Source organism: Canis lupus, chromosome 6 (assembly GCF_011100685.1).
Source record: "Canis lupus familiaris isolate Mischka breed German Shepherd chromosome 6, alternate assembly UU_Cfam_GSD_1.0, whole genome shotgun sequence".
Taxonomy (NCBI): domain Eukaryota; kingdom Metazoa; phylum Chordata; class Mammalia; order Carnivora; family Canidae; genus Canis; species Canis lupus.
In genome coordinates this window covers 55,120,295-55,191,974 of record NC_049227.1, presented here as the reverse complement: position 1 = coordinate 55,191,974, position 71,680 = coordinate 55,120,295, and the positions used below count along the sequence as shown (strand labels likewise).

Sequence of the window (71,680 nt, the reverse complement as noted above, 5' to 3'; positions counted from 1 at the left end):
TTTATCTTCTTCTAAGGATTATAATTTATAGTTTCTGTGAATATACCTCTGAAACTGACTTGGTTCAAAGCATCCAATGGTTCCAGACCCAAACTGGTTGTAAGAATTTGAGACCAAATTCAGACCCACCATTTCTTTGTCATTGGCAAGCACTTAGATATTAAGGACCATTTCCCTGTGGGTCTGCATGTTTTATTTTAGCACTGGCACATGTGATATTATGGCCATCACGGTCTTAGTGTTGTTCATTATTTACTGAGACCCAGATGTGCAATTGGTGCACAATGGATGCACAGCTCTTGGAGGAAAAACACTTAACCAGGTACACCGGTAGGGCACATCACTCCCTAGGGGAGGGCTTGGCGGCAGCTGACTGCATGACAAGCTCTGCACCTGCTCCTCAGTGTCCATCTCCTTCCAAGATCAGCGGGGAGGTGCTGAGAACTTGAGAGTGAGACAACAGAGCAATTTTCTGAGATTCTCCTACTTGCCTGCGAGACTGTTCTGGGCAAACTCCCTAGGTTCTCCCTTCAACTAAGAGCTCCTGAAACCCCAATCCTTCAAAGCCTTCTTGATGACACTGGACAAGTCAGTGGTTTCTGCCCAATACCCACTAAACACTCCCATCTTCACCAAGTGCCATCTGAATGAGTGGGTTTTCTTTTGCCTGAACACTTCATAGATAAGCAATTGCTTTACCAGCATTGATGAACTTTCTGCCTAGATCATCATGATTTAGCCACAAAACCTATGTACTAGGGTGATCTAATTTACTTCTGATGAAAATCCTGGAAAGCAGGTACTGTAGTTTCCCCCTTGAGAAAACAGAGGCTCAGCAAGGCTAAAGTAACTGGGTAGGATCACACACTGGGATGTGGCGGGACTGGGGCTCAAACTAGGTTGTTTAGTTCCAGAACCGATACATGACCCCTCCTGTGAGCACCCCATCCTGAGTACTCACTAGGCTCCAGCTCAGAGTCAAGACCTTCCCCCTGCCTTCAAGGGGGCCTAGGGAGGTGTAGGCAGCAATATGTGCTATAAGGTAGGAGACGCTGTGCTAAGTCTGTGACCCAGGAAGAAGAGAAAGTGCTGAGAAAGAGTCCTTGGTTCTCCGTGGGGAACTATTTTATCTTTTCAATCTCACCTGGCTAACTTGACTTCTTGTGTACCAAAAAGGATGACTCAGACTTTGAAAATTAGGAAAAGTACCTTTACTTGAAAACAGAGAAGAAAAAAGAAAGATTTTATGGCTTTAAATAAAATTCCTTCTTATTTGCAGCCCTTGGCGAGAGGCAGGCAGTTATGGATGCCCTTCTGTTTTTTTGTTTGTTTGTTTGATTTTTTGCTTGTATTATCTATTCTGCCCAAGGATGAGTTCAGCTTCCTCCAACAGCTAACATCATTGCTTCCCAAGGCATTAACCTTGATATAAAATGTTCTAATTAACGCTGAGGAGGAAGGACAAGCTCTAAAGCCATCCGTGCCCTCCCAGACCTGTTCAACTACTCCCACAGCTCTCATCAGCAAGCCAGAGAAGCAAAACAGACTGAAAATCCGCCCCAGCCTTCAGGTTTATCCCCAAACAGTTGTGGGATTAATGTATAATGTGGACAGGGTGGCTCTAGCCAATGACAGCAGTGACACGGGTTTGAGCTTACAGACCAAGCCTAAAACTTCAGCCATGTGTCCAGGTGTTGAAAGTAACAAAACCCCTCACTTGAGTGTCATGATTAAGATGCTACTTAGGACCGGGTCTGAGCGAACGAGGCAGCAGGGAGCCGTGGGTGGGGTGGTTGCAGGTCTGCCCTGGGTCAGAACGGAGAAGGGTGCTTCAGGGGCAACCCAGCTGAGGGCCAGACTGCAAGTTCGGGTGAGGGTGGGGGGTAGGCAAGCAGCCCCCCACCCCCACGCCTGTGGCTGGGTCTCCGGCAGCCCTTAACCTTTCTGGAAAACACAAACAGATTGAGGGCGCAGTTCACATTGCTACATAATACCCGACATCCTGTGGTTGACTAAACTCCGCATGGCCAGCTAAGGCCTTGATTATGTTTAAAAAATTAACTTGTCAAGGCAAACACATATTGAGGGAAGCTGAGAACTAAATTAGATCACCCTAGTACATAGGTTTTGTGGCTAAATCATCTTTCCGATGAAACAGAAGCTTTTAAGATAACAACAGTACTGTTCCAGGAGAGCATAAACCCAGGAGAAACGAGAATCTTAAATAACAAATGGAGTCTTTGTTTTTGCTTATCAGTTCAGAGGAACACATTAAAGCAAAACAAAAGATTTTGCAAAGTAAGAAATCTTGTTCATTTATATTTTCCCCCTAATTATTAATAAATCAAAAAAATAAATTATAGTACTGGACTAGTTCAATTACTTAGGTGCATTATTGCCAGGCATTTATATAAAAGGAGGAAATTAGACTCAGATATACTGGCCTCCTTGCTCTGCTCCAGATGGCAAGAGGAGGACTGAGGCTTTCCCAGCCCCTGTCTCCTGTGTGTCTGGCTTGTTCCAGGGAATTTACTCAGCTGCTTTCCTGCCTGAAACTCTTCCTTCTTTTTAGTCATTTTTATTTTTTTAAGAATATATTTATTTATTCATGAGAGACACAGAGAGAGAAAGAGGCAGAGACACAGCAGAGGGAGAAGCAGGCTCCACGCGGGGAGTCCGATGTGGGACTTGATCCTGGGTCTCCAGGATCACGCCCTGGGTTGAAGGCGGCGGTGCTAAACCACTGAGCCACCCGGGCTGCCCCTTTTTAGTCATTTTTTAAAAATGAAGACTATTTTTCTTTAAGAGCAGTTTTAGGTTCACAGCAAAATTGAGCAGAGGGTACAGAAATTTCCCCGGTACCCCGGGCCCCCCACAAAGGCATAGTACTCCCTACCCCCGTCATCAGTCCCCCACGAGGGTGCTACCTTTCTGACAACAGGTGGAGCTCCACTGACACACCATTAGCAGCCAAAGTCCGGAGTTGATGGTACGGTCCACTCCCGGTGCTGTACATCCTCCGGGTTTGGACGATGGTGTGAGGACACCCATCCAGTATCCCGGTTTCGTGAAGGGTATTTCATTCCCTTAATATCCTCTGTGTTCAATCTGGTCACAAAAATAGGAACTGCTTCATGAGTTTGCATGTCATCCTTTGCCCCGGGGCCATGCCAATCTCCTCTGGCTGGTGATAGCTTCACTATATGTGCTGCCGAGGAGAGCACTGAACGTCTCACCAAGCAAAATCCAGAAGGTTCTCCCTGGTGGAGATTCAGCCTCAGTGGCGAGAGGGCTGCACGATGGCTCGGGTCAGCTTTGCGTCGCCCTGACCGTGATCACCACCACTTTGCCACCACTTTGCCCTGGTGGGGAAACCAATCTCCACCCTCTACGTGAATCTGTAGAGGACTACGGTCTCTGGCAGCATTTGATATTGCATGGATTTGCCACTCTTATCATACGGAGGGCAGGGGCAGTGCTTTCTAACAAATGTTGTGTTGAACTGAATAAATTCGAATCCAGGGGGAGATATCACTGTTCTTTAGAGGAGGATCTCTGTTGGTGGGGCTGGTGTGTCCCTACTGCTTATGTCAGTGCCATGAATCTGTCTAGCAGGGCCGGGAGCAGGAGTTTCGGGCTCTCTGTGACCATATCCTGCCAGGACACCCTCCCGTCCCTCTCCTCCGGACGGAGTGGACGGTCCCACTCTGGCCGTGTGGAGGCCCGGGGTGTTCCCTCCGTCTGTGTCCCGTCTAGATCCGGGTGCACTGCAGGTGTCCAGTGAATTTCTACAGACGAATGAATAAATCACGGGGTGCTGGCCCCGGGGTTGGGAGGGCCTTGGCCCTGCAGCCCTGGACGTAGGTAGACCTTGGGGGTCCAGACGTGCTGCTGTCCACCTGTGCTGGAGGGTGTCCGTCCTGTCCCGTTGTTGGCTCCGCAGTCGGCTGCTGCTTTCCATCTCAAGCCTTCTAGACCAGCTTTATTATAATGAGTTTCGTCTACAAGGAGTTGGTTCTGTGCTGTTTCTAAATCTTCTATTTTGCAACACAAGCATGCATTATTCTTCAATAGTCCCTTGGAATTCATGCTTTTAGCCTGTTCATATGGCCCCCTTCCTCACTTGCCTGAAAATGCTTTAATATATTGGATAATCATTCTTGCTGGGAATTGGGGGGGGGAGGGTCCTCATGTGCTCCTAATCCTCTTTATCAGTGACCGGCGGTAATACTCTCAATGTCTCCTTTCCCCACCCATCGCACCCATTGCCCATCTGCAGCCTAGTCACCACCACATTGTTGACTTCCGCATGGATCCCGAAGCCGTCCTTCTCCTTCCAACCCTGTCTGTATGGAGGTATGTTTCCCAGGCTCCCATCTAGCATCTTAGCTCAGTCATCGGGTGCAGCTGGTAGAGGACCGAGGGTGAGAGGAGGGGACGAGCCAGGGTGTTTCTTTCCTTCCCCAGCCCCCACTTTGGTCCGCAGCGTGTGCTCTGCTGGCTGCGCCTCCTCCATGGACTCAGCCAGGCAGTCCTCCCCCTGGGATCTAGTACCACCACCCATTGTCCCTCCATCCCTAGGGATGGTAGCAGATGCCTGCTATTGTTCCTCTTGAGATTGCTTTCCTATGTCCTCTTTGGTTTCTCAGCTCTTCTGTGACCTTTGTAACCAGCTCCCTGTATCAAATCCACTCTGTTCAAGAAACCTAGAGTGGTTTCTGGTCTTGGACTAGACTGGAATAGATAGCAGCATGCCAATACTACTGCTGATTTGTGTGGGCTCCTCACTGTCCGTTCTGTGGAGTGAAGCACACAGCTCACAAGTTATTGTCATAGTAAGTTGTTTGTGGAAGATCTCAGAGATCTCAGAGTGGCTGGTAAATTATAAGTAAGTGCAGCATGTCATTAATTAGCATTCATTCAAATATTTTCTGCTTGCTCAAGAAGGTTAATTTTTATTCTTACTGGAGTAACTTGAAAGGTCCCTGGTTGAAGAGGCTTGAGCATTCCGTTGATAATGGTTTTGCTTGGCTTCTAAGCCTGGAGACAGCTGTGGTACCTGACTTATCACTCACTCAATGCAGGGTCACCTTATACCTGTCCCAAAGGCATTTATCCTCTCAGCTTTGGATGCCAGTGGGCACCCAAACCTGTATTTAGGGTAGCTGTCCCAAGATATCTGGCAAATGACTTGGGGCTACAGGTTTGGGGTTGAACATGGCTTTTAGGACCAGATACACCTGGATTTGAATTCCAGCTTTGCATCCCCTGAGATGTGTAGGTTTAGAAAAATTACATACTTCTTTAACCTAATTTTTTTTCTAATGTCAAATGAAGAGAAGAAAGTTTTACATCAGGCTCTACATTAGATGGTTGTCTCAAAGAAAAAGATCTACCTTAAGGCCCCAACCAAAGTTTATAAATCTTTAGACTTGGCTACTGAGAGCTGACTCTTCTCCTTTCCCATCAAGGCAGTATGTAAAGTACTACATGTTCTGTAGGGTCTACCAAAAACCCAAAGCCTATCCATAACCAGATAGGCTCAGAAGTAACCTAGAACCTAAGCCTTTGTAAAAAATATAATAATTCTGTTTCTTTTAAAACCAGCCTCCTTAATTTATTTCTTTTCTATGTTTATTCGCCTTGCCTATTTATTAAACACATTCCATTGCTTATTCTTTGCAAGTAGTATATGAAAGGAAGAGATAAGGAGTATTTATATAGCTCTGATTTCAGACCCGGTAAATATTGGATGGTGTTGACAGGAATACAGGTCCTGAATGTCTGACCTTGAAAGACTAGACAGGAGTCTTGGGTGATGAGATGTAGTCTAAGCTCTGGCTTGACCAAACTGTAAGCTGGAGGGCATCATCTAAGAGTCATGCTCTTGGGCAGCCCGGGTGGCTCGGCGGTTTAGTGCTGCCTTTGGCCGGGGGTGTGATCCTGGAGACCCCGGATCGAGTGGAGTCCCACCTGGGGTTGAGCTCCCTGCATGGGGAAAAAAAAAAGAGTCATGCTTTTGTCTTGAGCTCTCTTGAAAGGAGTCGATTTCTGTTGCTTGAGAGAATGGGCAAAATACCTCACTAACTTAATTTTCCTTAATAACTCTGTCAAATGTTTTCAGCCAGTGCTTTCACTATTTAAAAGGGAAAATGTAAGCCAGTCAACTCATGTTATGATCTAAAGAGCAAACTTGGGTAGATGAAGGGGAACGTGGAGGAGGAGGTATGCAGCGTTGCACACCACCCTACCCAGCGCTGATTTGCATAGATTTGTTTTTTTTTTTTTAATTTTTTTTTTTAATTTTTATTTATTTATGATAGTCACACACAGATAGAGAGAGAGAGAGGCAGAGACACAGGCAGAGGGAGAAGCAGGCTCCATGCACCGGGAGCCCGATGTGGGATTCGATCCTGGGTCTCCAGGATCGCGCCCTGGGCCAAAGGCAGGCGCCAAACCGCTGCGCCACCCAGGGGTCCCTGATTTGCATAGATTTGAAAGGCTCGGCTGGGAAGGAATCTGGGGCACAGCTTTGTCAATGAGGTATCACGATCTAAGGACTGAGATGTTCTCAGATTAAGAGGCACATAACTTCAGCCTCATCAAAGAGGGGTTTTTGCCATGGGAGGTGATCAAGGGACTTTCGGGGCAGCTAAAGAAGCCTTTCTGTTTTCCTTCCCTTTGAGAAGGGAAGGGAGGGGAGGGTGGGCGAGGGGGTGTGAGGAACTGCTGGTTTGTGAGAAAGCACATTGATAAACAGCAGCAGAGCCAAAGTACTTCTGAGACAATAATTCAATAAGCAGCACATACGTGAGGATGGATCCTAAAGAAGTTCCTAATGAGAATACAGTGAAAGCCCAAGTGAAAGTGCCCTTATGTAGGATAGATGTGCTGAATATACTTTGCTTCTCTTTTCAGCTTTCTTCCCTAATCTGTAGGTTTTGCAAGTGAACTTTTGAAGAACGTATGTGGTCACGTGCTCACTCTCATAAGCCTGAACCAGACAGCATCCACTGTTCTGCCTTTTTAGTTCTGCAATCTCCTTTCCCGTTTCGACTGTTATTTTAAAAATGTAAACAATGCTTAATGCTTCCTAAAATACTATATATTTTTAAATTTGTTAATTGATCGTCTTTTTCCTGCCCACCCTCCTGGACTCTAATTTCCTTGGGAATAGATATCTTTGTGTGTGTTATTTGCTGACATACATCCCAGCACTTAGAATGGTTCTTGAAACATAGCAGATCTTCAAATAAATATTTGTTGATTGCCTGAAATGAATAAATCACAATCATGGTTTTATATTTTTAACATATCAAAATACTAATAATAGAGACTTAGACTTGAAAAACATTCAAGAGTTGTCTTGGGGTAAGTAAAAATTCAGCTCAGTGTCTGTTCCGTCTCTAAACCTGTAGTCTACACAGCTGTCCATAATGTGGAGCTATGGTCACCTGCTTGGACCTGCAAATTCCAAGTTGGGCATCTTAGCCAGATTGGAACATGATTCTTTGTGCTTACTGCTGAGGATTGTACTGGAAGGCAGTGGAATTCAGGAACACAGAGAGCTCTCAATAGGAAGGATACACTAGCTGGACTTAGTGAATTTGCCCCTTGAGAAGTCTTATAGATTCAGAAACACAATTCATTTATGTGCTTCATTACATAAATGAACTCCATGCTTAAAAATTCATAAGAGACTACTCTCTCCAATCATAAATTCAATTAACTTACCAGGCTGGAAAAACATAACTCAGGCAGACAAGATAATCCAGCCAAGCTCACTAGCATGGTCTCTCCCATTGGAAAGCTGCCTGGGAAGGCAATGATCAGCTTAGTGATGCTGGATTCAGAATCAGGGAACTTAGTCCTAGGACTCAGATGTTGGGTAGCCCACACTCTGACAGCCAATGTGTCTTTTTCTCCAGAGCTGGACACCCTATGACCCATTGACCTCCTTTCCACCTCCAGTTAGGGTACCTTCTGGTCTCTTCGCTTCGTGTGAATGGGCCAACCAAATTTGTTTCTGAAACTCCCCCTTTTCTGTGCTTCTGTGGGTGATTAACACATTCCTCCATGAAATATGTTAATGTTTCAGTCAAGTCTAGATCTGGCCTAGGAATCATTCTGTCTCATGATCTCTAAGATTAAACATGCATGCAGATCATAAATTCATTCCAAGCTAACCAGTCCAAATGGCTTTTCCCTGAACCATTGGGTGATTTGACTTTACAGGTTAACTCTTCAGAGGTTGTCCATCCTGTCATTTCCAAATGTTTGGGATACCCATTTATCTCTCCTATTCACTGTCTTTGCCTATTAAGTAAGCTCCAAATACTGATGGATTTGTCCTCCTGAGCAGCCTCTTCCACAGAGCAAAGCAAAGTGACTCTCTGACCCAAGTGTGTTGATCCTTGATGATTAGTTTCTTCCTATAAATCAGTAATTTATCTATTTTAGAGAGAGAAAGACAGGCGGGGTGGGAGGGGGGCGCAGAGGGAGATGGAGAGAGAGTCTTAAGCAGACTCTGCACTGAGCACAGAGCCCAATATGGGGCTCAATCTCATGAACCTGAAATCACGACCTGAGCTGAAACCAAGAGTCAGACACTTAACTGACTGAGCCACTCAAGTGCCCCCAGTAAGTTGTCTTTTGAGTGTGTATCACCACCAGTGAGGTAGACTCCCTTCTAGCGAGTTCAACTTGCTCCTCTAAAGCTTGATCATTCCGAGGACATTGGTAAGTCACCATAGGATTAAGAGAGATGTGGCCTGAGGATAGTTCACATTAGTGGCTGTCTCCGTGTGGGTTCTCCACCCCATTCCCACACCACAGCCTCTCTTGCATAAATCCACCTACCTTTAGAACCTCTAAGCCCCTTTGCAGTGAATCCACCCTGTAGTTTTCATTGCCCTGCCTGAGTTTGGGGCCCAACCCATGACATATATACCTTTGGGAGCTGAAAAGCTGAATTAGCAAGATGACAGATAGAATGATCCAGAAAAGCCTGTCCTGGGAAGTCACAGTTCTCATACCAACTCTTGAGAAATGTGTCACTATGATCTCGGCCCAGAAACCTATCAAATTCATGTTCTGAACCTGTGAAGTTAAGGACCCCAAGCCAAGGGCCCCTCCAAGGGCAGAGCCAGTGTGGGAGAACCGTTTTTACCATCTTCATGACCATGGAGCCACTGAGTCATGTTTAGAATAAAGCTTTGATGATGCAGAGTAACTGACACACTCACCACATTAATGAAAGTAAATTTAATAACATTAGTTGTACTTTGCATAATTTTGTTTATTAAAGCTGGAAAACAGACAATACATTTGGAGAAATCAAGTCTCGAAATAACAAAGGATTTCTTTGTATAATTTAGTTTATCATACCATTGCTGTCTAATAGAAATATAATGCGAGCCGCAAATGTGATTTAAAATTTTTTAGTAGGCACATTAAAAAAAAAGTTAACAAATTTCCCTACCTTATTTTGTTATATGTTGTAGTAAAAAATAAGATATGAAAAAAGTAAAAAGAAATAGGGGAAATTAATTTCAAGAGTATATGTTTCCAGTCCTGAGCAGAACTTTCCTCCTCCCTTTGTGGAGATAAACCTTCGTCTTAATATCTGGATTCCATGGGCCCGACGGCAAGTCTCGTCTACGTTCATAAGTGACAGAAGGGGATATTCAGGCCCCTATCCCAGCAGAAGGAATGGTAAGCAAGCCGTGGAGACCAGAGGTAGCAGAAGGAAAAGAGCCTGCAATCAAAACTTCTGACTTCATTTGGAAAATGTGGTCCTAACTCAAAAGCAAGATTACTTTCCTTTATCATTGCTTTGCCAAATTAACTCCTCTGAGAATAGAGCCACATTATTCTTTTTATTGCAACTTGTCTAGAGGTTGCTGTGGGAATGACCATACATAGTAAGACAAACTGGATCATGATAATTCTAAGAGCAGCTTGCCAACAGCTTGGCATTCATGGCCTTCTTTTGGATATAAGATCAAGCATTTGCAAAGCACATGTTGTGTGACTAACAGCGTGTACTGGGCCCTGTAATGTATAAGGAAAAAAACAGGCCCTTGTCATTTTGAAGCTAGACTTCTGTTAGAAGACAATATAATATCTAACAGAATGCTAGTTGTGTGACATAACGCTATACTGTAATCAGGGTTTCGAGGAGAGAGAAAAAAAGTATGCTTACTTAACCCAATATAAGCAAAACATTATCATTTTAGTGTGTAATGATATAAAAATTATTAATGAGATATCTTACATTCTGGTTTTGAGTTTTTTTTTTTTTTTAATACCAAGTCTTTGAAACTCAGTATAATCTATGCTTATAGAACATCTCCATTCAGACGAGCTGTATTGCAAGTTCGATAGCTGCATGTGGCTGGTGGCTGCTACGTCAGGCAGTGTAGTAATAAGACTATTCCATCCCACAAACTCTCCGATGAGTTGAGATTCCATGGTTTGAATTCCATCTCAAGGAAGGCATTATTAACTCACCTTGGCCTGGGCTTCCTGGTGTGGGTGATGAAGCTCATGTTAACAATGTGCTAATGATCTACTACCCTGGTGTGGTCCCCGGAGCATTCCTGCTTCCACTCTATTTTGCACACACAGCCAGAGTGATCCCTATAAAGGGATCTAAGTTAGATACGATCACTTCTCTGCTCAAAACCTTTCTACCATTTCCCATCTCAGTCTTTCATGGCCTTCAAGGCCCCACACAATCTGGCCCCTGCCTGCATCTCTGTCTCATTTCCTACCAATCTGTTCCTTATTTGCTCAGCCACACAACTTTGTTGCTGGTTCCTTGACCATGCCAATAACACTCCCGCCCCAGAGACTTTGCACTTGCTTCTCTCCTTCTGCTTGGAGTGCTTTCCCCCACATCTTCCCAGGGCTTACCAGGCACTTTCTGTGCAAATGTCACTAATCAGAGGAGCCTTCCTTGACCATTCTATATAATAGCCCTTAAGGAAGGGTTCTCTTGAGGCCCCCTTCTTATCACTCTGCATCCTCACCCACTTATTATTTGCCCTATTGCTTTTCACTGCATTTGATAGTTTCTTAGTTGATTTTCTGTCTTACCTAGCCCCCCCCCTACTAGATAGACTTCTTCCTGTGTTTCCTTTGGAGGCACTGAAGTCCCAGGAGCGATAATATCCAGCATGGAGTAGGCATTTAACAAATACTGGTGAATGAATAAAAGGAGTCCAACTTGATAAGAAATGCTTATAGGAATTACAGGCTCTCACAACAATGATAGATTTATATTTAAGATCCTTATTTGAGTTTAGTCTTGCAACCAAGCGATTGTTTCCTGCAGTGGTAAATAAGTCCTCTGAACGGAAATGCAACAGCCTCTCATCCAGGTCATCTCACCCCAGTTGGGATCTCTCTCCCTGACTCCCTTATTGCTCTTCTTATGGCTTCTCAGCTGTTACAGGTCCAGGCTAGATATACGTTGTTTTTCTTTGCTGGATCATAAATCAGTAGCCACCTAACAGTCCTAGATGTGCTGCTTTGCCAGTGTTGCCGGCTCCTAGCATCTCAGATTGCTTAGCAACAATCTCGGACAAAGGCATCCTGTTCCTTGACTACTGGATTGTCCTTCTCTTAGTATTTACATACATTCCCTCCAGGAATGCAAAGGGCGGGTGTGTGTGTGTGTGTGTGTGTGGTGGGGGATGCTGCACATTTGTTTTTTAGGTCTCTGGAATTCACAGTTATTTTCCTGTCTGGCTTGGATGTGCACAGACACACCACCAGCAGCTCCCTCGTGCTTCTCCAGCTTATGAGTTTCCTTTGTCCTGCTTCTGAGCAGACTGGGGGAGCTGCTTCACAATGAACCATTTAGCTGGCTTTCTAAAAGCCCTCCGGTATTAACACTGTGAGGTTGTGTAATATCTACCCTAATTAGTCTACACTCTCGGGGGGGCCCCTCCCAGAGCCTACAGTGTAGAGCCAGGAAGTTGCTGGTCAGAGGTGGAGTAAACCAGTGACCATGGGACTGACAAGGTCACCGGGATCCAACCTGAGCATCCCCCACATGTGCCACAGACACCATGTTCTAACAACTGTGGAACCTAGTGGGCCTCTGATGTGTGGGCTGTGGGACTGGACCAGTGTGAGCCCACAACGGTCTGCATGCCTGGAACTACCCAGAGGGATCACTATCATTAGGAAACACAGCCACAAGTACTGCCACTTACCCCAGTTGCAATGAAGGACAAAGCATGTGGTCCAGGGAGGTGAAGAAGAGAGCGTCCTCTCCTTGGTAAGCGTTCTTACTTTACATTGACAGCATACAGTAAACACAGTGAATTCTCACTAGTGTAGGGCAACTTAAAAAATCCTTTTTTTTTTTTTTATAAGGACAAAGAAAAGTATAATGGCCACAGGACATTGGAAACAGCCTGTCAGAATTAAGCAAATTATTTAGAATTTATTAGAAGCTGTAAGATCCATTTCTGCTTTGCACAGCTGAGTCACGGTTTAAACGTCAGGCATTCTGTGACCACACTGTGCAAAATTCTCCCTGTTGTTCTCTATCCTGTAGAGATGTTTGTTTGTTTGTTTGTTTCTTGAATAGTAGTAGTTATACATTTATTTGTTTTTTTGTTTCTTACCAGTATCTCTGACAAGACTATAAAGCCCATTAGGGCACGTATGTATTTTATTCACCCCTGTATACCGAGGAACAAGTACTCTACCTACCTAGCACACAGGAGTACGTAAAAATAATATTGACTACTACTAATATTGATTGAATGAAAATCAGTGACAGTCTTTCAACAAAACTCCTAAGTCAAGATAAAACATTTTCTACAGGTCATTGTTACTGGTGTCAACTTCAAAAGCTTAAACTATTTTTGAACGAGATAATCAACTCATTCAATCCAGGAGTTAAACCATGTTAATTCTTGAGAAGTTATTCTAACCAGGCAAACAGTAATTTGTGTTCCAGAATTTTATATTCATGTAATGCAGGTGTCCTCTGCCATTAGAGAGTGGGACGTTCCTATGAAAATTTCATCAGCCCGATGGCATAAAGCCAAGTGTATCTGCCACTAGTAGGGGTCTTTCCTAAAACCGAGTGGTACAATGCAAACTTTCAGAAGGCAGAGGATACCTGTATTGATTTATTAAAGTTCATAAACGTTGTCATATTTTACCCAGAGAACCAGGGCATGAGGACACTGGCTTTACAAGATCCAGGAATGGGAGTTAAGGTTGGACTAGAGCTCAGTAATGAATGGCTTTACGTGCCACATTAGGACTTAAACTCCATTTGCTTCTTGTCCACAGATATTTATCGGTGACGTAGAGTGCTCCAGGTAGCATAATATGAATTATATGTGGTTCTTGTATTCAACGGACCCATAGCCTATCAGAGGGAGACAAACTTGACTATGTTGATAAGCACACAAATAGAAATATGGTCCCTGTGCTTTAATCACTCAGAAGAGAGGCTGCCTGTTTCCCTGGTGTGCTGGGGACTCTTCACATACGAGGTGCCCTAACCCTTCCCCTGAAGGTCCCATGTTAGAGCCCTGGTACCTGCTATTCCCACTCCCAGAAGAGACCCTGGCCCCAGATTCTCCAGACCACCTCAGATAACCCCCTTGGGCACCATTTCTCTGTTTTCTTCTTGGCACTTAACATACTTGAAATTATCTTGGTTTATTGATTTACTTGTTTGGTGTCTGTCTTATCCTTCAAGTACAGAAGCCCTGTGGGAGCAAGAACCTGGCTTTCACTGTACGTTAATGTATGCACGGTGGCTAAAAAAGCCGTCTGAGACATAGTAGAAAGCCAGTAAATGCTTGTGGATGATCCTGAAGAGCTTAGCAGCACCAAGAAGCCATTGGAACATCTTGATTGTGAAGTGACAGTATGACATTATTCTGGAAAAACCATTTTGGCAGTGGGTTTAGAACAAATTGTATGGGACACAGACTTGGGGCAGGAACGACGAGAAGATTCCCGCAGTAAGTTAGATGTGAGCACCACGGGTCAGGACAGGGGTGGTGGCAGGAGGCATGGAAGGGCACAGTGAATCCAAGACATATGTTAAAAGACTCCACTCACACTGGCCTCCCTACTCATCTTGCAGGCCCAGCTCATTCCCACCTCAGCTCTGTAGTCGTCCTCTCTTGTACAACGCTCCTTCCCCAGATCTTTGCATTTTATTTAGGTTTCCATTCATCCGTTAGATGTTCTTTAATTAGAGAGTTCTTTCCTGAACTTACCTAAAAGCATCCCGACCCTATCCCCTGGCACACTCATTCCCTGCCATTACCTTATATATACTACCTGACATTACACATTACATGGAAATTCCTTGAGGCCAGGAGAGCAAAAATTCCTTCTGCCTTATTTACCACTGTATCTCCAATGGATGATGCATAACAGGAGCTCAACACATATTTGCTGAGTGAATAAATAGATTAGATTAAGTATGATGGAGGTTAAAGAGCCGATTAAGAGAGACCTGAGTCATTAGGAAATTAAAGTAACAGAAATAGCTTTTCATTAAGATGGACTCTGCTAAGCCTATCTTTTGCAGCATCAAATAGTACCTGACACGTAATAGTTCCACACAATAGATCGATTTAAAGTGGATGAAAGAACACTTTATTTGTTCTTTTAGTCACAGTGTGTTGAGAAATCAATAAAAATGATGTCCTCAGTGAAGAACTTCCTTTCTTCAGAGATTTTACTAATTCACACTGGTTCGAGCACTGTTTTATAAATACCAGAAAAGCTTTGCTGGATTTTTTTTTTTTTTTCAGCTTTGCTGGATTTAACGAAACCATCTGTACCACTGATTCTTTCAAGTTGTTTTCTTAATGGTTTTCCTGGGAATTACAATGAATATCTTATAACATTCTAGTGTGAATGAATAAACTTACTTTTAAAAGTAAGTAAAAATTTTGCTCCTTTATAGCTTCATTCTCTCCCCACTCTTTCACTATTATTGTCATAAAAATTACATCTTTATACATTGTGTGCCTATCAACACAGACTTATAGTTATTATTTTATGTAGTTGTCTTTTAAATCATGTAGGAGAAGGAGCGCCTGGGAAGCTCAGTTGGTTAAGCATCTGACTCTTGGTTTCAGCTCAGGTCATGATCTTGGGGTCCTGAAATCGATCCCTGCATCAGGCTTGGTGCTGGGTGCTCAGCAGAGAGTCTTCTTGGGATTCTCTCTCTCCCTCTCCCTCTGCCTCTGCCTCTGCCCCCCCCACTCACTCACACACACTCTTTCTCTCAAGTAAATAAAGAAATATTTTAAAAAGATCAAATAGGAGAAAACAAGTTATAAACAAGAAATATATTTATACTGTCTTTCATATTTACGATGTAGTTATCTTTACCAGTGCTTTTTATTTCTCCATATGGATTCAAATTATTGTCTAGAGTACTTTCACTAAAGCCTGAAGGAAGGACTCCCTTTAATATGTTTTGTAGGTCTGGTTTACTAGTGACAAATTCAGTTTTTATCTGGGAATGTCCTATTTCTTAAAGGATAATTTTGTTGGACATAGAATTCTTATGACGGCCTTTCTTTCAGTACCCTGAATATGTCATCCCTGAGTATGGCATCCCTCACTGCCTGCTGGCCTCCATGGTCATCGATGAGTAATCAACTGTTAATCTTATCAAGATTCCCTTGCACACGATGAGTCCCTTTTCTTTTGCTGCCTTCAAGGTTCTCTTTGCTTTAGAGTTTAACAATTTGAGTATGATCTAAGTGTTAATCTCTTTCAGCTTATCCTACTTGGAGGATTTTTGTTCTTTCTTGCTTGTTTGCTTACTTACTTGCTTCTTGGATGTATAGATGATGCTTATCATGAAATTTAGAAACTTTTCAGTAATGATTTCTTCAAATATTTTCCCCATCCCTCTCTGTTCTCTTCTTCTGGGTCTATCATTATGCATATCTTGGTATGCTAGATGGTGTCCCACAGGTGGCTGAGGGCTCTGTTAATCTTTCTTTATTCTTTTTGTTTTCTCCTTTCCTCTGACTATATAACCTCAGTTGACATATCTTAAACTTCATTGCTTCTTTCTTCTGCCAGCTTAAATATGCTGTTGAATTCCTCTAGTGAATTTTTACATTTCAATTGTTGTGCTTTTTAACTTCAGAGTTCCTATCTGGTTCTTTTCTATGATTTCTATCTATTTGGTGAGACATCCCTTTCATACTTGCCTTTAGTTCCTTGAATATATTTACAATAGCTGGCTTAAAGTCTTTGTCTAGTAAGTCCAGCATAAGTTCTGTGTATTTGGGAGCACATCTTCAACATTCAGGCAGTTTCCAACCTTTTTTTTTTGCAGCGGGAGTGGGTAGAGGGAGAAGGAAAGAATCGTAAGCAGGCTCTGCACCCAGCACAGAACCTGACATGGGGTTTGATCTTATGACCCTGAAATCATGACCTGAGCTGAAATCAAGAGCCAGACACTTAACTGACAGAGCCACTCATGCACCCTAGCAGTTTCTAACTCTCAGCCTTCACTTCCTGCTTGTGCAGAGTCTCAAGGTCAGCTAGAGGTGAGAATTTAGGCCCTTCTCAGGTCTTTTGCGAGCATGTTCATGACCCCGGGCATGCATGAAGCCTTCTAGATTCCCAGGAATATATGAAAGCTTTTCAAAGCTCCCTATAGATGTCTCATTCCTCACCTTTTTCTTTTAAGCTTTTTGGTTAGCCTGTTGTTTGACCCAGCTGTTATCTGCCACCCAAGGCAGCTGTAATGTTTCAAGTTATGGTTCTAGGAAAAGGCTCTTCATAGGAGGTAAGTTTCAAGTCAATCCAAGTAAAGACAGCTTTGTGAGCAGGGTCTTTTAAGAACCACCAGATAGATCAAATAATGACAATTCTCTGAGAACAGAGCTTTGAAGGAACCCCAGATCCATTCTGCTCCCTCCAGTGGTTACTATGCTGCTGATTTTGCTGTGCTTGAAGGGGCATTGGTTATCAAGTCTGCTTTTGGGTTGGGGAGGAGAAATGGAGATAGAGCAAGTGAAAATGTCACAAAGCTTGCTGGTCTTCCTGAGATTGAGCTTTTCTTCTTGAATAAACTCTTCTCAGATTGCCATAAACCTTTGCTTAATTTCCAGAGTTCTGAAAAAGTTGATTCTGACAATTTTTGCAAGTGTTCTCACTGCTTTTATGGAGATTTTCTGAGGTCCATTCTCTGCTACTTTTGCTAATGTCCCTCCACAGATTCTTTCCATGGAATTTTGTTCTTTCCTTGACATAAACTATTATTTTTCTAAACATTGATCACCTAAAGTCTCAAATAGTTTAGATTTATTCTGAATTTTCAGGAAATGAGTTTTCTGAGACAAATGTTTGTTATTATAAAACTACCAAGGGAACAAGGCAATTAAAAGATATACAAATAGATAAGCCACAGAGAAAAGATAAACTGTTCATGGCTGTCTACAGCTTTCACCATTATTTATGTCTTCTTACTTTTTGTTTTAGCATGGACTTGCTTAACTTGAAAATACCCAGTTAAGGTTCAACTGTTTTAGTTCCCATCTTCTGCCTGGGCCCGGGTAAGCTTGGAACAGAATGAGACTGAGATAGTCTTCAGCAGCTCCCTCACTTTGGCCATGTTGGTTGTGTTAGGTTGCCCTGCCATAGCAAAATACTAGGTGGCTTAAATAATAGAAATTTATTTTCTCACAGTTCTGGAAGTTTGAAGTTCAAGATCAACATGCCAACATGTTTGGTTTCTCCTGAAGTCTCTCTTCGGCTTGCAGATGGCTACCTTCTTGTCTTATCCTATGGCTTTTCCTCTGTTCACACATGTTCCTGTTGCATCTTCTCCTACTTATAAGGACACTAGCCCTATTGGATTAGGGGCTCATACTTGTGACTCCATTTAATATTAATTACCCCCGCAAGGCCCCATGTCCAAATACAATTACACTAGGGATTAGTGTTTCAACATATGAATGATTACGGGGCGGGGGGTGGGGGGGTGCACCATTCAGTCTATAACAAATGCCTAACACACAATAAGTAGGTTCTCTATAAACATTTCTATTGATGATATGCATCCTCTTTTGTCCCTTGTCCTTTATGCTTGTGCACCATCTTTACTCCTCTGTATTGCCTCTCAAACTAGCACAGTGGGTTCTGGTCTATTGGGAGAGCAGCATTGAGTGGAGCTTCCAGAGTAATCTCAATGTCAGAGTCCAAATCCCCACTCTGACACCAACTAGTTGTGTGACCTTGAGCAAGTCAGTTAACTCACTGATTTTCTCTAGCCTTTGTTTTCTTTCATTTCTCTCTACCTTCTAAGCTCTGGCTTTGTCACCAACCCCTATGACTAAAACATCCTTACTTCAGCCTCTAGACAGCACATCTAGGAGTCCATTAGTAAAATATATCCCAGTTAACATACTGACTAAACAGTTGTGAGTAGTCCCTCTCTGCCTGGGTAATATATGTGTTTCCAGAGATGCTGTCCTGCTCTTGCTGCTCAGGCGAGAGTGGCATTAGTATTGTTGGCCAATGTAGTTCAGGAAGGAAGGGAAGGTGCAGTGCCAGACAGGGCTAGCAGGGAGGTAATGAGGGGTAGACCAGAAGCTGAGAGTCCTCTTACACGTATTTACTTAACCAGCTTTTTACCAAGAATCTGCTCTGTCCTGAGCACTGTGCAAAGTGATGGGCCGGAGCTCCTATCAGAGACTTCTGTGGCCAAAGGACTGGACTTGGCATGCACTACAAGGCTGTAGGGGGGAAATGGCCTGAATTTAAGTCTTGGGTTTGTTGTTTATTTCTCTCTGACCATCAACAGGCAACTTAGCTTCTCAGAGTCTTAGTTATTCCATTTTTTTTTTTATTTTTTATTTTTTATTTTTTATTTTTTTTTATTATTTTTTTTTTTATTGGTGTTCAATTTACTAACATACAGAATAACACCCAGTGCCCGTCACCCATTCACTCCCACCCCCCGCCCTCCTCCCCTTCTACCACCCCTAGTTCGTTTCCCAGAGTTAGCAGTCTTTACGTTCTGTCTCCCTTTCTGATATTTCCCACACATTTCTTCTCCCTTCCCTTATTTTCCCTTTCACTATTATTTATATTCCCCAAATGAATGAGAACATATAATGTTTGTCCTTCTCCGACTGACTTACTTCACTCAGCATAATACCCTCCAGTTCCATCCACGTTGAAGCAAATGGTGGGTATTTGTCATTTCTAATAGCTGAGTAATATTCCATTGTATACATAAACCACATCTTCTTTATCCATTCATCTTTCGTTGGACACCGAGGCTCCTTCCACAGTTTGGCTATAGTGGCCATTGCTGCTAGAAACATCGGGGTGCAGGTGTCCCGGCGTTTCATTGCATTTGTATCTTTGGGGTAAATCCCCAACAGTGCAATTGCTGGGTCGTAGGGCAGGTATATTTTTAACTGTTTGAGGAACCTCCACACAGTTTTCCAGAGTGGCTGCACCAGTTCACATTCCCACCAACAGTGTAAGAGGGTTCCCTTTTCTCCGCATCCTCTCCAACATTTGTTGTTTCCTGCCTTGTTAATTTGCCCCATTCTCACTGGTGTGAGGTGGTATCTCATTGTAGTTTTGATTTGTATTTCCCTGATGGCAAGTGATGCAGAGCATTTTCTCATATGCATGTTGGCCATGTCTATGTCTTCCTCTGTGAGATTTCTGTTCATGTCTTTTGCCCATTTCATGATTGGATTGTTTGTTTCTTTGGTGTTGAGTTTAATAAGTTCTTTATAGATCTTGGAAACTAGCCCTTTATCTGATATGTCATTTGCAAATATCTTCTCCCATTCTGTAGGTTGTCTTTGAGTTTTGTTGACTGTATCCTTTGCTGTGCAAAAGCTTCTTATCTTGATGAAGTCCCAATAGTTCATTTTTGCTTTTGTTTCTTTTGCCTTTGTGGATGTATCTTGCAAGAAGTTACTATGGCCGAGTTCAAAAAGGGTGTTGCCTGTGTTCTTCTCTAGGATTTTGATGGAATCTTGTCTCACATTTAGATCTTTCATCCATTTTGAGTTTATCTTTGTGTCTGGTGCAAGAGAGTGGTCTAGTTTCATTCTTCTGCATGTGGATGTCCAATTTTCCCAGCACCATTTATTGAAGAGACTGTCTTTCTTCCAATGGATAGTCTTTCCTCCTTTATCGAATATTAGTTGCCCATAAAGTTCAGGGTCCACTTCTGGATTCTCTATTCTGTTCCACTGATCTATGTGTCTGTTTTTGTGCCAGTACCACACTGTCTTGATGACCACAGCTTTGTAGTACAACCTGAAATCTGGCATTGTGATGCCCCCAGATATGGTTTTCTTTTTTAAAATTCCGCTGGCTATTCGGGGTCTTTTCTGATTCCACACAAATCTTAAAATAATTTGTTCTAACTCTCTGAAGAAAGTCCATGGTATTTTGATAGGGATTGCATTAAACGTGTATATTGCCCTGGGTAACATTGACATTTTCACAATATTAATTCTGCCAATCCATGAGCATGGAATATTTTTCCATCTCTTTGTGTCTTCCTCAATTTCTTTCAGAAGTGTTCTATAGTTTTGAGGGTATAGATCCTTTACATCTTTGGTGAGGTTTATTCCTAGGTATCTTATGCTTTTGGGTGCAATTGTAAATGGGATTGACTCCTTAATTTCTCTTTCTTCAGTCTCATTGTTAGTGTATAGAAATGCCACTGACTTCTGGGCATTGATTTTGTATCCTGCCACGCTACCGAATTGCTGTATGAGTTCTAGCAATCTTGGGGTGGAGACTTTTGGGTTTTCTATGTAGAGTATCATGTCATCGGCGAAGAGAGAGAGTTTGACTTCTTCTTTGCCAATTTGAATGCCTTTAATGTCTTTTTGTTGTCTGATTGCTGAGGCTAGGACTTCCAGTACTATGTTGAATAGCAGTGGTGAGAGTGGACATCCCTGTCTTGTTCCTGATCTTAGGGGAAAGGCTCCCAGTGCTTCCCCATTGAGAATGATATTTGCTGTGGGCTTTTCATAGATGGCTTTTAAGATGTCGAGGAATGTTCCCTCTATCCCTACACTCTGAAGAGTTTTAATCAGGAATGGATGCTGTATTTTGTCAAATGCTTTCTCTGCATCCAATGAGAGGATCATATGGTTCTTGGTTTTTCTCTTGCTGATATGATGAATCACATTGATTGTTTTACGGGTGTTGAACCAGCCTTGTGTCCCAGGGATAAATCCTACTTGGTCATGGTGAATAATTTTCTTAATGTACTGTTGGATCCTATTGGCCAGTATCTTGTTGAGAATTTTTGCATCCATGTTCATCAGGGATATTGGTCTGTAATTCTCCTTTTTGGCGGGGTCTTTGTCTGGCTTTGGAATTAAGGTGATGCTGGCTTCATAGAACGAATTTGGAAGTACTCCATCTCTTTCTATCTTTCCAAACAGCTTTAGGAGAATAGGTATGATTTCTTCTTTAAACGTTTGATAAAATTCTCCTGGGAAGCCATCTGGCCCTGGACTCTTGTGTCTTGGGAGGTTTTTGATGACTGCTTCAATTTCCTCCCTGGTTATTGGCCTGTTCAGGTTTTCTATTTCTTCCTGTTCCAGTTTTGGTAGTTTGTGGCTTTCCAGGAATGCGTCCATTTCTTCTAGATTGCCTAATTTATTGGAGTATAGCTGTTCATAATATGTTTTTAAAATCGTTTGTATTTCCTTGGTGTTGGTAGTGATCTCTCCTTTCTCATTCATGATTTTATTAATTTGAGTCTTCTCTCTCTTCTTTTTAATAAGGCTGGCTAATGGTTTATCTATCTTATTAATTCTTTCAAAGAACCAACTCCTGGTTCTGTTGATCTGTTCCACAGTTCTTCTGGTCTCGATTTCGTTGAGTTCTGCTCGAATCTTTATTAACTCCCTTCTTCTCTTGGGTGTAGGATCTATTTGCTGTTTTTTTCTCTAGCTCCTTTATGTGTAAGGTTAGCTTTTGTATTTGAGTTCTTTCCAGTTTTTGAATGGATGCTTGTATTGCGATGTATTTCCCCCTTAGGACTGCTTTTGCTGCATCCCAAAGATTTTGAACGGTTGTATCTTCATTCTCATTAGTTTCCATGAATCTTTTTAATTCTTCCTTAATTTCCTGGTTGACCCTTTTATCTTTTAGCAGGATGGTCCTTAACCTCCATGTGTTTGAGGTCCTTCCAAACTTCTTGTTGTGATTTAGTTCTAATTTCAAGGCATTATGGTCCGAGAATATGCAGGGGACAATCCCAATCTTTTGGTATCGGTTCAGACCCGATTTGTGACCCAGTATGTGGTCTATTCTGGAGAAAGTTCCATGTGCGCTTGAGAAGAATGTGTATTCAGTTGAGTTTGGATGTAAAGTTCTGTAGATATCTGTGAAATCCATCTGGTCCAGTGTATCATTTAAAGCTCTCGTTTCTTTGGAGATGTTTTGCTTAGAAGACCTATCGAGTATAGAAAGAGCTAGATTGAAGTCACCAAGTATAAGTGTATTATTATCTAAGTATTTCTTCACTTTGGTTAATAATTGATTTATATATTTGGCAGCTCCCACATTCGGAGCATATATATTGAGGATTGTTAAGTCCTCTTGTTGAATAGATCCTTTAAGTATGATATAGTGTCCCTCTTCATCTCTCACTACAGTCTTTGGGGTAAATTTTAGTTTATCTGATATAAGGATGGCTACCCCTGCTTTCTTTTGAGGACCATTCGAATGGTAAATGGTTCTCCAACCTTTTATTTTCAGGCTGTAGGTGTCCTTCTGTCTAAAATGAGTCTCTTGTAGACAGCAAATAGATGGGTCCTGCTTTTTTATCCAGTCTGAAACCCTGCGCCTTTTGATGGGGTCATTAAGCCCGTTCACATTCAGAGTTACTATTGAGAGATATGAGTTTAGTGTCATCATGATATCTATTCAGTCTTTGTTTTTGTGGACTGTTCCACTGAACTTCTTCTTAAAGGGGAATTTTAAGAGGCCCCCTTAAAATTTCTTGCAGAGCTGGTTTGGAGGTCACATATTCTTTTAGTTGCTGCCTGTCTTGGAAGCTCTTTATCTCTCCTTCCATTTTGAATGAGAGCCTTGCTGGATAAAGTATTCTTGGTTGCATGTTCTTCTCATTTAGGACCCTGAATATATCCTGCCAGCCCTTTCTGGCCTGCCAGGTCTCTGTGGAGAGGTCTGCTGTTACCCTAATACTCCTCCCCATAAAAGTCAGGGATTTCTTGTCTCTTGCTGCTTTAAGGATCTTCTCCTTATCTTTGGAATTTGCAAGCTTCACAATTAAATGTCGAGGTGTTGAACGGTTTTTATTGATTTTAGGGGGGGATCTCTCTATTTCCTGGATCTGAATGCCTGTTTCCCTTCCCAGATTAGGAAAGTTTTCAGCTAGAATTTGTTCAAATACATATTCTGGCCCTCTGTCCCTTTCGGCGCCCTCGGGAACCCCAATTAAACGTAGGTTTTTCTTCCTCAGGCTGTCGTTTATTTCCCTTAATCTATCTTCATGGTCTTTTAATTGTTTGTCTCTTTTTTCCTCAGTTTCCCTCTTTGCTATCAACTTGTCTTCTAGGTCACTCACTCGTTCTTCCACCTCATTAACCCTCGTTGTTAGGACTTCTAGTTTGGATTGCATCTCATTCAATTGATTTTTAATTTCTGCCTGATTAGCTCTAAATTCTGCAGTCATGAAGTCTCTTGAGTCCTTTATACTTTTTTCTAGAGCCACCAGTAGCTGTATAATAGTGCTTCTGAATTGGCTTTCTGACATTGAATTGTAATCCAGATTTTGTAACTCTGTGGGAGAGAGGACTGTTTCTGATTCTTTCTTTTGAGGTGAGGTTTTCCTTCTAGTCATTTTGCTCAGTGCAGAGTGGCCAAAAGCAAGTTGTATTGGGAAAAAGAGAAAAAGAGAGGAGAGAAAGAAGGAAAGAAAAGAGAAAGAGAAAAAAAAAAGGGAAGAAAAAGAAAAAAAAAAACGAAAAAGAAAAAAAAAAAGAAGAAAAAGAGAAAGAAAAAGAAAGGAGAAAAAAAAGGGGGTGGGGGAAGGAAACAAATCAAAAAGCAAAACAAAACAAAAACAAAAACAAAAACAAAAACAAACAAACAAAAAAAGAACCACAGGGGAGTATCTTCTGATTCTGTGTACTTTAAGTCCCTTGGCTTCTCCTGGAAGTTGTCCGTCTAGCTGGTGTTCTGGGGGAGGGGCCTGTTGTGCTGATTTTCAGGTGTTAGCAGTTGGGGGAGCTGCTGTGCCCCAGCCTGGTGCAGGGCTCAGTGGGGGTTGTTTACCCCGTGAGGCCGCAGGAGGAACAGCCCCAGTGGCGGGGCAGCTCTGGAAACCTGGATTCAGCTCCGGCAGGAACTCCGTCTGCAGGGCCTGGAGGCTCCGGGGCGGGGCCGCTGATCTGCTCAGCTGGGGCAGGAGCGTCCTCGCTGTCCTGGGCCCTCCCGGCCTCTGCCCCTCCCGGGGGAGGCGGGATCCTGGGCTGTGTTCCGGCGCCCTGTGCTCCGGAGCCTGCGCTGTTGGATTCGCGCTCCCGGGCCGCGCAGCCCCCTCCGCGGAGCCGCCGCCCGAGCCCCTCCGAGCTGCTCCTGGAACCGCGCAGGCCCCTCTGCACGGAGCCTCTTCCTCTGCCCGAGCCCCTCCGAGCTGCTCCTGGAACCGCGCAGCCCCCTCCGCACGGAGCCTCTTCCTCTGCCCGAGCCCCTCCGAGCTGCTCCCGGGGCCGCGCAGCCCCCTCCGTGGAGCCGCCGCCCGAGCCCCTTCAGCTGCTCCGGGTCCCGCCGGGTCCCGCCGTGCTCGCTGCAGCCCTTAGGGAGCTCGGCGCACTCTCCCGGGCGCGCAGTTGCTGTTAGTGTCCCCGGGAGCCCGAGGGCATCCTCGCCCTCCTGGGTCCTGCTCCACCTCCCCGCGAGCCCCTTTCCGCCCGGGAAGGTCGGTGCAGCTCCTGCTCCTCCGGGACGGGGCTCTTCTGTCCTGGGGACACTCGCCCCGGCCTCAGCCCGGCTCCTCGCGGGGCCCCTCCCCCTCGGAGGCCTTTGTTTCTTTACTTCTTTTTCCCCGTCTTCCTACCTTGATAGAAGCGCGAACTCTTCTCACTGTCGCATTCCAGCTGGTCTCTCTTTAAATCTCAGGCCGAATTCATAGATTTTCAGGATGATTTGAAGGTTTTCTAGGTAGTTTGGTGGAGACAGGTGATTTGGAGACCCTGCTCTTCCGCCATCTTGCTCCTCCCCTCCAGTTATTCCATTTTTAAAAGAAAGGACAGGGACGTCTGGGTGACTCAGTGGTTGAACGTCTGCCTTCCATCAGGGCGTGATCCTGGGGTCCTGGGATTGAGTCCCGCATTGGGCTCCCTGCATGGAGCCTGCTTCTCCCTCTGCCTGTGTCTCTGCCTCTCTCTCTGTCTCTCATAAATCAATCAATAAATAAAATCTTTAAAAAAAAGGCTAGATCAGGTGCTCTACATAGTTGTACCATCTTGGCTCTCATCTTCTAGAATTCTTCACTGAGAGTGAAGTATATATTCTGCCTAAGGAAGAATCCTTAGGAGGAATTTTAAATGTTGGTTTTAGCACAAGGCTGCTCTCGTTGTGAAGATGGGAGGAGAGAGATACATACATGGGGTGCACGTTTGGGAGGAAAAACTTGGAGATGAACCTTAAAGGAACCAAATATTTGCATTCTTGCATGTTGTCTTTTGGTGTTATTCATGAATACATCACATACGGTAAGAAAGAACTCACTTTAGCAGTTTAGACAAAGAGGGGTCCATTGTGGGTTTTTAATCCTAAAGAGATTCAGAACAAAAGCAGAGTCAAGGGACACGACCCTCATTTGCCCAGTGGCACAGATGCAGTAGTCCCATGTTAATGTGTTCTGATGCGGGAGCCACATTTTGTTAACTTCTCTATTCCTAGCACCAGACAGCACAGAATAGACATGTGATGGACATAACAGTCCTTATTCTCCAAATGGAAGTTTCTTCATGTTACCTGAAAAAGAAAGACAAAATCAAGACCCTTAAATCATTGGAGAACAAGATTGCATTATTTTCAACAAATTCACTGGAAATCGTCCTCAACTTTGGAGTTAAGCCTTTGTCCCTCCAGAGCCTAGTGTTCAGGCTAACTGCCTTGGTGTCAGCCTTACATGGACAGCTTGTAGGTATGAGGGAGGCAGCAGATAACAAGACAGTGGAGGCCTCTGTCACTTACAATCTTGTAACTTTGGCAAAATGTTAACCTCTTGAAGCCCAGTTTTCTCATCTGTAAAATGGGGATGATACTATTACCCACATCACAGTCATTGTGAAGATCAATTCTTAAAATGCATAAAAGTACACAGTGGTTGGCACAAAAGTTAAAAACACAGAAAATGTTAGTGTGAAGAACTGACAGTTATGGGCAGGAAGAACTTCCTATTTTATTTTTTCATGATATACACACCCTACTACTACTACTACTACTACTACTACTATTATTATTATTATTATTATTATTATTATTATGTTTTTGTAATTATTTGTAATATTATGACTATTTTTATAATGATTTAAAATATTATTGTCACTTTTATGTACTTTAAGCCTTTGTACTTGAACATAATCAGGAGACTTGGATGCTTATGAAGCATGAGTACTTGAACAACCCAAGAAGTCATTAATTTGTCTTTTAGATGGCCTTTTAGAAAGTCTCATATACCAGCATCTCTCATGATTGGAGGGCTTACAAAGTTTGGGAAAAAAAAAAAACAATTCAAAAGTTGGATGCAGTCAAAGAAGGTCAGGGAAAAATATAATTAAAAGTCATAATTCTTTTTAAAAATATTTGTTCTAGTCTCATACATTTGTGTTTATAAACAGTAGCATTTTCTTTATGAAATGGTGCTTAAAATCCTTGAGGATTTACATGTAATTTCTTCAAAGCCTTCCCAAGACATAAACATAAATAAGTTCTCAATACTGATATAAATATTTTAAAAGTCTTTCCAAACTAGTGAATCTAAACACTTGACTTCCTTGTATTTTCCCAGCCTTCCTCCTTCAAATGAGGACTCTTGTTATCTTTAGATCCCAAAGGCACTTTGAATTGATATACTGATGATCAGAGAGTCAAATTTTAAGAGTCTTCTCTCTAAAATATTTAGGAATACAGTCGTCTCCCTTATCTATGGGGAATATGTTCCAAGACCCCCAGTGGATGCCTGAAAGCCCAGATAGTGATAGCACTGAACCCCATATATAGACTATGTTTCTTCCTGTATGTACATACCTATGATAAGGCTTAATTTATATATTAGGCACAGTAAGAGATTAACAATGAAAAGTAATAGTAAAATAGAACAATTATAATAATATAACTGTAATAAAAGTTATGTGAATGTCGGTGTCTCTCTCTCTCAAAATACCTTATTGCATTGCATTCACCTTCTTCTTCTTGAGATAATGAGAGATGATAAAATGCCTATGTGAGGAGATGAAGCGAGGTGAATGACGTCGGTGTTGTAACGCAGTGTTAGGCTACTGCTGATCTGACGATACATCGGGTGGATTATCTAGTTCCAGACCACAGGTAACTGAAACCGCAGGGGAGGGGAGACTAGTGCATTTTAAACCATTGCACCCAGATGAAGAGAGACAGCCTGAAAATACCTAGCTTTGCCTTGAATTATTGGAAACCTAACGAGCAGTTAGTATTTTAGAACCCCCAAAGTAGTCTTAAGCAGGGTAATTGAAATCTTGGAGATGGGATAAAAATCTGAGCTACATGCTAGAGAAGGCTTTTGGTCAGAAGACTTAAAAACTGGAAGGTTAATCTGCCAGGGCCTGACTTAAACCTCCTTGGATCAAATACACAGCTCATAATCTCATTTTTTCTTGAGAACTTCTGGGATAAAAATGGCCTGATACCCACACTTGCTGAGATGCCAGAGACTGAAATCACAATAATCTGGGTTGACTGAGTTATCCTACCTATTCTGAGATATTTATGGAGGATTTTTACAGTGACCAGAGGCTTCTCTGAAGTTGACATACAGGTACAACTTGTGTCCACTCCCTGCAGACCCAAGGCTCTCCCTCGATTTCTGGGACTCCGAATCTTAACCTTTCTGTTAACAATAACACTCACGATTTTTCCTGAGCCAGGGGATGGGGGCAATGAAAGCATTGCAGAACAAAGCCGACGTCTAAGCAAACGAAATGGTCCCCTCTTTTCTTTCCCTGTGCTGGCACAAAATCCCTGGAGTATCTCACTCCAGCATGGCATCGTTTTCTAAAAACTTCCTAAGCCAGACAATAACCTTTGACTCGCAGTGTATGGACCAAATGCCCACCAGTAATAGAATGACTAATCTGAGTCGCAGTCAGCACGGTGGGATGCATCACCTTGGGTTAGAAGGAGCTGCCTGCTGGGGCACCTGGGTGGCTCAGGGGTGAGCAGACGGCCCACGGCGTGATCCTGGGGTCCTGGGATCGAGTCCCACGTCGGGCTCCCTGCAGGGAGCCTGCTTCTCCCTCTACCTGTGTCTCTGCCTCTCTCTGTGTCTCTCATGAATAAATAAGTAGATCTTAAAAAAAAAAAAAAAAAAAGGAGCCTCCTGCTGCCCCTGCCACAGTATGGGGACCTCCCATACACACGGTGTCAAGTGAAAGAAGCCAGGCACACAGGGTGTACGCTGTTTACTTTCCCTTATATAAACCACAGAAACAGGCAAACCAATCAGGTAGTCTCCCTCTGGGGAAGGAGGTCTTGGAGGTCTTCTGGGGCTGCTGGTGATACTCTGGGTTTTTGTAGTTGTTGTTGTTATAGTTCTGAGTGCTGGTCGCACAGCTGTGTTCTTTGTGAAAATTCGTTAGCCTCTACGCTAATAGAACGTACCCTTTCTGTTTATTTCATTTCATTAAAAAGCTTTTAAAAATGCTTTATGGAGAGCAAGTGGGTCTCAATCCCTTGGCCAAAATCAATCTTTCTTTCTTCTTTCTTTCTTTCTTTCTTTCTTTCTTTCTTTCTTTCTTTCTTTCTTTCTTTCTTTCTTTCTTTCTTCTTTCTTTCTTTCTTTTTCTTTCTTTCTTTCTTTCTTTCTCTTTTTTTTCTTTCTTCTTTCTTTTTAAAGACATTATTTATTTATTACACACACACACACACACACACACACACACAGAGAATGAGAGAGAGAGAGAGGCAGCGACACAGGCAGAGGGAGAAGCAGGCTCCCTGCAGAGAGCCTGATGTGGGACTTGATCTTGGGGATCGCGACCTGAGCCAAAGGGAGATGCTCAACCACTGAGCCACCAGGTGCCCGGCCAAAATCTTTTCTAATTTCAGTCTGATACCCCTCACTTAGGCTTTGGCCTTTTCTGTATGTAAAACCTCCATCTGGAAAAAGCCCTCCCAGACTTTTTCAAAACCTTCCACGAGGGTGTCCCTGGTAATCACAGCCAGGGGTTTGTGATTTCTGGAGACCTAACGGTTTGCAGATTTCTGTATCAGGGATCTTGGACACTGTTGACAGGCAAGTAATTATGAACTTTTGAAGTTACTTTTGCTGGACTCCTGTGAGCTGTCAGCTAAACCCTTTCTTTAGTTCGCAAAGATTTCAGAAAGATGCAGATTATTTTATGGTGAGATTGCAGAGGTGATTATCAGCTAGTGTGGCTTTTGTGTACTCTACTTAGCCACGTGAGGTTTCTCAGAGTCGCCTAATTTTAGAGGGCAGCCAGAGTAGCTCAGATGTGAGGATGCTGGGATGCAGGTCACAAAGAGGCCTTTTGAGCACTGAAATGCTAGTGGTTTTCAAAGTGCTCTGTTTGTTCTTTGTTTTTTTTTTACTGATTGGTTGATGATCAGTGTTGTCCCCTGATTTTTAATAAGCAAGCACAAAAAGCAAATACATTCACTGACTTTGATGCTTGTTCAATGAAAGAACAATATTGGCTTAAAAATTGTTTTCTGCCAGTAATGATGTGGGAATCTGGACATATCTTGGGTTCATCAGAAGGAAATCTTAAGGCAGTTCTAAAATGCTTGAATCTTTAAAAAATGTGAAAAAGGAAGTTAGCTGTATATTTTTTTCTTGGTTGAAAATTATGTTTAAGCTTGGGTGGCTCAGTTGGTTAAGCATCTAACTCTTGATTTTGGCTCAAGTCATGATCTCAGGGTCGTGAGACTGAGCTCCATCATCAAGCTCCATGCATGAAGTCTGCTTAAGATTTACTCTCTCCTCCTCCCACTTTTCCTCTCCCTGCCCTCCCTGCTCACACGTGCTCTTTCTCTGTCTCAAAAAAAAAATTATGTTTAAAGAAAAAAATGAATCCCCCTGTGTTTTTTTTTTTTTTACTGATGTTGAAAGTTACTGAAACATAATTTGAGACACTCATAAACATCCAAGCAACTTAGTAAAGCTTTAAAGAATGCCTTTTCAAAATCCCTTCAAAAAAAACCAACAACTATATTTTGACAAGAAGGCATTTGTGTATAATCTTAAATTCTTAAACAGATGCCTGTGGTACAGATTCTTCATATGTCAGATCTCATGTTCCGAAGTATAGGAGCTAAGAAGCGGCTTGATGCCAGTCTCTCTCTGGCCTCATTTAATGATGGGTTAGCAGCCCAAACAGGTAATCCTTCCTCCTATATTTTAATACAACTGTTATCTGCTTTACCTTTAGCTTCAGTTTCTGTAATGTGCTATTAGACACTGTGTGTAATAGGGATAGGAGAATTCAGTTGCATAGCCCTGGACTTTAAATCCAGATTCAAATACTAATTCTACTCTGGACTAGATATGAGATAGTTGGGGTTCAGTACATGCCACACCCCAATACAATACCTTTGGGTACCAGATACAATAACATATGCCAGGGCACATTGAGTAGTTTAAGCTGAAGGAGTATTGAGTAGTTTAAGCAGATGTGGGAAGGTCTCTGTGACTTTCCTCTGCTTTTCTCCTCTGAAGCAGGTCATGAAAACCCTCGTGGGAGACGTGCCGTCCCTACACCCAGAGGATAACATCCTTATCCTCAAGATGGAGGGACACCAAGAAAAACCCGGACAAACAGGCCTTGCTACGTTTCCCCCAGTTTGCCACACTTACCCTTTGTCTTATCATATTTCTCTCCACGATCGTCTGCTCTTCATCAAACCTAGCAGAGAAAGAAAGCTCTCGGCTGGAACAGTTTCTTCAGGTTCTCATTGCCATGTGGAGGCCCCCATGTCACACCAAACTTACGTTAAATAGAGCTGTATGCTTTGCTCCTGTGCATCTGTCTCTGCCAGTTTAATGTTCAGACCTCGCCAGGGACCCTGAGAGAGTTAGGAAAACATTTTTTTCTGCCCCCTCTGGTCTCTCTGAGCCTCTATTTCCAAATCTGCAAAAACAGATGAAGAATTCTTGCTCTGGAAAAATCACAGGGCTATGGTATCTCCTAATGTACTGTGAACTATGAATAGTTTGAAAAGTATTTTTTTTTGACATTTAGGTTTGAAAGTTGTTACTGATTATTTAAGACAACAGAAACAATAAGACAATCATAAAATAATAAAACCTCTAAATGAAAGGCCCTTAGGTTTCAGAAAGAGTTGGCTTTTCAAAGTGGTGGACCTTCTGGTTATTGAGCTTCGCCAGGCAGAGGCAAGCTCCTCTCTTGAGCCAGCTTGCGTGCCACGCCGCTGCCTCTTCCCCATGCAGGACGGTCCCTGTGGCATCAGGGACTCTCAGTCCCTCCGACAGTGATGGTCCATTACAATGGCCTCATCTCTCTCTTTTGCTAAGAAGCATGCGATACTGTGATTTATAATAAGAAATTTATATTTTGGTCTTCACCTGCACTTTCTGGCTCGCAGTTCCCAAATCTTCTGTATTGCCTAACTGATTAGAGCAGGAGAGGCAACTTCTGTTAAAATATTTGGCTTTTGTCCTCAGTTCTTGTAAATAGCTTCAGAGCGACAAATGTGATAAATACATCTCTTCTGTTATTCATAACAAACCCGTTAACCACTTCTGAGTTTATGGTAATAGAATGACTTTTGGAAAGCCCCCAGGTCACCACTGGATGGGGGCTGGTTGCCAAGAGGATCAGTCATGATTAGAGGGTTAAAACTTCAAGTCTCTCCCCTCCCACTTGTGGGAAGGGTTGCGGAATGGAGGTCGAATTAATCACCCATGGCTAATGATTTAATCAATCATGCCTAGGGAAGGAAGCCTCCACAATAATCCCAGAGGACATGGTTTGGAGAGCTTCTGTTGGTGAACATCCGGAGGTGCTAGGAGGGTGGTGCGCTGGGAGAGAGCATGGAAACTCCGAGCCCTTTCCCACCCACTTCGACCTGTGCATCTCTTCCATCTGGCTTTCCTGAGTTCTAGCCTTGTACAATAGATTGGCAAAATCGTAAGTAAAATGTTTTCCTGAGTTCTGGGAGCTGCTCTAGCAAATGATTGAACCCAAGGAGAGGGCTGTGGGAAACTGATTTACAGCCAGTTTGCCAGAAGCATGGTGTGAGATAATAGAAAAAAAATTATTTATTGGTCTCTGCTATGAGTTCATGGCACAGAGCTCCTACTAAAACCCTTGTAATTTCTTCCTAAGTGATAAGAAGACAGGAAATACCTTTTGTTCAAATATTTGGTCTTTGACCTGGGTTCTGACTGACATAGAGCACCTACATTTTATGGAATTTCCTCAGTAGTAGGGGTGTCCTTTTAGTCTAATGAGGTGACTCTAAGTGGGCCCCAGGTGGGAGCTGGTCACTGGAAGGACCACATCACGATTGGAACTTGGGAGTTTCCGCCCCACATCCCACCTCCACCCCATTCTCCACAGAGGAGGGAGGGCTGGAAATACAGTTAATGACTGATCAGGCCTACATGATGAAGCCCCTATAAACATCCCCAGAGTTTGGAGAGCTTCCAGGTTGGCGAAGAGGTGGAGGTGTTGGGTGTGTGGTGAGCTCAGAGCGGGCATGGAAGCTCCTCGCACCTTCCCACATACCTTGTCCTTCCCGTGTCTTCCATCTGGGTGTTCATCTTTATCCTGTCTTTTCATAATAAACCATTAGATTGTAACTAAACTCTTCTCCTGAGTTCTGTGAACTACTCTAGCAAATGGATTGAACCCAAGAAGAGAGTCGTGGTGGCCTCTGATTTAGAGCCTATTGGTCAGAAGATGAGGTCAGAACCTGGACTCAGGACTGGCGTCTGAAGAGGCCGACCCTTCACCTGAGGGAGCTGATGCTATCTCCGGGTGCAGGAAGTCAGAACTGGGGTAAACCGTAGGACCCCCAGCTGGTGTCTGAGAAGATCTTGGTGCGGAAAACCCACGCGCATTTGGTGACCAGAAGCCAAGTGTTCTGAGAGTCGAAGTGAGGTACGGAGAGCGGAGCGCTGACAGGACAAACGCAGGGTTTCTCTCTTACGAGGCACAAAGCTCCTCTTTCTGGGGTCCGGCTGAGGATGGGGGGAGGGCCGGGACCGTTCCTATTCCTAAAAGCAAATAGTCGCGGGCCCGCCTTCAGGCTCACCTGCCTCTGCCGTCATTCATGGTCTTCTGCCTCCAGAAGCCTTTGAAGCTACTCAGTGAGGAAGTGCCGGTTTCTTCAGACGTTCATTCCTTCGGCCTTAGGGAAAATTGGACTGTTAGGGCCTCACTGCTTGGGGCTTCCGACCTACCGAAGCGATGGGAATCTGGGCCAGGGCTGGGGGAGTCCGCGGTGCGGCCCCCCAACGTGCAGGCGCCCAGACGGCTCTGCGAGGCCTGCGCCTGCCCACAGTCCCCGGGTCCTGGGCGGAGGCTCTGACTCCCCTGTCACCCCCACCCCTGAGAGGCGCAGGAACCCCCTTCCGTCCTGGGGGCAGCACGGCCTGAGACTTAGAAAGGCTTAAAAGGAGGAAAAAAAAAAAAAAAAAAGAGTCCTGCGCTTTCCCTGCCAAGCACGGACAGAGGCCCGCCTGTGCAGCCTGCCTTGGGTGGCCCTGCCTCTGTTCCAGAATAATTCGGCCCACGAAGAGCGGGCAGGGGGCCCCAAGCTGCAGCTCCCCTCTCTCCGGCCCCACAGCTGTCCTTCCATCCCGGTGGCAACTCCCATCAGAGGAGTGTCCCCGGTTCACCTCCGAATAAAACCCCTTTCCGGAAGAAGTGTCCAGAACAATAGTCCTGATGAGCGAGGTGGCATTGCTGGTGGGAAGGGGGATGGTCCCAAAGATGAATTCCCGCTGTCGCTTGCCAACCCTCTCCAGCCCCGCCGGAAAGGCCCGGCCAGGCTCCCGGTCTCTGCGGTTACCAGCCCCGGCTCTGGGTGTCCCCGGCCTGCTCTAGGGCAGTGCGGCTGCGGCGCCGGCGACAAGCCAGCGGGGCCGATCCTGGGCGCAGCGGCTCGCGGCGAATCTCCACAGGGGCACACCGGGATGAGCTGGGTCTTCGCGGGGGTGAGGGCCCCCCTCCTGCGCCCCTCCCCAGTCCGCTGGGCAGCAGCAACCCCCAGGCCCCTGCAGCTCAAATCCCTACCCGGCCTCGGCCTGAAGGCGCTGCTCATCCTCCCAGGCCCTCCCCGGGGAGCCCGGTCTCGAGCGCTCGGGGGGCTGTGGTGGGCGCCACAGGCCCGGCCCAGGTCCCCCAATCAGAGGTCCGCCCGGCTGCCCAAGTCACAGCCCACCCTGGGGGCCCCAACCAAAGATTAATGGGTGCAGAGTGTGACTTTCTCTCAGCCTGACTGAGAGGCCTAGAAAGCCACCAGCGCTTACTGTGGGGGCGGAGACTGTCACCAGCCCCCGGTGGCCGCTGGACACCTCCCCTACCCCTCCTGCATCCTCCCCCGCCTCTCCCAAGGGCACCCCGCATGCTCAGCCCTGTCTCAGAGTCTGCCCCCCGGGGGGTCAACCGCCACATTCTCCCTTACCTTCTCCGGATGTGACCGTCCTGCCCTTGGGACTGAGCTCCTCTAGGGCGCGAGCTGAGTTTGTTTCCAAGCCCACCGAGCCCAGGTCCAGCGTACAGCAGGGCCTCAGGAGATGTCTGAGGAATGAATAAATATAGTCACTTACACAGTACTGTGACATGAGGGGACATGAAAGGCAGGATGCCTGCGGAGAGGGCACCTCCCTCGGTGCCTTTTGGTGACCACTGCCTTCCCAGAAGAGTACGGGTTTCTTTTATTCTCCACCCACCCCCCACCTTCCCACAGGCAACTCCACTCTCCATCTGGGACTTGGCTGGACTCCTTCCTCTTCCCCCCAAACTCCATCTATCTTTCGGGACTAAAAACTGGGCTCTGGGATGCGGTCTCTCTGGAGCTACAGAAGAGAAGTCAGGAGCAGAAGCTGAGTCCGCAGCGGAGCCAGTGTGTGGCTGGAGGCTGCTTATTCCAGAATAACAACCCTGTGCTCTGCAGCTCCTTCCACATGTAGAAATTTTTCTTTTAGTTGATTGCTAGTGATTTTTAACCTTTGAACTTTTCACTAAATGGCCTGTTTCCAGTGAGGTCAATGTGCTGCCCACACCAGGTCAGTCCCAGGGCCTATATGGCGATGGCAGCCATAGCACTGGCCCAGAGGGAGGAATGGCATCTCGAGTTGGGACACAGTTAGCTATCAAGGTGGGGAGCTTGGGAAGAGCAGCAATTTCTTCCATGTTCCTTGGAGGTGGTTCAGAGGCAGGGGTTCGCATCTCCATCACACCCATGGAAGAGGGGAATGGCCATTCCTCTGAGAGGGAAAGCTCTGATAATCTGGACATGAGGGACCCCAGTGGGCACACCCCAGCTTCATGGGTCTCATGTCATAACCCCTGCGGACCTTGGGACTACTACGTTAGGGGCTTTAGTGTTATTGCCCGGGTCTATTTTTGAATAGTCTGGGCCCAGCCACCACTGGCTCTAGAGGCTCCTTGCTGGGCCTCCTTGAGGACTGGAAGAAAATTGGCCGACAGGAAAAATCGACAGAGAGTCTTGGCCCCTTATGAAGGACTTGCCTCCTCTCCTAAGCAGGCCAGGCCCATTCCCTGTGTCATCTCAAGCCCAAAGTGGCTCCCTCTGATGTGACACTGGGGGCTCTCCTGAGGGAGGACATGCCTCTGATTTGTGGCCATGCGACTATGTGTGTGGACATCAACCCATAAACAAGGGCTGCCTGTGCTGGCCAACAGATGCATAAGGCAATCAGAATGCAATTTTATGTGTAGTCTCTCTGCATTCCTGATGATCTCTAATATTGCTGATCCTTCCCTGCCCCTGCAAGAGCTCCAGTGGGCCTCCAAGATGTTCTTGCTTATTTTAGGTAACAGATGATCCTAGAGTCATTTCAGGCTCCAAGTGCTGACTCCACCTGGCAATGAGCCTGTTGAGTCCCCAGGAGCAGTCAACATTCTGAACCCGATAAGGGGCCCGACTCCGTCTCCTTCCCCAGTGGCCGCTGTGGACCAGAAACCAGCATTTGGGAACTGGGTGGCGGTCCAGTTGACCTCTCAGTCTCTCTGGGGCTGGCCCCCAGGTGGTGGGGCACGGGGGGAGGAAGAGGAAGAAGGTGTGGAAAAGCCTCGCTTCATAGATGGGATCGTCATAAACTGGCCTCACCTCTCAGGGCCAGCCAGTCATCTAAAGGCAGCTCTCCATCTCTTGGGGTGCTTTCATGAGCAAGCTGAGGTTCTCTCAAGCTCCCCTCCCTGACAGTGCCCGTGGGCCCCCACGCCAGGGCATTTCTCTTTCGACGGATTACTGACACTCCTTCTTCAGCTTTCAGCTGTTTACTTCCATTTTAGGGACATCTGGGTGGCTCTGTCCGTTAAGTGTTTGACTCCTGACTTGGGCTCAGGCCATGATCTCAGGGTCCAAGTCGGGCTCACGCTCTGCATGGAATCTGCTGGATATTCTCTCTCCCTCTGCGCCGCCCCACCCCGCTCGCTCTCCTTTAAATAAATATTGTTTTTAAAAAGAACATTTTTAAAAGTGCTTTCTCATTTAGCATTCCAAGTAATTCTGTGACTTTGGTAGTTTTTATACAAAGCAAGCAAGGCTCAGAAATGTCTCAGATAGACTTAGATTTAGATGCAAGTGACAGAAAAATCCAAAATAATGACTTAAATAGGATAGATGTGTATTTCTCGCTCATCTGAAAGAAGTCCGCAGATAGACAATCCAGACCTTACAAGGTTAGTGTTAGAACCCGCGCTTCCTCTATCTTGTTGCTTTGCCATCCTCAGCATTAGCTTCCGCTTTATGGCGTAATATGGCTGCTCAAAGCTTCAGCCAGCAGAAAGCAAGAAGGGCCAAAGAGGTACACCCTCTTCCTTTAAAGACATTTTCTGGAATTTGCACACGTGCTACTTTGCCTTACAGTTCATTGGCTAAAGCTTAGTCACATGGCTAGACCTAGCCACAAAGGAGACTGGGAAATGCAGTCTTTATTCTAGGGAACCATTTAAAAATCAGAGCTTCTGTTACCAAGGGAGTAAAGAATGGATATTGGGCTAAACAATGAGCAATTTCTGCTATGGATATTAAATAATTTGCCCAGCGTTTTCCAGTTGAACTCTGTCTACAGAAGATGTTGGTGACACCAGAGGGGAGAGGAGGTAAGGGCACGGGAATGTGAGGAGGTGGGAGCTTAGGGTGATGTCTGCCCTGCGTCCTGGGAGATGGCTCCAGGGGCTCCTGTCTGCTCTGCTGAAAGTCTGGTGGCTTTGCCGTGAGTCTGGTGGACTAGCTAACCACCTGAGTCTTCACTGCCGCGTGGCTCTGGCCATTGGGCCCGGGGGCTAAGGCTGGCAAGGCAGAGCAGAGAGGAAGAGTGCCAAAGTCAGTGTTGAAAGGGTGGGAAGGGGGAAAGAGTAGAGCAGGTTTCATTTCCTTCCAGCTTCCTGCACTCTCGCTTCTCTTCAAGTTGGGTGGACTCGTGGCTCCATTCCACTTGAGCTAATACCTGCAGACAGGCCCTGGGGAGATTGTTGGGGAAGGTCATTGCAAAGATGTGACTGCCGGTTGACCTGTGAACTGAACCTGGGCAATCTGAGGCTGAGTAGCAAGAAGACCTGGAATCTGAATCCTGATATTTTGACCCCACATCACAAACAATCAAGATGAATGAAAACAAACCTAAGCAAACCCAGCTCTCTCCAGGGTAGAGACCCCTAATGCCAACACCAGACGTGGGTACCACACCTTACAGTTTACAGAATATCCTCAGTCTCTTTTCCAGGCAATGATCCAGGGCCACTAATGGCTAACGGAGGCATCTCAACCACCAGACCCACTGAGGGCAGGGGCAAACAGCCAGCATGCTTCGGGTAACCCCAGGGGGCAAGGCAGAGCTCAGAATGGTCTCATAGCAAAGGTTTTCATACCAATGGCCTTAAGTTGGCAAGGCGAAAAGGATCTGACCCTCATTGCTCTCTAGGGTACACAAGATTTTGAGGAAATAAAAAATGTTTAACATAGGGATGCCTGGATGACTGTGGTTGAACGTCTGCCTTCGGCTCGGGTTGTGATCCCGGGGTCCTGGGATCGAGTCCCACATCAGGCTACCCATGGGGAGCCTGCTTCTCCTTCTGCCTATGTCTCTGCTTCTCTCTCTGTGTCTCCTATGAATAAATAAAATCCTTAAAAACAACATTTAACACAGATATTTAAGCAAGAGTAAATCATTTAGAGCACTTGTAAGTTTTCAGTAACGTGAAGAGTCATTGACTCTGGCAGGTGGGGCAGGCAGGTTCTAAGGAGAAGGGATCCCCCAGAATGTCCTACCACGAAGTTAAGTGCCCGGAACGCTGTGGTGGGCGAGCACTGGGGTTTAGTAGCGTATGCCAATTCCCATACCTTTCATCAGGACAGGAAGAAGGGAATGAGTTTCCAGAAGCCCTCTCAGAAGCTACACTGATGTACCGTTTCCATTCTTTTTGACAGGATTGTTAAGCATCTCTGGGCAGGGCTGTGCTACTGTTTCAGCATTAACAGCCCTTGAAGGGCTCCTGACACCTCTGGGGAGCGGCTGTGGGCTACATCAGCACTATGTGGGTCTGAGCTCTAAAAGGGTGTCTTCTGACCCTAATCCCAACCCCCATCTGGATTTATGGGCTCCCACCTCTGCACAGGGGGCAGGTGGAGGGGTTACTCAGGTTCATCAGCGGGATGATCAGCCTCTGGCTGGAGCTGCTGTTACATAAGTTGGGACTCTGCTTAAAGCCCCAGGTCTGTGAGAGTCCCCCGTTTTGCACAACCCTAGGGCAGAAGCCACATCCTCATTGTGTAAATTCGGTTTTGACCGCAGACCAACCAACCAGCCAGTGCTTTGCTAGACAAGGAGGCAAGGAGGGGCCTGACCCACTGAGGAGTGCTTTCTTTTAATAAAGAGGGAGTTTTTTTTTTTTTTTTTTTTTTTGAGAGTGGGGATCAAGGGCCTCAGGATTTCAGATTAGAACACTGTGTGAGAGATTTCGTCTTGCAAGCTGTTAGGTCACTGTTTCAACAGGTGATGAAAATGAACAACTGGTTAAAATGCTGGTGCAATGCTATTATAAACATTTTAGTTTGGACACATCCTTAGAAAAACTCATCCTTAGAAAAATTGGCAAAACAATTTATGGAAACAACTCACGGTTGGCCAGTGAATTGAATTAATACACATAAAACCTGGGGGGGAAATTCTAAGAGCTGAGTTGAGAGAACAGTGGATGGTAGAAATAAACCTTTTTTTTTTTTTTTAATCTTGAAGCTATAATAAAAGTGAATTCAATAAATAGGCTACAGGATTCATGGAATTGAGTCATAAGAAAAACAAACACAAAATCCTGTGGTTCAGGCTACATAAAGATAAGCAATTCAGAGTCTGTTTCTTTAATTACAGGCTCTTTCCTGTTTATACAAAGAGTATGTCAAGGAATTGATGCAAATATGCTTCTGCCCTCTATTCTCTTATTTCCCCTTTCTCGCTAAAATTACTTGCTGCAGCAGTTGTAGGAATTGAATGAGATTCTTTAAAAAAAAGGTCGGGGGGACACCTGGGTGGCTCAGTGGTTGAGTGTCTGCCTTTGGCTCAGGTCGCAATCCTGGGGTCCTGGGATTGAGTTCTCCATTCAGGCTCCCTACGGGGAGCCTGCTTCTCTGCCTATGTCTCTGTCTTTCTCTGTGTCTCTCATGAATAAATAAATGAAATCTTTTTTTTAAAAAAAAGAATGAGATACTATGTGTCACTAAGCTTCATGGGAAAGAAAAACTAAATAAATGCAGTTAAATTGAAATGAATAGCACTTTTTTTGTTCTTTCTTCTCCTTTTTCCATCCTCCTCTGCCTTGTTGGTTCTTCTTGAGAACTACATCCCTGGGCCAGTGCTCTTGTAGCCCTGCTTTCCAGGAACTTTGCTCATTTGTATACTCAGTCAATATTTATTCAGTTCCTATGATGTATCAGGCTCTCTCCAGGGCCCTGGAGACTCCATGTTTAAGGATGACAAAGTCCCTGCTTACATTTGAGGGTAATAATCGAACAGATGAATAATTCTGTGGTATAATTTCAAGTCCTGTAAAGTGCTATGAAGAAAGAAGAGGAGAGTAATGGGATAGAGACCAGCAGGTGGGGGATATTTTATGTGGAAAGACCAGGGTACCCTCTCTAGACAAGACAGAGCAGTGTCCTGAATGAGGTAAGGAGTAAATCCACAGGAGGATCTGGGCAAAGTACATGGCAGAGGCAAAAGAAATAGCAGGTGCAAAGGCCCGGAGGTGGGACACAAAATTGGTGTGATCTTACGAAAACAAAAAGGCCAGTGTGGCTGGAGTGGAGTAAGCTGGGGAGAAGGTTGTTGGTGAGGAGCCTAGAGGCATGGCCAGGGGCCAGGCCACATAGGGCCTCGTGGGGCATGCTAAGGAGTTTGTTCAGAGTGTGTTTTAGGGGACTAAAGGTTATTGTAGGGTTTGAGTCACAATACTGTTTATATGTTTTAAAAGGATCAGTCTGTCTACTGGAGAATACAAAAGGGCAAAATAGAAGCAGAAAGGCCACTTAGGGTGTTAATGAAGAGAAGGAGAAGCAGTGTAACATAGTGGTAAGACTCTGGAGCCAGACTGCTGGGGTTTGAGGCATGCCTATGCCATTAAGGAGCAGTGTGAACATAGCCAAGTTAAATAACTCCTCTGTGCCTCAGTTTCCTGATATGTAAAATGGAGATGATAATAGTAAGGTGTGCTACCTTGCGCAACTCCAGGTGGAATCAGCCCCTGGAGCCCAGTGAACACATTGTGAATGTTACCACTTGGAGTTGTGCAACACAGTGGTCTTAGTAATGATTTCTATCTTGGGTTAAATAGTCAAACACAGAAAAAGTGCCTAGGACAATGCCTGGCACCCCAGAAGAGCTTATTAGCTACTATTTGTGGTCGTGGTGAGAGACAATGGTAGCGTGAATGTAAGTGGCAACAGCAGTGGTGCTAAGTGCTCAAGTTTGAAATAAAATGTAAGGAAGAGCCTGTGCTAGGTCCCAGGGGCACACCGGCCCTGATGATGACACTCAGGGGTACATCTTTGCCAAGACTTCTAGGTGGGTTTTTTCAGTCTGATTCATTTTGGAGCTGGGTTTTTTTTAGCATCTTCCCCACCAGTATGTTTCCCACCTAAATTGATGAATGTATGCAATATGTAATTGATAGAGTGAATGTGAGAGTTAAGCAAGACACTGCATGTAAGTCCCCCACCATAGTGCCCAGTGTATTTTATGTTGCTTTTTTTAAAAAAAAAAAAAAATTTATTTATTCATGAAAGACACACACACACACACTCAGAGAGAGAGAGAGAGAGAGAGAGAGAGAGAGAGAGAGGCAGAGACATAGGCAGAGGGAGGGAGCAGGCTTCCTGCAAGGAGCCCAATGTGAGACTCGATCCCAGCTTCTGGGATCACACCCTGAGCGGAAGGCAGATGCTCAACTGCTGAGCCACCCAGGTATCCCACATTTTACGTTTTAATCAATGTAAGCTGTCATCATCACCATCATCACCACATCGCCATCTGAGTGCTCAGTGTTCCTACAGAACCCACGTACATACACCTCTATCTCCACAGGAGAGACCTCAGTGGTTTTCCCCTGTTGTGACGATAGTTAAAGAGTGCAGAGCCTTCAGGAATTACTGTCTTGAGGCCACAGTGTCCCTGAGGTCTTTTCGGTAGTTCCTGAGATGCCTGTCCTTGTCCTGATGCCTTGACCTTTCATGGCCCCCAAAGGGCTCAAATAAGAACCAGTCCAACCAGGAAAAGAAGCACCAGAACACGTAGAAAAGCATATGATATGATTCATTTTTATTTCATGGATCTCACCAATCCTGGAACCCAAGTCAACCATTTGAGAATAAGAAATTTGTTTAGGTTCTATTCTTTTTTCTCACCCACTTGGCCCCAGTGAATCTCAGACACGAGTGTTGGAGGTGGCAGGGGCAGCCAGCAGGCCCTAGAGCGCAGACGCCTAACTCCTCCAGGTGTCCCTCAGCCCCCAGCACGGCGGCCTTGGGGTAGGGAGCGTGGGCAGCTCTAGGTGGCCGCTCTTCCCCTTCAGCCCTTAGGTTCCAGTCATATTGCTGTCTGATTGCTCATGCATGAGGTAATCTCCCCATTTTATTTGTTCTTGGAGGTGTGAGCTATATTAATTCCTTCTCAAAAGTCATAAAGATGAGGCCCCAGCTAATAACTCAACATAAAAAGAGGCACCATTCTGTCGTTCTCGGGCTTGCCGTGGGCCGCTCATCATGGGAATGACGCAGCCTCTGGCTCCTGTGTTAGTCAGCTTTGACTGTCCTTGGTCTTGACTCAACACTGGCTGGGACAACACAGGAGTGATAGGGGCTGTATCCAAATGTGTTAGCGGGTAACCGTTTCCTTGACCTACCCGGGTACTCTGCGCACTCTCGGCGTCCTCCCCGGCCCTTCCTGTCCTCTCTCTCTCCCTCTTTCTCTGGGTGTGTCTGTCCCTTCCTGTCCTAGTCCCTTCCTGCTCACCTGCCTGCTTCTCTCCGCTCTCTTTTGGATCCCTTTCCTAATCCCTCTCTTCCTCTTGCTCCCCTTCTCTCCTGCCTCAGCCCCTATGGTGATTCACCGAGAGTGTGCAGGGTCAGGTGAGAGCTCCAGCGGTGACGGGACTGAGCCAACCAACTTCATGTCTGTATCTGCCGGGTCAGGATGATTCTAGTGACTTTGGCCATGCATTTGGCCAGGCGTTCCTTGAATGTTAAAGGTTCACTTGAAATTGGCCAAGAGGGTATTTGGAAAACAGTAAGTGCTCACTAAGCCTTGCCCAAAGCAGGATGCTGAGAGCTGGGGAGGAAACGGGAACTGGATGTGGCCCTTCCAGGAGCTTCCAGTCTAGGTAGCCAGGGAGTTGAGGGACCACATGTGGTCTCCCGGGAAATAGGAGACTAAAGACAGGCAGACAGTGCCAGACAAGCATATGATATGATAAGACAGTGCAGGTGGTGCCAGCTGGTGCATTCCAGAAGGCATCAGCTGCTGTTACCTTTGGAGTTTGGCCTGGATGGAACTCTGGCAGCCAGACAGAAGAGGAGACCAGGGATCCAGCTGCAGAAGGGGGAACATCTGCCCATGGCCATGAGGTTCCTCGGGCCGCTTGGGCTGGAGCTTAATGAGGAGCCCCTTCTTTTGTTGAACCCCTGCACTGGCACCCCTCTCTGCCCCCTCTCCAAGACTGAGGAAGGGACCCCAAATCAATGCGTGCAGATTTCCTGAGGCACGGAGTTAGCACTGATGAGCCGGACCTTCTGCTGCAAAGCCTCATGAAGCCACAGTGTCCTACAGCTGGGTGACCCACTCTCCATCCTCAACAGGGACAGTGACTCAGTAAAGTCGGTCCTGCTAGTTTCTTTCTTTTTAAAGAAACACACAGAGAGAGACAGAGACACAGGCAGAAGGAGAAGCAGGCGCCCTGCGGGGAGCCCGATGCGGGACTCCATCTCAGGACCCCGGGATCACACCCTGGGTCAAAGGCAGAGGCTCAACCACTGAGCCATCCAGGCGCCCCGCTCTCTCTAGTTCTTAATACTTATCAGCTGAATTGGCTTAGCTGCTCAGAAGCCGATTACTGAAACCTGCAGCATCAGCTCCTTTCCCCCCAGGCTGAGGACATCACACACGTTAGCGTCCGATGCTCCGGGGGCACGAGGTGAGGTGGCCGGCTGGAGGCAAGTGGAGAAGGAAGGGGGTTGGTCCGTGCCCGTGTGTCCACCCCAGGCAGGTGGCGATCCACCCAGATGAACACTGTTTATGCTGCGTGGACATGGAATTCCTTGTGTCACTGCTTTTATGAGAAGGATGGGCCAGGATCTTTCTGGGGAATGGCTGGGAGACTCCCGTGGGTTCCTAAGGTGGGTCCTTGTGGTTCTGCAACTTGGTGAGGGCAGAGGACGGAGACAGTCTTTCCTGAGCCCTGGCATTTCTAGATGTTCTTCGGGGAAGGAAAGCAAGGAGGGTGGCAGTCCTGAGGAGAGCCAGTCCGCTTCCCCCAGGAGGCCAACTGTTGGTGCACAGAGGGGAAGACCAAGGGGTTGGCAGAAAGGACTTAGTGTGGCATTTGCCGAAGCAACTCTCGACTTCCTTCAGGAAGAAAGCCCCCATGTTATAATCTTGATGACTTCCGTCCCCTCCCCCCAACAACTTTGCACAAAGTATCCCCCGAAAATATGCTCACGGAGGCTTGTTCGCTTAGTCACGTCTTCCTTATGGGTGATGGTCTCCCTATTTCGTTTCACTTCCTTTGATGACTCACAGGTTGCCTTGAAAGTTGCACTTTTGCACCTTGGAAGATAATTTTATAACACCACAGCTGTTCCCCGGCCTGTGTGCTGTGTGACTTAGTGTTATAAGTGTGATAACAATGTCTGAAACCAAAGTTCATGGCCCAGATTAGTGGATATTTAGGACGGAGTTCCTGGTTCCATTTCCAGATTTCCCTCTCCCTCAATTGGGTATTTAGAAAATGTCTAAATAGCAATGTAATCATAATCATAATCATAATCATAATCGGGATGCCTGGGTGGCTCAGTGGTTGAGCGTCTGCCTTCGGCCCAGGGCATGATCCTGGAGTCCTGGGATCAAGTCCCATATAGGGCCCCCTGCATGGAGCCTGCTTCTCCCTCTACCTGTGTCTCTGCCTCTGTCTCTCATGAATAAATAAATAAAATCTTAAAAAAAATAATTAATAATACTAATAAGACTAACTTGATTTACTTCTGTTTCTACTACTAAAAAAAAAAAAGAGAGAGAGAGAGAGATTTTCCAGGTTCCACATTTCAATAGCAATAAAGTAACACAATGAGTCCTGGAAGCAAGGGAGAGAGGGGGGTAAGTGTTTCTAATATTTAATGACTATCTGTGATGTGCCAGGCACCATGAAGGCTTTGCATACATTTTAACCCTCACAGGAATGGGGTGTTAAAAAGTGTGATGGGTCTCATTTCACAGTTGAAGAATGTAGGGCTCAGAAAGATTAAGTGCTATGTACAAGTTCTCACGGGCAACAGAAGATGCAGCCAAGACCATGGTCTGCATCTGCATGGCCAGGCTCCTTCCCAGCACAACAGACTGTCCACAAAACCCAGCATGACTTCCTCTGCCACTGGAGTCTCCCTTGACCTTCTAGCTATACGGGCAATGGCCACTGCCTTTCTTGTAGTGTCGATGCAACCTATCTCTATTCTTGTCTGTGGAAAAGCAGAATTATCTACTTAATGATAAAAAAACTTTTTAGATATAATGGTTTTATGATTTATAGACTTTTGAATCCATGTGACTTACTTTTTACCACAACCCTGTATGATAGGTATCATCGTTTGGGATTATGGTAAACACCTGTGGTATTTGACGGCTGGTGTCCATTTTTTTTTTTTTCTTTTTTCTGGCATCTCTCTTCTTTCACCAAAGTCCATGTGTTTTGTCTGAGGCTGCACCACCCACTGGTCTAGACCCCAACCTAGCCAATGAGGGCACATCATCTCTGATTGGTTTAGAGGTGAGCACATCAGATGAGCACACTGGGCCAATCAGAGCAAATGGGAGTCAGCTCCAGAACTTTGGTGAGGCCCATGCTCAAGTGGTACTCTTTTTGTGGTGGTGCCGCTGATTGTCTTTGCCTGATTTGGGAAAGCCTGGGCTGAGAATGGAACTGAGACAGGGGAAAGTAGAGCTGAAGAAGAGGCAGGGAACAGGTTTTGATGACAGTATTTGGGCCCCCAGGTCCAGTGGTGCTCTAAGTCCCAGGAACCTGGACTTTTCAATGTATTATGCTGAGAAATTTGCTTTTGCTTAATCTACTTTGGATTGGATTGGTTTTCTTTTTTAAGATTTTATTTATTTATTCATGAAAGACACACACAGAGAGGCAGAGACATAAGCAGAGGGAGAAGCAGGCTCCCTGAAGGGAGCCCGATGTGGGACTCGATCCCGGGACTCCAGGATCACACCCTGAGCTGAAGGCAGACGTGTAACTGCTGAGCCACCCACCCAGGTGTCCTTGGATTGGGTTTTTATCATTTTATTATATATTATTCAAGCTCTTGTTCCCCATCATCAAAGGAAATTTGATTGAGGTCATTGTCTTCATCATCGTCAACCTTATTGACTGCTGTGGAATCTGGGAACAAAAGCATCTAGCCTCAGAGATTTCATATCTGTTATGGGGTGACAGGGTGTGGAGAGGGAGTGGGTGCTGATAATAGCATAAGGTATTACGGACTACAGATTGCACTTAAATCCACCCTCCCATTATGCTGAGTGAAGTAAGTCAATCGGAGAAGGACAAACATTATATGGTCTCCTTCATTCAGGGAATATAAAAAATAGTGAAAGGGATTAAAGGGGAAAGGAGAGAAAATGAGTGGGAAATATCAGAGAGGGAGACAGAACATGAGAGACTCCCAACTCTGGGAAATGAATAAAGGGTAGTGGAAGGGGAGATGGGCCGGGGGATGGGGTGACTGGGTGATGGGCACTGAGGAGGGCATTTGACGGGATGAGCACTGGGTGATATGCTATCTGTTGGCAAATTGAACTCCAATAAAAAAATATACCCCCTCCTACAAAAAAAAAAAAAGGAAGGGAGAAAAAAATAAATCCACCCTCCCTCTTTCCCTTCCTTCTTCCTTCTCCTTGATTTCTCCCTCATTGGAAAGGATAAGAAGGAGCCCAGAGAACTGACAGAACAGGAGAGGTAGAAGGGAGAAGTGGTGTTTGGGGACATTGTTGAAAAGGAAATAGGACCTCCATGTGAAATGCACATTAGGCAATATCAGATGTAACACAAAATAGTTGGTGAGAGATCGGATATGAAAACACACCTTTCGGTGGCATGCACAGAGGTGAAAGATGTCCAAAGCCTATGCAAGGAAGGTAACGCAGGGCACTAGCACTGAGACATAGAAAACACGATGAGTTAGCACCAGGATCATTCAAGGGAAAGCTCCCGTAGACAAGTTTACTTTAGAACACAGAGTAGGTGTGTCTTCAAATACATATATCGATTTTCAGAAAATGCAGACTCTTGCTAAGGTAATAAAATGTAGTATTTCCTGCATCACTCATTAATTTCTTTGGCAGCTGAAGAACATGTGAGTATTTAGGACAAAATGCCTTCAGCAATTTTGAAAATAATTTCAGAATGTCAGAGAATTACTCTACTTTTCATATGTAATTTTGTATGGACTAAATTTGGAATGAAAACAAAACAAAATGCCCACTCAAGTGATAAGACTGTGGTATTATTGTAGAGCAGAGCCTCGTGTAAATCAAGAGTCTTTTAATTATTACTTAATTAGTTGATTATTTTGAGAAGCCTGTAGCCTTGAAAGTATATCACATGAGAAGATAGTACACTGACTAGAACTGTTACTGGAAATTTGTATGTATGGATTTTGTTTTTTCCTGGTTTCATGGAGCCAACCCTTATTTATCTAGAAAAAGAGAGAGAAGAAACAGGGGGGCATATCACATTCCTAAATTTATAAATTAATTTATAAAATTAATTTATTTAATTTATAAATTAAATGCTGGTCTCCTGGACAATTGTAGTAGAGCAAGAGTCATGTTTTCAAGGCCACTTGATTTTCACTGCATTTCCCTACTTTCCCCTGGGTAAACGCCCTGCCTCCGTGTCACAGGCTCTCTGTACACATTTATTGAGGATGAGGCTGATGATGGCATCAGTCCTTTTCCAACAAAGTCCCCTGAAGATAAAACTCAGGTTGGCTGTGCAGAGTTCCAGCCTGGATCCAGAGCGGAGCACAACTCTGAGGGCCGGGACCCACACAGGAGTGCACTTGACATCTGAGATGCTACTTTTCTCACAGTGCAGAGCTGTCCCCTCACTGCAGGATGTTTAGCATCCCTGGCCCATTCACTAAATGCTGGCAATACTCCCCCACCCCCATCACTCTATCACCACCATATCACCACCGCATTTCCAAGGGCCCTCCAAGAAGTACTATTCCTCTTTCTTAGTTGATAACTGCCAGGGGATCACCTCTTTGGATCTGAAGATGTTAGCTCTGGGGAACTCAGAGGGTTAAGTGTTAAAAGATAAACTGAGGCATAGATCAAAATTTTAAAGAGTTTATTTGAGCAAAAATTGATTTCCAAGAGGCAGCGCCAAACCAGAAGTTGTCAAAAGTGCTTCGAGGACAGGAACTGAGGGTATATGTACTTGGGGAGACTTATATAAAAAAGTAGAGGAGCAAAGATAGGAAATTACGTGTTTGTAGCTTAAAGTCTAGTTGGCTGTTTGTGGTTGGTTGTCCTTAGGGTTTGATTTCATAATCTTGAGGCACTTTCAGGCTTAGATTTGGGTAGCTCTCCATAGGCTGTCATGACATTAGAGCCTCCCCCCAGTCTAACGGCCTCCTCCTTTAATTAACCTAAGAGACCTACATGCCTAACCCAACCTTAGGCCACCATCCATTTCTGCTATGGACATGTTCCTTTCATCTCTTTGGTTGTCAGGCAGAAATAGCAGGTATATTAGGATCTCATTCAAGACCACTGTCCATCTGACTTTCCTTCTACATTATATACAAATACTGTAGACCTTCTGCATTAGAATTAAGACTTTGGAGTTATTCCCCGAGATGGAAAAGTTCCAGAGATGCAGAAGCCTAGGAAGTGGTATGGAGCTAAAAAGATATAGGGAGCAGTAGCCCTTTCTTGGAGCAACACACAGCTTATGAAACCCTTCTTGCAGTGGAGGTGTGCTGAGATGCACCCACTTTGCACTTACCCTGACTCTGCGACTTTCCAGGCGTGCTGCTTTATTTCCTGGTGATCCTGAGGTCTGGGGCCCGTAAAGTGCAGAAACTGTCATTAGCTATGCTATTGTATTACTGAGAAAAGATATTTGAAGGATTTTTTTTGGGGGGTGGGGGTAACAGAACTTGGCTTTAGTGGTGGGATACATGGGATGTCCAGGTCTGCTATCCTAAGAGTATTAAGCTGTGGTTTCCACAATCTTTGCAAGGCCACAAGGCTGGCCATCCCACTGTCAAGTATACTGGATCAAAATGCCAATCTGGGCAGTTGCTTTAAGGTGCCTTATAACTGCTTCCTTAGATATAATAATTTATCTTAAAAGATATAATAACTTATTTAGAATGGAGCAACCACTCGGCCCCCAGGAATATAATTATTTGGACCACCAAAAGCAGTGTAGAGGATTGTTGATGGTCTCTAGAAACTTGGAGAATGTAATGTAATGATAAAGAGGAGAACAGTCATTGGCATTCTGGATTCAAGTCGTAGGTTTACCCTCCCGGCTGTGTGACCTTGGGAAAGTTATTTAACCTCTCCTATCCTACCATTCTCAGGTGTAAAATAAGAACGGTAATAATACAATGAGGATTAGGACAGGGCGTTGTTGAGAGGATTACGTGAAATAAAGTACATGAAGAATTTTGTCCATTCCTGGCATGTATTTATTACTCAATACTTTGCAGTTATTACGATATTCCCTACAGAAAGAAGAATGGGCACTTGAGAAAGTAAAGCTTTTGTGGGAGAGAGAAAGTAAGGGGAAAAGGGAGGTGAGGCCAAAGAAGTAAAAACCCTTTCTATACATTACATTACAAATGTATTTTATTAATGTTAACAAAATATTGTTACATTTTGTCATACAGTTTCAGAGAAAAATAGGAGCATAGGAAAAAAGCAAAAACTTGTGGTGATGTGTATGGAGTTATTCAAAGAACTAGCTTTAAGAAGCAAGAATTCGAAAGCCTTTGAGTTAAGATGCTAGTATTTATAGCAGGTCAACTTGCCCATCAAGAAGCCCCATTAATCCAGATTCTTTAGAGATCTGAGGGATTTCTTACATTCCTCTAGGGGCGGCTGCATGAGCCCCACTTAAGGGCAGAGACTCCAAGGCCCCAGATTGCATCGAGGATAACAAAGCCACCTTCTGGACAGCCACAAGGAGATCAGAGATTGCGTCTCTCAAAAAGCAGGAGATGGCTGCTCACGGGGCAGCGCTGTGTAGGGTTAATACCCAAAGAAATACATGTGGGCTGAACTTGATTTTAACTTGAAAACAAGAAAAACCTGCTGACAGTTGTATTTCCGATTAGAAAGCCCTGTGGGAGGGTGGGTCTAAGGAGTTTCTAGGAATGAATGACAGACAAGAGATATGCCACATGTCTGGCAGTAAGGAAGGAAGGTCTCAGATTGGCACTTACCTACCATCCACTGAGACCCATTTCTCCTTCAGGGCCCTTGCCAGTCTCCTCTCTTCCGAGAAGCATTTATTAATGCTGCCCATGCTGAAAATGATGATGAGAGCATATTAATAGTAACTAGTCATTACCATTCATTTCAAACCCACCAGGTGCTAGGCACCATGCTAGGAGCTTACCACATAATATCTATTTCTTAACAATCCAATCCTAGAAACAGTCTAACATGCTTTACACGTATCCTCTCTAATTCTTACAACAAGCAAAATAAGTTTATCATCTTTTGCAGACGAAGAGGTATACGTAGAGAGGCTGTAGTATGCCTAGGGCCCCACGGCCTGCTGCAGCTGGAGCTGGCATGTGGACCCTGGCCTTCCCGAGGGCAAGGGTGTATTATATCCACACAACATGACCCCATAGCCCATTGTTCTGCAGGAGATCCTCCGCAAATGTTGATTTATTAAATGATTCAAATTAATATTTGCCATCTATACCCAGGGATAGTACTCTATGACGTGCCTTTGTGGGTACCTCCTGGGAGTGGCAAAAAAAAGAATGTGGACGTGGTCTTTGAGAGTGCTCCGGGCACCAGCACCCATTTGCCCTGTGCTGCCAGCAGCCGACCCTCTCTCACATCTCAGAGGATGCCAGGATTTAGAGCTGGAACTGTCCTCACAGACTATCTGGCCCTACCCTCCTCATTTTATAGATGTAGCCATCCATTAATCTATAGGTCTATGGCCTTTATGAGTGAGGCCCAAAGAGGCTGAGTGAGTCGACTAAGGTCACACAGCTAGTGAGTGGCCAGGAGGGACCATGAATGTAGGTCACCTCCCAGACCCACATCTAGGCCCTTTTCCATTATACAACAGCAAGATAGGGTGTGAGGGAACGTTAGAGCAGAAGGGGTCTGGTCTTTCCTAGCTGATGACAGTGAGGCTGTGTGTCCTGCCGTGGAGCTGAGCTAGAGTAACACAGAGCACTTACTTGCCCACCACGGTCTGCCCAGGAAGCACTTAGCAGCAGCCCAAGGTGCATCTTTGGGGCACGGAGATGCCTGTCTGGACCATTTTGTCTGCCAAGAGTCAGGCCTCAGGCAAAGGTTTATTTTCTGAAAGTATAATTGTGCATGCTTTCCTAAAGACCTGTTGTGATGTTCACCCAAACAGGCTAGATTATTTCTGGCTTGCTTTGCTTATTTCAGCTTTCAACTATTATCCTCGTTTAAACATTCCAGGACAAACCATAGTTGTGGACATCTAGGTTAATTATTTTATTTTTCAAATTAAAAAAAAATTTTATTGGAGTTTTATTTGCCAACATATAGCATAACACCCAGTGCTCATCCCGCCAAGTGCCCCCCTCAGTGCCTGTCACCCAATCACCCCTCCCCTTCCATTACCCCTTGTTTGTTTCCCAGAGTTAAGTGTCTCTCATGTCCTGTCACCCTCTCTGATATTTCCCATTCATTTTCTCCTTTCCCCTTTAATCCTTTTCACTATTTTTTATATTCCCCCGAATGAATGAGACCATATAATGTTTGTCCTTCTCCGATTGAGTTGCTTCACTCAGCATAATACCCTCCAGTTCTATCCATGTCGAAGCAAATGGTGGGTATTTGTCTTTTCTAATGGCTGAGTGATATTCCATCGTGTATATAAGACGATATCTTCTTTATTCATTCATCTGTCGATGGACACCGAGGCTCCTTTCACAGTTTGGCTACTGTGGACATTGCTGCTATAAACCCTGGGGTGCAGGTGTCCTGCTGTTTCACTGCATCTGTATCTTTGGGGAAAATCCCCAGCAGTGCAATTGCTGGGTCATAGGGCAGATCTGTTTAACTCTTTGAAGAACCTCCACAGTTTTCCAGAGTGGCTGCACCAGTTCACATTCCCACCAACAGTGCAGGAGGGTTCCCCTTTCTCCACATCCTCTCCAACATTTGTTGGTTCCTGTCTTGTTAATTTTCCCCATTCTCACTGGTGTGAGGTGGGATCTCATTGTGGTTTTGATTTCTATTTCCCTGATGGCCAGTGATGCGGAGCATTTTCTCATGTGCTTGTTGGCCATGTCTAGGTCTTCCTCTGTGAAATTTCTGTTCATGTCTTCTGCCCATTTCATGTTAGATTGTTTGTTTCTTTGCTGTTAAGTTTAGTAAGTTCTTCATAGATCTTGGATACTAGCCCTTTATCTGATATGTCATTTGCAAATATCTTCTCCCATTCTGTAGGTTGTCTTTTACTTTTGTTGATGGTTTCTTTTGCTGTGCAGAAGCTTTTTATCTTGATTAAGTCCCAATAGTTAATTTTTGCTTTTGTTTCTCTTGCCTTCATAGATGTATCTTGCAAGAAGTTGCTGTGGCCAAGTTCCCAAAAAGGGTGTTGCCTGTGTTCTCCTCTAGGATTTTGATGGATTCTTGTCTCACAGTTAGATCTTTCATCCATTTTGATGAAAAGTTTATCTTTGAGTTTATCTTTGTGTATGCTGTAAGAGAATGGTCTAGTTTCATTCTTCTGCACCTGGCTGTCCAATTTTCCTAGCACCACATATTGAAGAGACTGTCCTTTTTCCAGTGGATAGGTTAATTATTTTAAAATATGAAACTGAAAATCATTTTATTGGACAAAGTGTCTTTTTCACAACCTGTACCAAGTTTCATGGCTTTTTCTTTCCAGAAGGAAATGGTCCTATACAATAGAAGATCAAAGATCAACACATTCGAGGCTGTGTGTTATTTGCAAGGCGTGTGGAAAACAGCTAAGGCTGTGAGAATGAGCTTCTGCCCTCAAGGGATGTACAGTTTAGTTGGGGAAAAATAACAGTGGCTGGCAGTATTGAATACTTCACAGGGGCCAAGTCCAGAGGGGACTGGGTCCCTCCTGGGGCAAATCATCTGTGACATTTAATTTTTTTTTTTAAATTTTTATTTATTTATGATAGTCACAGAGAGAGAGAGAGAGGCAGAGACACAGGCAGAGGGAGAAGCAGGCTCCATGCACCGGGAGCCCGACGTGGGATTCGATCCCTGGTCTCCAGGATCGTGCCCCGGGCCAAAGGCAGGCGCCAAACCGCTGCGCCACCCAGGGATCCCCATCTGTGACATTTAAAGCCATTTCCTAGCAAACTTTTCGTGCCTGGGCAGAGGGGCCTGATTAACCTCCTCCCCTCTCCCATTCCATTTGGTGCTTCCTTTTCCAAAAACACAAGGGTGCTACCTGTGTGAGTTGGCCAGGCTGCTCTGGGGAGAGAATCTGGCCAGAAAATCTGGAGCCTGGCTAGATCCCAACAACACCACACCCAGGTCTGGGCACCTTCCCCATTTCTCCACATTGCTCGGGGAGGAGAGGTGAGCTTGCCTGATGTGACTCAGGCCAAGGAAGTGAAAGGCCCAGACACAGTGGTTCATCAGTTTCTCCCAGGTCTTAACCCATGCTTACTAACCTGGGAGCATGGATAGACTCTGAGACCTCGAGGCAGTGACTGGGAGTCTCTGGGGACCAGGAGTCTGAGACCTGTGGGTGACAAATATCACTTGATTTCATTTCAAGTGCCAGCACTTTTTTTTCTCTTCTTTTTCCTTCTTTTACTATTTAGGAATTATTCAGTTAGGGTTATAAGAAACAGCACTCCTCGAGCTTATTCCCAAGCTTAGCTCTACCCAAGATGTTTCAACATCTTCCTGGTTCCCTGCCCTCTAATTATGTGCGATAAATAAATGCCATGACCAAATATTATCACATTGTGGGAGCCGTGCCCCGGGTGGGCTCTGTAGAAACAGCATGTGAAGAGCCCCGTCCATCCTGTTTGGTTAGAGGGTCAGGGCAATGTGCAGTCTACGGCCCTGCCTTCTGCCCTGGAGTGCAGGCCCAGCTCCCCGCTTCTCCCCTGGATATTGCCTCACCATTCTTACATAAGGGAGGAGTCCTGTGTCAGCTCGGGAGCCCTGCAGTGAAAGTTGACTCCTCCAGGGCCAGAGAAAAATGGGATGGCGCGACGCCCAACTGTTGCTCCTTAGTGGCTTCAGAAGGATAGAAAGTCAAAGAGATGTTCTCTTTCATGGGGTGGGGGAGTCTTTGAAGAGCCCCTTTCCACGGAGCTTCCCTGGGGTGATCTCTGCCTTGTTCAACGTTTACTGAGAACCTATAAGTGTCATACCTGTGCCAGGCACCACAGAAAGAAGGATGAGGGTGCCACAGTTGTGTCCCCAGTGGCCCCAAGCCCTGTGGTTGCTGAGACTGATGTAATTACTAACCCAAGAAGAGCCCACTTCGTCAGGGACTGCTTTTCTCGTGGATTTAGCCTTGATGGAATCCTAAAGGAGGCACTGTCTCTTGGATGTTCCCTCTTTCTAATGCTGCTCAGCCACCGTGGTTTAAGGGCGCTGATAAGGGAAGGAAGGAAGGAAGGAAGGAAGGAAGGAAGGAAGGAAGGAAGGAAGGAAAAGAAGGAAGCACATTCAAAATGCATTGAGCGAGTAGGTCAATGTCCCCAGGCTGAGGATGTCCGGGAGATGGTGTGGAGGTTGCCTGGATCCCCCCGCCCCCCTACATCCACAGGGCCAGGAGGCTGGGGAGGTGTGCCTGCCAATTCTCTCCATCACTGGTGGAGGGCACGAACTCCCAGCAAGTGTGGGCTGGCCTGCTGGGGGCCGAGCACCTCGCTGCAGACAGAGAAACCCCCGGGCAGAGTCACAGAGCACGCAGGCCCGAGGAAGGGGGTACGCAGCTGGGGGGGGGGGCGGTGCATCACCATGACCGCCTCCTCCATGAGCGGGGAAGTGCTCAGGCAAATGGGCTCCAAGGAGCCTCACACATCCCCAGTGGTCTTCTCCGGGCACCAGTGGCCTGAGTACGAGCTCAGAGCGTCACCTGTGCACGTCTCCCGCCAACTTAGCGCCCGGCTCTGGGGGCGCGGGTGCAGGGCCGGGCAGGGATGTCAGCGTGCTGCCTGCTTTCATCATCACGCAAGCGTTCTCGGAGCCTGGGGCTGATCTTGGACCTTCTGGAAGCTGCCGCATATCTGAGTGTCAGGGAGGGCGCCTTGCTCCTGCGCGTCTGTCAGGGGGAAGTGTCCGTGACTGAGGTATATGACTGCGGGGTGGCCCCGTGGCCCCCCTGAGCCAGCCTTCTGCCGTCTCAGGCCACCGCGCTCCACGGTGGCTCCACCCTGACTCGGCCGGGGCCTAGCCTTGGCCCACGTTCACTCCCGAAGTCACTCTGCCCGCTTCCAGGTGCCACGGAGCGTATTTGTGTTTAGGAGCTGCTCATTAGCATTGAAGGCAAGAGCCCAGACCCTGGCGGGAAGGGAGGCCTGGGAGGGTGGCCGTCCCCTCCCAGGGCACCAGCTCTTGTTGGTCTCCAAGGCTGGGGCCGGGCCAGCCTCCTCCCGGGGCTGGGGTGCCCGGGCGCGCCCCCACCCAGGTTCGGAATGCGGGGGAGGGAACCTGCAGGGCTGGGCCCCCTTCATCCTCACACTGAGGGTAGATTGAAACCACCTGGTGTCTTTTCAACTCTTGTCTTCAATTGCATCACACCTGAGTTTTTTAATCAGGTGCACTTACGGGGCAAAGGCAAGGTGGGTCTTCCCTGCGGAGCACGCCGTCCCCTGTGGCTGGGCCACCATTCCCGGGGCGGGTGGAGGAGCCCAGGGTCCTTTCTCGGCTCAGAGATCACTAGCGGTTACTTCCAGCCCGGCCTGCAGAGCCTGTGATGCTCCTACTTGCTCTTCATCAGGCCACCAGAGCCTCTTGGGTTGAGAAGGGAGTAGCCGCTGGCGGGGAGAAATGGTCACTCTCTAAAGATCCTGGCTCAGGGGTGCCTGGGTGGCTCAGTCGGTTAAGCATCTACCTTGGGCCCAGGTCATAATCCTAGAGTCCTGGGATGGAGCCCTGCACCAGGCTCCCTGCTCAGTGGGGAGTCTGTCCCTCCCCCCGTTTGTGGGCTCTCTCTCTCAAATAAATAAAATCTTTAAAAAAAAATTAAAAGATCCTGCCTGAGAGGAAAGCAGTCAGAGCTAGACCCTAAATTCTGTATCAGATCAAGGAGACCACTCCCAGCAGAGCCAAAGCTTTCTCCTCCTCTGCTGGGAATTCGGGCCCCTCTGGTGCTGTCTGGGCTGCCGGATAGTGGTCTATCTTTAAGGGGGTATAGGGACCTTCTGGAGAACTCATTCCAGGGAGACAGCCGGGCACAGTGAGCCACGCTGAGCAGAGCGTCAGGTGTTTAGGGCTAGGAACGCTTCTGACTTCAGCCTGCATCTGTCCTCAGCCTGGCTCCTCAGTCACGTCACTGGGCCACAGGGAGAAGAGCTGGGAGTAAAACATACGAATAAAATCACATTAAAAAAAAAATTTCCAGCTCTGTCCCACCACTCACTGAGTGACTTTGGGTGGCTTTCAAAGCTGCTCCCCCTATCAAGTAGCCATCCATGTGTGGTTCCTAGCTCAGAGGGTTGCTATGAGGTCATGTGGGTTAATGTTTGGAAACCGCTTAGAATATTAGAAGTGCAAAGCGTTGGTTAAATGAAACCCAGAGCACCTGTAAGACTTAAGGACACAAGTGCATGACTCTGAGACCCTTTATGGGTGCTCCCCTTTCCGCAGACCACTCCCGTCTCCAGGGCGTTAGAGAGCTGCACTTGTAACAGTAACTGCACATCCAGGCATACCCTCCCAGGGGAGCACCCTCAGCTACTTGGGACTCAGAGGTGGTTACTGGGAGAAAGCCCGGTAGGAGCAGGTGAGAGGGTACAAGTGGGTACACATTACTGCTCATTGGCCTCACCTACACCGGGTACGCAGGGAGGCCTGAGGAGCTGGGTCACAGGCAGAGGCCCTAGTGTGGCTCTGCCCAGAGCCAAAGTCAGTCCCTGAGCAGCTGGAGGCTCAGAGAATGGGAAGGGCTGTTTCCTGAGAAGTGCCTCAGGCTCATAGGCTTTGCTTCTGTCCACCCAGATACTAATTTACTGTATTTAGTAAAACTCTTGGATTCTTTTCTATTTCTACTTCTGCAGGGCTGAAATCTAACTCTTAGAGTCCTGACCCAGAGAGCCGTGTTTCAGGTCCTCCGTCTTAATAGGGTGGTGGTTGTTAAAACCAACCAAGAAGATTTCTAGAGAAGGCATCATCAAAAGATGGGATTTTTGGAAGGCAGCTGGAATGGGAAGCTACATGGACAAGTGGAGGCCCCTGCTGTACCAGACAACAGAGCGTTAGGAGCCCCTCATTCTATAGAAGGGCCAGACCACGACTGCCTGCAGCCTTCCCCCCACTCCGTTCTGCAATAGCAGCAGAGCCCCGGGAAGGGGGGGAAGAGGATGAATTCTGACCAGGCGGTGGTCACAGGGGCAGGTGACTTCCTCCCCAGAGTGAGGTGGAGAGCTGGCTGTGCCCTACGACGGAGGGGGCCAGCTGAATGGAGCAGAATGTGGCAGGACTGGGAAAGTTCTTGGGGGGCACAAGTTGTGTTCCTGTCGTTCAGAGGCACCCATGAAACTTTGAGGCCCAGACCTGGAGATATCTGAAGGCAGGAAGCCTGTGGGAACTGCCTGGGCCGAGGCCTGAGAGGCTGCTCCATAGTTGCTGGCAACAAGCCAACTGGCCAGGTGAGGCAAGACCCACCCAGGGGAGAGGTTAAGGGCACAGGCTAATGCTGACCAGAGAGCTACGACTGCCTCAGCCCCCCACCCCCCCTTCAGGGATTTCTCAGGGACAGAGGGAAGGTGAGATTTAAACTGGACCTGAGATTGGAATTTGACCCAGACTGGGCTGGATGGGCAAGGGTGGGGACTGGGGAAAGTGCACTTTATTATACCGGTTGCCCTCATAGTTGAGACTCCTCAAACTGGTTTTGCAGCCATGAGTTCTAGGAGCTTTATTTTTCCCCTTGAGACGCAAGATCTGGAGAAACCAGAAAATGAAGCAAGAGTCATTGTCTTTTTGAAGCAGAGTTTGAAGACTCTGGAACATTTGTCAATACCCAGAGGGCTGTTTCTTGAATGGTTAATACTAGTGCATTCATTCCTTAGGGCCGCGGTAACGAATTACCACAGACTCGGCTTCTATGACGCCACTTCATCATGTTACAGAGCCGGAGGCCGCAAGTCCAACATGGGTCTCATGGGGCGAAAATCAGGATGTCCACAGGGTTACGCTGGGTCTTCCCAGTGCATCACTTCAACCTCTGGCCTTGCCTCCCTCTTCCCTGTTAGGCACCCTTGGTATTTATGAGGCTCACCTGGAGAATCCAGGCTAAACTCCCAGTCTTAAGGCCAGTTGGTCAGCAACTTAATTTCATCTGGAATCTTGATTCCCCTTTGCCATGCAACCTAACATAGTCGCAGTTTAGGGGATGAGGACATGGACACCTTGAGGAGGGGTGGGTGGGTGGTGGTGGTGATGGTGGTGGTGGTGGTGGAGGGATGATTCCCCTAACACACATGGCTTATATGTCATCAAATTCAATTTAATTAGACAAAAATGCATGTGATCCTCAGGATACCCAAGCCAAGGTTCAGACTTGCCTCCCGGGGGTAGTGGGAGGCTTGCTGTGATTGGAGAGACGGTAGCCAAGAGACTGTTGGACTTGCATCATGTCTGCGAGGTCACATACAAGCCATCCGATCCCACTTAGGCCCCAAGCAGGGGCGACTGGAGGAACATGTGCCCCACACTCACCCCCAGTGGTGAGGGGGCCCTGAATCCCCGAGCTGCCACTCGTGGGCGCTCACTGCTCTGCTGACACCAGGACTTATTCTTTCCACTCATAGGCATCTTCTGCTGCAAAGGCCCAAATTTCAAAATCCCAGGCAGCTTTTCATGGTGCCTGAGATGCTGCTGACTTTGGGGACAAGGAAGGTGGTGAATGCTGTCACCAGCGTTCCTGAGCGCTGAGGCCCACCATTCTCAGAGGGTGGAATTTTCTGGTTAAAAGTTTTCTGGTTAAAAGCTGCATTTGTACAGCTGCCACAGCCTGCGGATGGGGAGAGAGAGCTGGAGCCAACCCCTCCAGATCTGGAAGGGCTCCGCAGAGATTGGGGTGCTTGTGGGGACGGGGAAGCATGCAGGATTTGCATAACATTTCTGTGTACCCTGACACTGGTGTCTCATTCATCCTCCACCTCTCAGCCTGGGAGGCACCAGCAGTTCTTGTCCACTCACTAGACACAGAAACAGGAATCGGCCCTGGGCTAGGACTAGGCTCCTGGGGCCCTGCAGGTGTCCTGGGGGTACAGAGAAGTGCGAAAAGGAAGGTGCAGCTTCACTTCCTCGCACTTGCCGGGTCCCTGGGGTACCTGCCCTCACTAGGGGCCCCCACAGCTTAAGTGGGCCCTGGGGCAGGGGGGCAGGCACAGGTCCAGCCATGCCCCTCGGACAACAGAACGTTTCCACCAGTGCTCTCTCCCCAGCCCTGTCCCATCCCATCTCTCGGCACTTTGAGGCCAGCAAACCTCCCTTCAGATCACCTCAGTGTCAGGGTGTCAGGGTCGGGTGAGCCCCTCTGCCTGGAGCGCTGCCCCCACCCCAGCTCTTGGGCACAATGACTCTCATTGTCTTCCGTGTCTCTTATGCAATAAGGCTTAACAGCTTGTTGGAAAGGACAGGATGGCCTGTTAAACTGAAAAATCAAGCCCTTAGGAACATAAAAACTTATTTACTCTCCTGGAGAGTGGAAAGAGCCCCGTCCTCTCTTAGAAACATAAAACCGCTGGGACCTTGACACACAGCTCTTTTCCAGGAGCATTCATTCCTTTAAGATGAGGTCACTCTTTCTCAAGAAAGGACCAAAGCCTTTTCTTCACAAACACAAAAATCCAAGAATCGACTCTCAAAACACATTTTCTGGGATGAGCATTATTACTCTCATAATGGAAAAAAGAATCACTCGTATTTCTGAATGTTTGAGTAGCAAGGCCTTGCAGATCGAAGCCACGGGCGACCACGTTTCCAGGTTGGTAGGAGCAGTTTCTCGTGTTTGGATGTGAAGCCCTAGCCTGACACAATGATTCTATCACAATTATTTGCAGGATGAAAAATAGGACATTTCTTACCCCAGAAAGAGCTCTGGGCGGAGTCCGAAGACCTGGTTGATGATTCTGGCTCTTTTGCTGACTTGAACTGGAGCCTCTATTTCTTTTGTCAGGAAAGGAAACCTGCCTGCCTGCCTGCCTGCCTGCGAGGAGCCAGGCCGCGGGCGGCGGAGGTTCCACCTGCCAGGCATCAGCGCTAGGTGGCCTCGGAGAGGAAGTGGTGGCCAGTCCCTGCGATTTTGGTGATTCTATAGGCAAGGGTAGCAGAACGAGTCCTGCTTGAAACTCCTGCCATCCCCCAGCCCAGCGTGGGAAGGGCGCCTTCCGAAGGGAGTAAGACCGCAGCCACAGGGCGCCCGGGCGGCTCAGTGGCTGAGCACTTACTTGCCTTGGGCCCAGGGCTTGATCCTGGGGTCCCGGGATCGAGTCCCACATCAGGCTCCCTACAGGGAACCTGCTTTTCCCTCTGCCTGTGTCTCTGCCTCGCTCTCTGTGTCTCTCATGAATAAATAAATAAAATCTTAAAGGGGCGGGGGGCAGCAGCCAGAATGAGTCCTCTAAGAAGCAGGGGCCAGGAGGGGGGGGGGGGCGCTGACGGAGGTCAGATTTGCTGTAACTTCCTTTTTTTAAAAAATTTTTTTAATTTATTTATGATAGTCACACACACACCCACACACACAGAGAGAGAGAGAGAGAGGCAGAGACAGAAGCAGGCTCCATGCACCGGGAGCCCGATGTGGGATTCGATCCCGGGTCTCCAGGATCGCACCCTGGGCCAAAGGCAGGCGCTAAACCGCTGCGCCACCCAGGGATCCCCCTGCTGTAACTTCCTTTGTGGCATCCGTGGGAGAGCTGCCCACCTGGCAGTGAGGCCAGGAGGAGTGATTTAAGAAACCTCACAGCTCGGATTCTCCCCCTTCTCAGCATGTCCCCAGGCCCGTGGGAGACATGTTCCACCGCCAGCCACAGAAGCTGTCATATCCCTTTACTCTAGGACTTCCCCTCTAATCCTGCTCCTTTAAAAAAAAAAAAAAAAGATTTTATTTTTTAGGTAATCTCTATAGCCAATGTGGGGCTTGAACTTACAACCCAAGATCAAGAGTCACATGCTCTACCAACTGAGCCAGCAGGTGCTCCTAAGGCTGCTCCTTAAAGATGAGAAGTGTGTGTCTTTCCCCCTCTTCAGTAAGGCTTACTGGGGTCTGGGTGGCAGATTGTTGCTGTCCTAAAGAGCTGCTTTCACTGGATTCTGTCTTAGTGTGTGATGTCGTAGGCTCCTGTCGAAAGTGCCAGGAGAAACTATTTGTGCCCACACAACTTTCTGCAACATAAGCATTTTCCTATATCAGAAAACATTTATCGAGAAGATTAAAGTTGCAAATAACTGCTCACCACAGGAACTTCCTCCTCAAAACCATTTAAACATTTAAACAAATACTTGATGGTTCAACCGGTCAATAATTAACACCAAACAATTGTTTACTTCCCATGACTCCCTGCAACCTTCACCTCAGTGAGAACCCTCTCCTGTGTTCACCAGTCTTTATTATACTGTATGCCTTACTCAATTCTAATCAAGGGCCTGCAGAGAAAATCTTGCCTTATACTGGACCTCAAAACCCCCAAACCCCTCACCTACTGAGACTCTGTCAAGTTTGTGACCTCATTTATCATGATAAAGCTGGCAACTCAGTTTTCCCTTTCCAAAAAATAGTTTTGGAGGTATTTTTGGAGATCTAGTGTTTGACAAAGGATAGAAAAAAGCATCCGTTGTCTGCATTGATTAGAAGGATATTCTTCGCCTTAGCAGAAAGACTTCTATTCATTTACCTTGACCTAATTCATGGCATTATTATACGTTTTTTTTGTTTGTTTGTTTGTTTTTTAATTTTTTTTAAAAATTTATTTATGATAGTCACAGAGAGAGAGAGAGAGGCAGAGACACAGGCAGAGGGAGAAGCAGGCTCCATGCACCGGGAGCCCGACGTGGGATTCGATCCCGGGTCTCCAGGATCGCGCCCTGGGCCAAAGGCAGGCGCCAAACCGCTGCGCCACCCAGGGATCCCTATTATACGTTTTGTACACCATCTCCAGTGTGTGGAAGGAGGAAGGTATTTTTTTAAATCTTTTTTTTTTTTTTTTTTTTTCCTGAGAGAGAGAGGGATAGAGAGAGCATGGAGGTGGTAAGTGTTTGCACTTCCTGAAAAAACTGTTTCCACTGAATCTTTGTCTCAGGATCTGTTTCTGGGAGAGCCCAAACTAAAAGAGGTACAAGCAAACAAAAATGAATAGAAACCAATAAAGTGCCTGACATATTATAAATATTCAAATACATGTTGGTTATATTACAGAGACAACCATGGCACAAAGTATATTCTCAATGTTTAGCTCAGAGCTGAGCACATAGTAGATACTCAGCAAATGCTTGGAGAGGGAGAAAACAGCCTAGTCAAGCACAGGTTGGGTAATCACCTAGTGGGGATCCCACTGAGAGGTTGAAGAATCATCAGGTAAGATAGCCTTTGAATATCCACAGATTCAGAGTTCTATGGGTGTGACTGTTGCCACAGTTGTGGGGAGACTTCTAGGTGCTAAGAGTGGGGTTAGCCTGGGATTTTCACTTAACCTCTCATTTTCCATTGAATTTCCCACAAGATTTATCTTAAACAGCTTTGTTAAGGTGTAATTATATATCATAATTTTTACCACCTTCAGAGTTGTACGACTATTACTACTATTCAGTTCCAGAATATTTGCATCACTAACCATTTCCTCAAAAACTTGTAGCATGAATCAGCACTTCATTCTTTTTGATTGCCAAATAATATTCCATTGCGTGCATATACCATATTTTGTTATCCATTCCTTAGTTGATGAGTATTGGGCTATTTCCACTTCCTGGCTATTATGAATAATACTGCTAACAACAGTCATGTACATGTTTTTGTGCATTCAAATGTTTTCATACATGTATGTACACACACACCCCCTAGGAGTAGAAATGCTAGATCATGTGGTAACTCTGTGTTGAACTTTTTGAACACTATTTTGCATACCTACCAGTAATGAAGGAGGGTTCCAATTTCTCCTTATCCTCACTATTCTTGTTATTACCTCTTTTTTTTTTTAAGACTTTATTTATTTATTCATGAGAGATACAAAGTGAGAGTGAGAGAGGCAGAGACACAGGCAGAGGGAGAAGCAGACTCCATGCCGGGATCCTGATGTGCAACTAGATCTTGGTACTCCAGGATCATGCTGAGCTGAAGGCGGACGTGCTTAACCACTGAGCCACCCAGACATCCCACCCCCCCTTTTTTTATAGCCATCCTAGTGAGTATAAAGTGGCATCTTATAGTTTTGATTTATAATTTCCTAATGACCAATGATGTTGAACATATTTTCATGTGCTTATTAAACATTTGTATATCTTATTATGAGAAATGTTGATTCAAATCCTTTACCATTTTTAAATTGTGTTTTTTGGTCTTTATTTGGTATAGTTTAATATATTTTAATAGCAAACTTACAGTAACAGCACAGAAGACAGACAACATTAAAAACATGTACTTGCATGTAGGACAACTCAGAAAAGTATAAAGAATGTGTTGTCTCTTTATTCTTGGCTTGTTAAGTGATCTTTATATATTCTGGATATTGAACCTGTATCAGATACATAATTTGCAAATGTTTTCTCCCATTCTGTGGCTTGTCTTTTTACTTTCTTCATAGAGTCTTTGAAGCACAAAATTTTTCAATTTTGATGAAATCCAACCTATATTTTGCCTTTGGTCACCTGCGCTTTTGGTGGCACAGGTAAGAAACTGTTGCCCGTCTAAAGGTCATGAAGATTAACACCTCTATTTTCTTCTAAGAGTTTTATAGTGTTAGTTCTTATATTTAGGTCTTTGATCCATTTGAGTTAATTTTGGTACATGGTGTGAGCTAGTAGTCCAACTTCATTTTTTTGTTTCGTTTTGTTTTAAAGGTTTTATATATTTATTCATGAGAGAGAGAGACAGAGAGAGAGGCAGAGACACAGGCAGAGGGAGAAGCAGGCTCCATGCAGGGAGCCCGACGTGGGACTCCATCCTGGGACTCCAGGATCTCACCCTGAGCCAAAGGCAGGCACTAAACTGCTGAGACACCCAGGGATCCCCCAACTTCATCCTTTTGTATGTGGATATCCACTTGTCCCAGAACCATCTGTTACGAAGACTACTCTTTCCCTCATCAGATTGTCTGAATACCCTTGTCAAAATCAATTGACCATAAATGTAAGACTTTCTTTCTGCACTCTCAATTCTACTCTACTTATCTGTATATCTATCATTATCTCAGTGTTACAATGTTTTGATTACTACACTTTGCAATTTTGAAATCAGGGTGAATACGTCTTCTAACTTTATTCTTTTTCAATATCATTTTAGCTATTCTGGGTCCCTTGCATTTCCACATACATTTTAATATCAGTTTGTCAATTTCTGTAGAAAAAAACAGCCAGGATGTTGATAGGGATTGTGTGTGATCTGTGAATCAATTTAGGGAGTGTGGCTATCTTAACAATATTAAGTCCTTCAGTCTACAAAAATGGGCCATCTCTCCATGTATTTTTTTTCTTCGGTTGTCTACAAGGTTTTTTTTTTTTTTTTTTTAATTTTCAGGGTACCAGTATTGCACTTCTTTTGTTAAATTTGTTCTGAAATATTTTCTTCCTTTTGATGCTATTGTAAATGAAATTCTTAATTTCATTTTTGATTTTTCATGGTTAGTATATAAAAATGCAGTTTTATGATCCCACAAAATTGTAAAAATCTGTATCTTTCCTTTTAAAATCGAGAGTTGTCATTTCCAAGGAATATTTTGTCCATCTTAAGGCATGGGATTCTTTGAAGCCTGCCACGGAGCACCAAAAGCTGGCTGCTGTCCTTGAGAAATTCTTGGCATGGGGAAGTAAAGTGTGTGATTTACATAGTCCAGATAAGGCAGGTTTACACAGACATGCACTTTAAGAAATGAGAAGTCCCTGAGCAAAGAATACAGATCTAGGGGTACTACAAACAGCTTACAAAATGAAATATTAAACTCAAAGAGCTGAAGTATGATGGGAACAGGAGAAGTGCCTCTTAAGAAAAAAACTCATGAGAACCCACCCAGGGAAAATAGGGTATGCATGCTAGTACCAACTTTGGACATTGGCTACAAAATTTAGAGCTTTAAGGGATCATGGGATCATCTAGGCTGCTCCCCCGAATTTACAGATGAGAACACTAGGTCTAGAAAGGGAAGTGGTAGGATGTGCTACACAGGAGAAAAAGCAAAGGATTTAAAAAACAAATGCCTGGGTCATCACTACCAGGAGACTTTGGGAGAGGGTCCTTAGTTGCTGGCAGCCTCAGTTCTTTCTCTGTAAAAGGAGAAAAATGCTGTGTGCCTTGTAGGGTGGTCATTAAGGAATCAGTGATTCAATGAGTCACCAGTCTTTCTTGGCACCATGTGCCAGGCACTGTGCTCAGTGCTGGGGACAGAGTGGGGAACAAAAGCGACACAGTGCATGACCACAGAAGAGTGGATTTAGGGCAAAGCTTAAATGACACAGGCTCAACTCTGTGTTTCTCGGGCTCAATTTAAGTTTCAATTAAATTTCCTGTGGGCAGGGACCTATTGCATTTACTTCTAAGCCTTGAGTGCCTGACACATGCCTGGCACCTTTTAGATACTCAAAATAAGTCCATTGAACTAGACAAATTTTCTTTTCTTACCCCAAGACAAAGGAGCACTTTAGACCCTGAAGGGAAGAACAGGGTTTGTCCCGCAAGAATAGAACATTTCAGGAGGAGGTGATGACCAGTGTGGGACCTGGCAGGAGACCAGGTTTGGGCCAAAGGAAAAGGCACATCATCAGTTGAGCTAGGATTTATTTTATTTTATTTTATTTTATTATTTTATTTTATTTTATTTTATTTTATTTTATTTTATTTTTAAAAGAAAGATATCCTATGATAAATTTAAAACAAACAAACCTTTCTGGTCCCTTTTCCCTTCCAGTGACATCTACATATGAATGTATTTTCTCATCAAAGGAGTCAGTTATTCATAGCCATGTAAGCTAAGTTTTAAAAAAGTTAAAAATAGACCTGCCCTACGACCCAGCAATTGCACTGTTGGGGATTTACCCCAAAGATACAGATGCAATGAAACGCCGGGACACCTGCACCCCGATGTTTCTAGCAGCAATGTCCACAATAGCCAAGCTGTGGAAGGAGCCTCGGTGTCCATCGAAAGATGAATGGGTAAAGAAGATGTGGTTTATGTATACAATGGAATATTACTCAACCGTTAGAAACGACAAACACCCACCATTTGCTTCAACGTGGATGGAACTGGAGGGTATTATGCTGAGTGAAGTAAGTCAGTCGAAGGACAAACATTATATGGTCTCATTCATTTGGGGAATATAAATAATAGTGAAAGGCAATAGAAGGGAAGGGAGAAGAAAAGGGTAGGAAATATTAGAAAGGGAGACAGAACTTAAAGACTCCTAACTCTGGGAAACGAACTAGGGGTGGTGGAAGGGGAGGAGGGCGGGAGGTAGGGGTGAATGGGTGACGGGCACTGAGGGGGGCACTTGACGGGATGAGCCCTGGGTGTTATTCTGTATGTTGGCAAATTGAACACCAATAAAAATAAATTTATTATTAAAAAAAAAGAAGAAGTAAATGTAATGTGTGTCAGCATCACTCTGAGAAAAACATAAAAGCAGTTCTGTGCATATTCTCACAAGCCTGAGCCCATCCAAACTGGGATAATAAGAATTCTGAAGGTAACATGACTATGGCGAAAAGGGAATAACATCAGGATCTGGGTCAGGAGTCCAGGCCTCTGTGAATCACTGTAGATTTCTTCATGGGCAGGACCCTCACCCTCCTTGCTGGGTTCACAATAGCTTGAGGCAAGCAGTCCTGTTGGGAGGGCGCAGAGGGAGCAAGAGCCAGGCTGGGAGCCCTGGACAGCAGATTACCAGGGGCCACATGGCAAGCATTACACAGCGCCAGCCAGGTTCCCTGGCCCTCCTGGCCTCATGAAATCAGCCCTCTGTAGACGTTATGAATGAGAGCAGAAAAGAGTGGATTTCGACAGCAATTCTCAGGTGAGAATCTAGATGCTTGGGTTCGAGGTCTGGCTGTTTCTCAGTGGCAGTGTGACCTTGATGGAGTCACCCCAATTCCCTGAGTATCAGCTCCCTCACTTGTAAGATGAGAAGCTGGAACTGGGTCAGACATAACAACATAACATCCAAGGGGCATGCCTGGCTCCTGTGTCTCGTCCACGGTGGACATCAGTAGTCTGTCATCCTTTGCTTCCGTCCCACTTGGCTGCCCGAGGGACCCCTTTACATACCGGAGCCACATGGAGCCAGCACCAGGCACATGGGACAGGAGCCCAAGATACAACCTACCTGCCACCCTTTGCCGGGTTTCTAAAGCCTTTTTACCCTCACATGATGTGATTCTCAATCTGTTTCCGTATAGATTTGTCCGGGCTTCCTACAAAAGTTGTCATGAGGCAGAAAACGGATGATTCCATAGTCAAGAAATAGCCTGAGGTGGCTCAGTGTAAATAAATGCAAGCTGTATGATTATTTAGGCAGAGGGTTCTCAGCGCTGCTGTCACACAGTTAGGGCTTGCCTGGTGCTACAGAGAGAACCACCTGTTGGACTTGGTCAAAGATGGTGCATGCGGGTGGAGATTGAGTAGTAGGGCAGACATATAGGAAGAATTTTGAAAGGTCTTTTGTTTTTCCTGCAGTATAAACTTCCAGTTCCGTGCTAGAATTAATTCCATTCCATGCCAGAACTGTTAGGGCAGGGTTGCTAGGAAATTAGTGGCTGTTAGTCTGGGTGAGTTTAGATAGGAATGTGTCATTCATACAATGCAGACAGGGAAGGGCTTTGAAGTGTATGAAACTGGTTTCTGTCCGGTGCTATTTAAGGAAGCACAGTGCAGGCCTTTTTTACTCAGAGCCAAGGTGGAGAGTCTTTCCCAAGGTGATCTAATTCCCAGGGTTGGGTGGCGTGCAGCGCTGGCCAGTCTCCTTGCATTTGGCCTGACATTGCCCTCGGCTGAGCCCAGCTGCTGCACGCTTGGGAGCAGAGTGTCGGCTGCCCTGGAAGGAAGGTGAGGTCTCTTTAGAAATGAGCCCCAGAAACCTAACTCACCTCCAAAGAATTCACCCCTTAGAACTGCGAATTGGCATCCTTAGCAACAGGCACCCATCTCCAGCCTCATCTTCCCCGCCTCGTTTCTCTCCAGAGCACTCCCCACCAGTTCACCCCCAGCGCACTCTGGTGATCCATCTGTTCGGAGTCTTTCTAGTCTCTCTAGCTAGTGTGGAAGCTCCACGAGGGCATGGGTTTTTGTCTGTCTTGTTCACAGCTGTTTCTCTGGTACCTAACACAGTCTCTGGAGCATAAGAGGCACCAACAAGTATTTGTTAAATGACCAAATCCATTTATCTCTTTGATATTCTGTTCATCCGGACACCTGGGTTTGTCTCCTCTAAGACAACTTCTGCTGAGTAACTTCTGAAGGTCTGGCATTATTCCTGGGGTTGGGGTTTGGCACCTAGGAGGGAGGTTGAAAAGGAAAGGAAAGAGAGTTCCTACTGAGGGTTTGGGGGAAAGATGACATACCAGTAGTGTCCTTCATGTAGCACTTCTTAGCAGGCTGGGTGGGTGCTCCCTCGCTCACTGTTGATTTGTGCCCCAAATCAGCCTTTTTAAGTAAGTAAACTGAGCTGCGTTTTTCAGAGGAAGAGATGGAGGTTTATGGAAAGTCAGCAATTTGCCTGAAACCACATGGCTGGGAAGTGGTAGGCCTGGGCCTTTATGAGATACCAGTGCTGCCTTCAGCAGCCGGCTGCCCACCCTCTGTTTCCTCTTTCACCCTCTGTCGGGCTAGCTGCTTTCCAGAAGATCCAAGCTGTTTGACCCGTCAGCATCTCACGGAAGTCCCATCAGAGAATAGACTAGCGTGCGGATGATGGCGAACTTGTGTGTTTGTTTAATCGGCCTTGGTTTGAGGTTGCTACCATTATGAGCTCTAAAAAGCAGAGTGATTTCATCATGACACTCGTAGGCTGAAAGCATACGTATGGAAGAAGATTCAAGTTTGGAATCAGATTAGATAATAAAATTTTCTTCTAATCGAGTTTTTCTTCTATCTTATTCATCGTAGTTTTCCCCCCCTTTGCTCATTAAGTTTGTGAAATAATTTTAAAACTTACAACGTTAATGTCCTTTGCCGGGCTCTCAGGCAAAAAACCACATCTGTTTTTAGAAAAGGCCTCGATGTTTGCTCACACTCTGATGAAACATGCTCCTGCTTAGATCTGATGGGAAGGTCAACAGCATGTTCTAAATACAGCCATGCCCCGGCATCCCGGCCTGGGACCCAAAACCCTGCAGGCCAGAAACTGACAGATGAAAAGATATCCCACGTCATCAGATTAGGAAAATGTGAATCAAGGCCGCAGCGAGGTATCATCTCACACACACTCAGATGGCTAAAATAAAAAAGATAACAGAATAACAAGTGCTGGTGAGGATGTGGAGAAATTGAAACTCTGAAACATGGCTGGTGGGAGTGTGACGCCGAATGAACAGTGAATGTAGGACTTTGTCGATAACACAAAGAATTGCAAAATGACCAGCATGCATCTCAGTGCAATTTTAGCACAGCTGGACAGGAGCTCTTTATTTCTCGGGGAAACCCGCCCCTTTTCCTGTTTGCCAGGTCTCTCGTCCACGGAATGACATCCATCTAGTTGCTCAAGCCGAAACCCAGGGTCATCGAAGACTTCTCTCTGCCTTCATTCCATCCATGGGCAAGGCCTCGCACTCTCCCCCACTTGCACTGCGCCTGTCCTAGTCCAGCCCCCGGTGGCCGGGCCCTCATCCACCGTGACACCCTCCATGCCAGTCTCTCTGCTCCTTACAGCCCGTGCTACACTCACTCCACAGCTAGGGTAAGTCCCATCCCATCGCTGCCCCGGCTGAGAATCTGCAGTGACTTCCCAGCGCACTTAAAATGAAACCCAAAGTTTCATTGAATGAAACCCATGCTGGCAAGACTCAGCACAAGTGGCCCCTGTCCCCTCTCTGGCTCTGCCTCCTACACCGCTCTCCCCTTCACTGTGTCCCAGCTGCACCAGCCAGCCTACTTTCTGTCACCCGACAAGCCAAGCTCCTATCTCGGGCCTTTGCACTGGCTGCTCCCTCTGCCCAGAATGTTCTTCCTCCAGAACATTGCATGGCTCTACCTCTTCACTCTGGTTCAGTTCAGATAAAATGTCCTCAGTGAAGCCACAGCTCCTGTCCTGAGTTACCCTCTATTTATCTGTTCTACTTCCTTTATAGCTCCTGCTATGATCTGAAACTGTCTTGTGTGTTTATTTACATGTCAAGTACTGTCCTTGTCCTCAGCTGGAACACAAGCTTCAGGAGGCCAGAGACTTTGGCTGGTCATCCACAGCTCCTAATACCTGACATGTCATTGGCTCGGAGTAAACATTTCTTACGTGAATGACACGATGTCAGTGCTACAGCCCTGGTTTCCACTATGTTTGCCTTGTTCTAAGCACAATATAAGGAGGTTTATGAAACTGAAAATAATACAATTTATTGAATACCAGCCTTTAAAAAATGAGAATAGGATGCTTAGGTGAGCTCTTAGCTTTGCAGTACCCCAGGACCCTGTTCTTGGGGTACCTACCTCCTCTCTATCCACACTCACCCTGTGATCTTCCCTCCAGTGTCATGGTGCCAAGCACCCCCGGTTGGTTACACCCAGCCCAGATATCTGCCTGAAAATCCAGCTCGCTCATCCTCACTTGGTGTCTAGCCAGCCCCTCATCCTTAGCACGTCC

General features: G+C 45.7%; 2 long non-coding RNA genes and 1 other non-coding gene across 3 annotated transcripts; 2 read left to right on the top strand and 1 right to left on the bottom strand.

Moving 5' to 3' along the window:
• Positions 1 to 3,116: 3,116 nt before the first annotated feature.
• Positions 3,117 to 3,224, bottom strand: LOC119872400. Its single transcript, XR_005361492.1, has one exon. It is a non-coding gene; the product is annotated as a U6 spliceosomal RNA (small nuclear RNA).
• Positions 3,225 to 37,317: 34,093 nt separating this feature from the next.
• LOC106558958 lies at positions 37,318 to 64,792 on the top strand. The gene is made up of 3 exons (XR_005361197.1): positions 37,318 to 37,601; positions 64,486 to 64,569; positions 64,742 to 64,792. It is a non-coding gene; the product is annotated as an uncharacterized LOC106558958 (long non-coding RNA).
• A 3,846-nt stretch (positions 64,793 to 68,638) lies between these two features.
• LOC119872263 lies at positions 68,639 to 69,917 on the top strand. Its single transcript, XR_005361196.1, has 3 exons — positions 68,639 to 68,931; positions 69,190 to 69,344; positions 69,564 to 69,917. It is a non-coding gene; the product is annotated as an uncharacterized LOC119872263 (long non-coding RNA).
• Positions 69,918 to 71,680: the final 1,763 nt, after the last annotated feature.